We start from the raw sequence: 60,203 nt of genomic DNA, 5'->3' as shown, positions 1-60,203 counted from the left end.
AACACCTGACTCTTTTCCTGCGCGCGCCAGCTGGATGTTATTATTTTCTACTGAATCTTTTGAAGATCTGTTTGAAGAATTATGTCAAGGTTTCTTACAGAGGAAGGCGCACGTGTTTAATGTGTTTCTTGAGGCAGCTAAACCCTAGTTTTATTTTCCAAAAGAATTATATTTTTGGAAAATATATTTTTGCGGTTTCAAAAATATAACTATTGTTTTCAAAAATATATCACTGCTGCCGCAATTCTAGAAGCCCTAATTTTGTCTTGAAGCCCAAGTCGTTCTACTACTATAAATACGAAGGCAAGCATAAGGTTTCAGGCATCTAAAATCGTGTTCTTACAAAGCGTGTGTTTTAGGATTTTAGAGTGTTAATTGTGAGCCTTTCTTGTGTCTCATTGATGCAAGCTTAGGACCTGAGTGTTATTGAGTTGTAAGTGTGAACTTCTCCTAAGCTTTGAAGTACGGAGATTGTTCTATTGTGTTGTGTGGTTTACTCGCAAGCTTTTAAGCAAGAGTGAATCCTAGTTTTTAGGAGTGTGTCTCCAATCGTTGTAATCGTCTGAGTTGAATAGCAGCGCTGTCTGTGTTGCTAAAGTGGGAATTGGGACGGGGTCTCATATCTAGGAGTTCCTAGGTAGAAGGATCATTGGGTAGTGATTAAGTGAGAAGTTGTAAACGGGTGAGTTTAGCTTCGAAGTAATACTGCTGATAGTGGACTTCATTCCTGGATTGGTATCCCCCAGAGTAGGCTTTAGGCTGAACTGAGTTAACAACTCTCTTGTGTTATTTATTTTACTGTTTGTATTGTTTTATGTTATTTGCTCTGTTAATAGACAAGTGTTGGCACATCCGTAACAACATCTGTCTACAACAGACAAGTGTTGCTACACCTTGAGCAACACCTGTCCACTGTGTGCCAGGAATTTCAATTGGCATCAGAGCAGGCACCCTGTTCTGAATTTTAGGGTGAGCTCCAGGGAAACTTTTTGTTCTGGCAAGGATGGACAAAGAAGGAGGTTTTGTTACCAGACCACCTCTTCTGGTTGGTGCTTCAAACTATGACTATTGGAAGTCCCGCATGATGGCCTTTCTAAAACAAATTGATAGCAAGACTTGGAAGGCAATTCTGAGAGGGTGGACTCCACCTGTGAAGATGGACAAAGATGGTAAACCTACTCTTGAGTTGAAATCTGCTGAAGAATGGTCCAAAGAAGAGGATGAGCTTGCTCTTGCAAACTCAAAAGCATTATATGCACTATATAATGGTGTTGACAAACACATATTCAGACTCATCAAAAAGTGTGTTTGTGCTAAGGAAGCTTGGACAATTCTTGAGACTGTTCATGAAGGTACCTCTAAAGTGAAGTTATCTAAGCTACAACTCCTAACAACTAAGTTTGAGAATCTTAGAATGAATGATGATGAAACCATTCAGGATTTTCACATGACTATACTTGATTTTGACAATCAATTTGATGCCTTGGGTGAAAAGATACCTGAAGAAAAGCTGGTAAGAAAAATGCTCAGGTCTCTACCTAAGAAGTTTGACATGAAAGTCACAGCTATAGAAGAAGCAAAGGATATCACAGATATGAAGCTAGATGAACTGGTTGGTTCACTACAAACCTATGAGGTAGCTGCAAATGAAAAGATGGATAAGAAAAACAAAAGTATTGCCTTTGTTTCAAATGCTGAGGAAGAAGATCAACTGAGTGACACAGAGTCTGAACAAAGCATCTCTGATGCAATGGTTCTTTTGGGAAAACAATTTAATAAAGTACTGAAGAGAATGGACAAACGCTCTAAGACAGGTGCAGCTGACATTGGGCGCAACACTTACAGGAACTTCAGAAAATCTGTAACAGATGAAAAATCAGCTCCAAATAAAGGTGTTCAATGTCATGAATGTGAGGGGTTTGGTCACATTAGAAGTGAATGTGGTACCTTTCTGAAGAAACAAAAGAAAGGGTTAACTGTAACTTGGTCAGATGAAGATTCTGAAGGAGAAACTGATACTGCAAAGGCTATACATGTATTGACAAGTGTTTGCACATCTGACACTGAATCATGTGAAGAAGAACTGACCTTTGATGAGCTTGCTGAATCATATAAAAAGCTGTGTCTGAAGAGTGCAGAGGTCTGCAGAGTCTCTGAAGAGCAAAAAGAGACAATCACTAAATTGCAAACTGAGAAAGCTGCTGATATGTCAAGAATCTCTGAATTTAGTACTAAATGGGAAGATAGTTTAAAGATCATTGAGGAACAGAAGGCAACTATCATCAACTTAGAAGCTGACAAGATCAAACAACTGACTGAAATAGCCCATCTGAATGAAGAGGTAACTGAATTAAACTCTCATCTTGAGAATTTAAAGAAGCATGTTCTTAGGCTATTCAAAGGAAGTGATCTAGATGAAATCCTGGAAACTCTGCCTGCTCCTAGCAGATCCAAAACTGGCATTGGGTATGAATACAAAAATGTTAATAGGATTATGGATTACAACAAAGAGGGGAAATACATGCCTGAGATAAGTAAACAACCATCTCCAAAAATGCATGACAGGATGTCGCCACACCTGTCTCCTAGACAGCAGAGACAAGTGTTGCCACATGTGGCACCACATCAGCAAAGATGGCAGAGACCTAGGTTTATACCTAGACCAAGAAGCAGGTACCATTCATGGAGATGTCATCACTGTGGAAGAAAGGGGCACATAAGGCCTTATTGCTACAAACTGTATGGCTATCCAAGTGAAATTCCACAAGAACCTGATCAATCCATCACTAAAACAAAGATGGAATGGAAGCAAAAAGATGATGCAACCAATACCAAGGAGTATACAGCTGAAAGCAGTGGGAAAGGTTTGATTGCCCATACGTCTCTCAGAGCCTCATCAAAAGAAGATTGGTACTTTGATAGTGGTTGTTCTAGACACATGACTGGTGTTGAAAAATATTTAAAGGAAGTAAAATCCTATGCCACAAGTTTTGTGACATTTGGAGATGGAGCAAAGGGGGAAATCAGAGGTATTGGAAGACTGATTGACCATGGTCTACCAAAACTTGAAAATGTTCTCCTTGTAAAAGGACTAACTGCCAATCTAATCAGTATAAGTCAACTATGTGATCAAGGCATGAAAGTCAACTTTACAAAAAATGAATGTCTGGTCAGCAATAATGAAGGAGACATCCTTATGAGGGGTGTTAGATCAAAAGACAACTGCTACTTGTGGATCCCTCTTGAAGAAGGTAATGTATCTACATGTCTCTTAACTAAAAATGAAGAGGTTAAGCTGTGGCATCAAAAATTAGGGCACCTTAACCTGAAGAGCATGAAGAGAGTCATATCAGAGGAAGCTGTCAGAGGACTACCAATCTTACAGATACAGGAAGGCAATATCTGTGGTGAATGTCAGATTGGGAAGCAAACCAAAGTGTCGCACCAAAAGTTGCAACACTTGTCCACCTCTAGAGTTCTTGAGTTACTACATATGGATCTGATGGGGCCCATACAAGTTGAGAGTCTTGGAGGTAAGAAATATGTTCTTGTTATTGTTGATGACTTCTCTAGGTATACTTGGGTGAATTTCATTAGGGAAAAATCTGAGACTTTTGAAGAATTCAAAAACCTTTGTGTACAACTTCAAAAAGAGAAAGACTGTGGTATTGTAAGAATCAGAAGTGACCATGGTAAGGAATTTGAAAACTCTAAATTTGCTGATTTTTGTGCTGCTGAAGGAATAATTCATGAATTCTCTTCACCAATTACACCTCAACAAAATGGTGTGGTTGAAAGAAAGAATAGAACCTTACAGGAATCTGCTAGAGTAATGTTGCATGCCAAAAATGTTCCTTGCAAATTCTGGGCTGAAGCCATGAATACTGCATGTTACATTCACAATAGAGTAACATTAAGGAAAGGTACTGCTACAACATTGTATGAACTATGGAAGAATAGGAAGCCTACTGTGAAGTACTTCCATGTGTTTGGGTCAAAATGTTATATTTTGGCAGATAGAGAACCTAGGAGAAAATTGGATCCCAAAAGTGATGAGGGGATATTTTTAGGTTACTCAACCAACAGCAGAGCGTACAGGGTTTTTAACTCCAGAACAAGAACTATGATGGAATCAATTAATGTTGTTGTTGATGACAGTGATACAACAAGTGCAGATCCAGCTGAAGAGACAGATGTCATAACACCTGTCCCAACACCTGATGATGATCAAACTGAACCTGAACCTGATCAACATTCTGAGTCTACTACAGAGGTTCCTAGACCAAACAAGGGACCATCTACTAGAACACAGAAGAATCATCCTCTGGAACTTGTCATTGGAAATCCAAATCAAGGAATTGCAACAAGAAGATCAAAAGAAGCAATTTCCAATTCATGTTTCATATCAAAGATTGAACCAAAGAATGTTAAAGAAGCTTTGACTGATGAATACTGGATCAATGCTATGCAGGAGGAACTAACTCAGTTCAAAAGAAGTGAGGTATGGGATCTAGTACCTAGACCAGATGGTATAAATGTTATTGGTACAAAGTGGGTGTACAAGAACAAAACTGATGAAAATGGTGATATTACTAGAAATAAAGCCAGACTTGTAGCACAAGGATACACCCAAATAGAAGGAGTAGATTTTGATGAGACTTTCGCTCCAGTTGCTCGCTTGGAGTCCATAAGATTACTCTTGGCTGTGGCATGCTTTTTGAAATTCAAGCTATATCAAATGGATGTAAAAAGTGCATTCCTAAATGGCTATCTAAATGAAGAGGTATATGTTGAGCAACCAAAAGGGTTTGTAGATCCAAGCTTTCCTAACCATGTTTACAAACTAAAGAAAGCACTTTATGGATTGAAACAAGCCCCTAGAGCATGGTATGAAAGATTGACTGAATTTCTTGTCAGCCATGGATACAAGAAGGGTGGTAATGATAAAACCCTGTTTGTTAGAGAAGAGAAAGGGAAGCTAATGATAGCTCAGATATATGTGGATGACATTGTATTTGGTGGAATGTCGCGACAAATGGTGGAACATTTTGTGCATCAAATGCAATCTGAATTTGAAATGAGTCTTGTAGGTGAGCTAACTTATTTTTTAGGTCTTCAGGTCAAACAAATGGAAGACACCATATTTATCTCTCAAGAAAAATATGCAAGAAACATTGTAAAGAAATTTGGTATGGAAGGTGGTAGTCACAAAAGAACACCTGCACCTACACACTTGAAGCTTACCAAAGATGAGAAAGGGGTTGATGTGGATCAAAGTCTCTATAGAAGTATGATTGGGAGCTTACTATATCTCACAGCTAGCAGACCTGATATCATGTTTGCAGTTGGTGTTTGTGCTAGATACCAATCTGAGCCTAAGATGAGTCATCTGACTCAAGTAAAGAGGATCTTCAAATATGTCAATGGAACATGTGGCTATGGAATTCTATACACTCATGGTAATGATTCTACCTTAATTGGATATTGTGATGCAGATTGGGCTGGAAGTGCTGATGATAGAAAGAGCACCTCTGGTGCATGCTTTTTCTTGGGAAACAATCTAGTATCTTGGTTTAGTAAGAAGCAAAATAGTGTGTCTCTATCAACAGCTGAGGCAGAATATATAGCAGCTGGGAGTAGTTGCTCTCAATTGTTATGGATGAGACAAATGTTGAAGGAGTATAGTGTGGAGCAAGATGTCATGACACTTTACTGTGACAATCTTAGTGCTATAAACATTTCTAAAAATCCTATTCAACATAGTAGGACTAAGCACATTGATATACGTCATCATTTTATAAGAGAGCTTGTGGAAGAAAAAATTGTTACACTTGAGCACATTGCATCTGAAGAACAGTTAGCAGACATTTTTACTAAGGCGTTAGATGCAAGTCAATTTGAAAATTTAAGAGGCAAACTTGGAATTTGCCTTTTTGAAGACAAATAGCAGTTACAGCAGGCAATGCGTGTAACTACCTCTCATCACTTTAAGTCACACGCAAATCAAGGAAGTTCTCATTCAACTTCCCTCAACCTCCATCAACCACAATCATTATTTTTCATCTATTCTCTCTCACACGCTCAAAAACTCTCTATCTTCCTCATCAACATCTCTCTGACTTCTCCTTTTCTCAGAAAACTTCAAATCCAAATCATGTCTAACTCCGCCAAATCTTCACCAACAAAGTCAGATGCTACTCCATCGCTACAAAAGGTGGTAATCGATGCTGTTCCTCTCACCACCATACCTGCCACAAGTCCAAAGATGCGAAGAAAGTCAATTGCGAAGAAGGAACGGTCATCACGAGCGAATTCTTCATCTCCCTCCTCTTCAATTAAGAAAACGAAGAAGAAGAGCAAGAAATCGCGAATTGAATCAAGAAAAAGTTTTACAATGTCTGAACTGCATGTTGATCCACTTCCATCGAGTGGTGTTGCTACTCCTGTCGTAAAAGCTGCAGAGGTTAATGTTGACACATCTGGTAAGAACTCACTTAATCAAAACTCTGATGCTCCAAATTCTGTTGAAAACCTAGGTTTAGAGAAACCTACTGTGTCTGAAAATTTGGGGAATAGTGTTCCTAACTCCCCTGTTGCTGATGATGATAATGTTGGTGCTTCTACTGAGACCAATAATCCTGTTGCTGATGAGTCCATTAAGAAAACTGCTCCTGAGACTCATGTTGCGCCAAGTGTTGCAACACATGGCGCTGCGCCAAATGTGGTGCCAGATGTTACCACATCTTTGGCACAAGAGAACCTTGTGGACTATTCTGAGTCTGATGAGAGTCCCCCACCTAAGGATACTGATAAAGAAGCTGGTTCTGATAAAGTTGTGAATGAAACTCCTGAGGTGATAATTGTTAATGAAACTACTGTTAGTGATAAGGCTGTCCCTACAAACTCTGAGGCTAGTGTGGCTAGGAGGACTAGAAGTAGGGTTAATAAAGGTGTAGAGACTGCTGGTACACCTGTCCAAACACCCAAACCCTCTAAAGCTGGAAAGGGTACTGATAAAAAGCCTGTGTATGGACCTCCAAAACCTGTCAGTAAAGTGGTTCCTAGGTCAGAGACCAAGAAAAGAAAAGCTCCTCCAACAAGTGATTCTGATTTTGAACCTGAGACAGATGTTGCTGCATCTGGCAGCACATCTAGAAAGAGTATAGGAAGGAAGAAGATTCCTCAAACTGTTCCCTATGCTCCTTTAGATAATGTCTCATTCCATCTGGAAAATGGTTCTGCAAGATGGAAATTTGTGTATCATAGAAGGTTAGCTCTGGAAAGGAATTTGAAGAATGATATTCTTGAATGTCCAAGTGTTGTAGAAGCTCTTGAGTATGCAGGTCTGATGAAAACTGTGGTTGGTTTGGACAAGTGCTATGACAGGCTTGTCAAAGAATTTTTAATTAATGTAGCTGCAGATTGTAATGATCCAGCAAGTCCTGAATACAGGCAAGTGTTTGTTCGTGGAAAGTGTGTTCAATTCTCCCCTATTGTGATAAACCAATATCTCCAAAGAAGTTCTGATGAAGTGGCTCCTCTAAAAGCCACAGATAATGAAATCTGCAAGGTCCTCACTGGTGGAAAAATTAAAGTGTGGCCAAGCAAGGCAAAACTGTCTGCAACTTCCCTCTCACCATTTTATGCTATTCTGAATAGAATTGCTGCACATAATTGGGTACCAACCACTCACTCAGGTGATATTGCAAGAGGATTGGGCAAGTTCATTTATGCTGTGGGTACCAAGGCCAATTTTGACTATGGAGCTTATTTCTTTCAAGAAACTTTAAGTCATGCTCTGACATATGCTGTTGAAAAGCCAGTTGCTCTCCCTACTCTGCTATGCAATATTATACTTGAACAACACCCAGATATACTAAGAAGTTTTGATGTTCCTTGCAAAAGGAAAGGGGTGTTGGTGATTGAGCAGAGGCTGCTGGATGGGACAAATGCTGCAGCAGGTGCTGGCACATCTGTCCAGGGTGGTGTACTTTCAAGGAAACAGATGATTGCTGATCTTACTGAAACTAGCAGAGCTCTTGAGGCCAGGAAGCTGAAAATAGACCGTGTGATTGAGGCACTCAAGGCTGAGGAAGCTGCTGAGATGGCTGAGGGTGAGCCAAATGGACAAGAAGGAGAAGAGGCTAGTGAGTCTGAGGATGGTTCTGAGGATGTGATGGAGGACTCTGATGAAAGTTCTTCAATCTGATTTCTGATATTTCTTATGTTTTTTTTCTGATGTACTTTTGGTGTTTCCTTTGTTGTTCCTTTATGGGCAAGGCCCTGAATTTCTAGCACCTGTGTGTGCCTTATGGTCTGTAATAACTGATATTCTCTATGCTCTGGTACACTACTATTTCCTATGCATGATGTTTGTCTAAATTGTGGCTAAAAAGGGGGAGTAGTGTGTGTGTGTGACAAGTGTGAAGACAGATGTTCCCACATCTGGTGACTGTTGTTGTGCTAGTGTTTGTATGCTCGTATTGAGGGGGAGTGTGAGTAATATGCATGTACTGAGGGGGAGTAGTGAATATTCTTTCTCTATCTGGTGTGTATATGCATGAATTCAGGGGGAGTGTGAGTGATATTATCTCTTGATCGCCTGAATGTATTTGATGACGAATGTTGTGCCAAGTGTTATGGCACCTGACTACTGAGTCCACTATCTCTTGTGACTGAGAATTTATTTTTCTCAGATGTTTTATGGGAATTTATTTTTCCTGTTGGTCTTATGATGAATGGATGCGCGTTAAACTATTAGGAGTTTATTTCTCCTACTTCTTAGCATCTACTATGAGAATTTATTTCTCTCGTGTGTTGTTCCTTGAGGCTAGGTGTGTTTTTATTCCGCTGTTGCATTGCCTCTGATGCTACTTAAATCTCTTTGAAGTAGTTTTACTATGTGTTACTTTCTTTCCTAGTTGTGTGATCATGTTGACTTGAAGGAAAGGTAATACTGCATCTCTCTATATACTGGTCTAATATTGTTTTAGCCAAAATTTGCCAAAGGGGGAGATTGTTGGGTTTTTGTATGATTGGCTACATTTTGCAAAAACATATTTGAGCCAAGTGTTGAGACAAGTGTGCTGGCCCCAAGTGTTGTGACAAGTGTTGTGACACTTTGGAACAACACCTGACTCTTTTCCTGCGCGCGCCAGCTGGATGTTATTATTTTCTACTGAATCTTTTGAAGATCTGTTTGAAGAATTATGTCAAGGTTTCTTACAGAGGAAGGCGCACGTGTTTAATGTGTTTCTTGAGGCAGCTAAACCCTAGTTTTATTTTCCAAAAGAATTATATTTTTGGAAAATATATTTTTGCGGTTTCAAAAATATAACTATTGTTTTCAAAAATATATCACTGCTGCCGCAATTCTAGAAGCCCTAATTTTGTCTTGAAGCCCAAGTCGTTCTACTACTATAAATACGAAGGCAAGCATAAGGTTTCAGGCATCTAAAATCGTGTTCTTACAAAGCGTGTGTTTTAGGATTTTAGAGTGTTAATTGTGAGCCTTTCTTGTGTCTCATTGATGCAAGCTTAGGACCTGAGTGTTATTGAGTTGTAAGTGTGAACTTCTCCTAAGCTTTGAAGTACGGAGATTGTTCTATTGTGTTGTGTGGTTTACTCGCAAGCTTTTAAGCAAGAGTGAATCCTAGTTTTTAGGAGTGTGTCTCCAATCGTTGTAATCGTCTGAGTTGAATAGCAGCGCTGTCTGTGTTGCTAAAGTGGGAATTGGGACGGGGTCTCATATCTAGGAGTTCCTAGGTAGAAGGATCATTGGGTAGTGATTAAGTGAGAAGTTGTAAACGGGTGAGTTTAGCTTCGAAGTAATACTGCTGATAGTGGACTTCATTCCTGGATTGGTATCCCCCAGAGTAGGCTTTAGGCTGAACTGAGTTAACAACTCTCTTGTGTTATTTATTTTACTGTTTGTATTGTTTTATGTTATTTGCTCTGTTAATAGACAAGTGTTGGCACATCCGTAACAACATCTGTCTACAACAGACAAGTGTTGCTACACCTTGAGCAACACCTGTCCACTGTGTGCCAGGAATTTCAAGAACGACGGTGGAGTGGATTGAGTATCACGGGGCGAAGTGGAAGAAGGGAGAAAACGGCGGATGAAATGAATGAAACCTAATTTTGGAAGAAGGGAGCATACGGTGGAAGTGAAGTTTTATATGAGAGAACATTGGATTGAGATTTGGGCTTTCATTCCAAGCCCAATTATCAATTAAAGCAAAAAATTATAAAATAATTAAAAAGCCCGCGGGCTAACCCGCCCCGCCCCACCCCGCCCCGTTTTTTAGGCGGGTTAGGCGGGGGCGGGCCACCTTAAGGTAGCGAGCCGAAAACCTCAGCCCGGCCCGCCAAAAATGGCGGGTCAAACGGGTCGGCCCGGCGGGCCTGACCCGTTTTGCCACCCCTAGCTGCCGGTAAGTCAATGGCTGATTTTGCGGCGGTTTAGGCTGCCGGTAAGTGGTCACTTCGTTCCAGAAATAATTTTTTTTTTTTTTTTATTTTTGTGACCGTTTTCTTCATTTTGCGGCGGCTTAGATGACCACAAACTTACCGGCGTCTAAAACGGCCGGTAAGTGAATATAGAATCCGTCGAAAAATCAATGTATTCTTGTAGTATATACATATACCTGATACATACAATATGAATCCGATATCGGTACTCTTCCTCAAATGAAATATTCATTCTTGATAGACTATAACCTATACAGGTCACATGAAGCAATCACTAATGGACCATATTGATAGTTAACCGTTTGATCCAACCATAAACTCAATTAATGCATAAAATTTGTTGTCCAATCATTTTTTTTTTATCTTTTATAATTTTACCTTTCCTTTCACTATAAAATAATAGAAATTTAATAAAAAAATAATGAATTCTCATTTTTGACATTTTTTTATGTTACTTCTTTACTAAGTATGTTTCAAAGGACAAACATATAACACAATAATATACTTAAGAGACATTTAATAACGATTCTTATATTTGAAAGATTTTTTTAAAAAAAATCCATAGGCTCTAAATATTTAATTAATGTAAGGAGAGTATAAACTCTATAAATTATAAAGTTATATATAAACCATTTGTTACATTTAAAAGAAAAAACATGACTAAAATGGTCAAGTTTATTTATGTAAAAATTATATTTCTTTTTCTATTCCTTGTTACAGGGAATACCGGTAAGATGTTTTTTTATCATCCTTTTATAATTTCCTTCTTGATTTCATATAAATTTGATTCTTTAATTTTTTTTTTCTTTCATCACAGTGAATATTAAATGTGAAATGAATTCCGATTGTCCACCATATATGTGTGCATATCCCTTAAAAGCGAAGTGTGTGGCTCACAAGTGTAAATGTAAGGACATGGATGATCCATAGATTTTGTTCCCACATAACTATGTATTTAGTGTAGGACTCAAGAAAGTACAGAAGCTCCTTGCTACAATATTCCATGAGGTGTCATTTAGTTCTTGTGTTTTTTTTGACACCTATGTATTTAGTTCTTGTGTTGGTACCCAGTAATATGAATATTTTATATTTCTAATATGAAGAACCTTTGTAGTTATTACTATATATACCCTAAGATTAATTGTAATGAAATAAAATAAGACAGCAAACTTGTCTTATCTCTAATTTTAGAGATATCACACAATGGACCAAGTTTTTTCAATCTTACCGTTTTTCTGTCAGAATATTTTTTATAGTTATGTTGCAAATAGTTTTTATGTCACTTCTAATCTTATAAATTTATATTTATGCTATAATACTGTTAAAGTTGTGATTTTTTTTTTCACGTTTTAGTTTTTATTTCTTTTAAATTTATTTTTGACCAATTTTCAAATATTTTAAATCTTTAATTTTATTTTTGCCCTTATTTATTAAGAGAGAGAATTTAAAAATAAGTAAGTTAGTTGAATTAAGAGTAATTAAATAAGAATATACATGAAATAAATTTAAATTTACAAAAGTATTAAATAAAATAATCATTTACGATGTGTTTCCGTGGTTTGTGTGATTTTTTTAAAGTGTTCCTTATAAAAAGAATCAGAGGGAGTAATAATTGCAAGAACTCTGCAATTGGTGTGCCTCTTCAATTTAATTGATTTGTGTATGACTCAATGAACCACAGTTTTCCTTCTGGTATATTCTAATGTATGATCAAAATATTTATTATAATGCTCAAAATTTATCTAAAAAAAAAAATTATATATTTTTTCATTTCAAAGTAAAACTTGTTTATCTAAAGTCAATATAATTATTATTTTTTTGTTTTCGCCACCAGTTTGATTTGATTCGGGGGTCGGCTCTGGTATGAAGTGGTTTCAGCCTCCTTCCGATTGCAGTTGTGGGGATCGAACTGTGGTTCTCCCTACCAAGTTGAGCGTCAATCACCACTAAACCAACTAATCATTGATAAAATCAATATAATTATGTAAAGTAATCATTTATCATAAAAATGACATGATATTTAAAACAAACATATATTTATAATTTTTAAAGAACAATAGTAAAAACTTCGTTTTAAGCAAAGGAAAATATATTAAAAAAAAAATTACAAAATAATCAAAGGTGCCAAAAACTTGCCCCAGCAACCGCAACATAGTGTCAGAGTCAATCTTAAAAGGTATTAGTACCATAATAATAATAATCAACCTGCATAAAAGTTGTAGGGAGTAATATACTCCTAACAAAAGTGGTATAGAAAACATAATTAGGGTCTGTGAAGAAAAAAAACTAACTTATAGATTATGTATTATGACTTATAAGTTAAGAGACCTGTTTAATATCAGTTTTTTTAGAAAAAACATATAGTTTATTTTACTGACTTATATCTTATTTTCCAGAAGCTATTTCAAGTAATTTTTGATTGACTTATCAGCCATAAGTTATCAGCCATCAACTATAAGCTATCAGCCATTAGCTATAAGCTAACTTATCAGCCAACCGCTATTTTTATCAAACTGAGCCTTAGTTAAAAAAAGAAAAGAAAGGAAAGATAAACCCAAATGCAAAACAGATGAGTACCACCACAAGTACAACCTAAAAAGTTCGACGCGGGACCCAAAACCCGGTTGCCAAAAAGGTATTGTATAGAAAGCTGCAAGAATCAAAACAAACCATCTCTTAAGGAATGACAAATGAATCCGACCATCAATACGGTAACAGATGCACTAACCGATAACTCGCTGTAGAAAAAAAAAAAAAAAGCAAATAAATTAATGGCTATTTCCAAATCCGAATATTGAACCAAGAAATGGTAACGGAACATCGAATAGAGTGCCACTAGAGAAGACTCCAAATATCCGCCAACCACTAGAGAACAAGGCAGCACACAAGCATCGTCAATTGGCAACCAAAATCATCCGTGCTAATGCTGCTGGAACATCTGGCGAAGAGGGTGATGCGGAGGGCCATTTCCATGTTATATATCCTCTAAGTTATAATAAATAAAAGGCAAAATTATAGTGCATGTCTTTTATTTTAATTTTTTTGTAATATTTTGGTCCTTTATCTTTTTTTTTTGTATTTTGATCCTTTATCTTTTATTTGTAACACTTTAGTCTTTTTTTTTGTAATATTTTGGTCCTTATCTTATTTAGTTATAAAAAATAAAGGACCTAAATGTTACAAATAAATAACAATAAAGACCTTATTGTTACAAAAAATAATAATACATATTATGCTTCATTTCAGTTATTTATACGTGAATGTTTACGTTAAACCATGTTTCGATCTGTCAAGTGAAAAGTATTTTGTTTTTTGACGCAAAAAGTATTTTGTTTTGAAAATATTAACTTTGATTTTTTTTTTAACAGATTTACTTTGATTCTATTTTCTAAATATGACGAGATTAAATATTTTCACTAGCTCGTATTGTGACGTTTATCCAATTTTATTTATTTTTTAATTTATCCCTTAAAAATTTAGGGGTATTTACCTATCAATTAATAAAAACAAGTTATATCATATAAAAAATTGGTATGTGAAAAAAAAATTGGTTACAAGTAAGTTGTGCGTATCAGATACAAATTTATTTATATGTTTTTCTTATTAGTTTTTTTTTTACGAAATATCTCTAAATCATTAGAGTATGAGTCACATATATAATAAAATCACTCGTGCTTTTAAAAATTGAGGTGTTATAAATATGGTTTTATTGTCACGTTCTTAATATGAGCTACAAATTAAATATTCACTTACGATAGTAAGCACTAGATGTTGGTCCTCTTGAGCGTGATTTACTCATTCTTTTATGCTACACTCATTCTCGTACTATTCTCTTCCAAGCTTCAGAAGTGTTTTCCAAATTCATGGAAACAACAACAACAACCCAAAACACCCTTTCACAAACCACTCATTTCTTCTGATTCACTATCATAGCTAACAACTCCTTTCCACAATTCAAGAGCAAATCAAGAGTAATCAAAGATTAATTTTTCGATTTGATAGAAAATAAGAAAACCTATTGTCTCGTAAGTGTAGCTTAAATGGTAGTAACAAAGACATTATTGGAGTGGTCTGGGTTCGAACCCCGGATTCCACATTTCTCCATATTTATATGTGTGAGAGTCTAGCCACTAGACTACTTAACCAAAAAAACAAACTATTTTCTCAATCTGCAATTATTGAGCGTGTGTGTGTCTTCGGTATAATCAATTAAAGCTAATGTGATGCAAGCAACAAGTAGTAACGGTGCTGCAAATATCAATAATACTAATGAGCAGTGGGAAGTGCTTCTGAATCTAGTGAACAACATGAAGGTTTGAGCTATTGAAAAACTCTCTGGTATGCATTTGTCAATACAGTGGATCATAGATACAGGAGCCACTCATCACATGACTGAACAGCTGAATTGTCTATCTAAAATACAAGATATGTCAAACCTTGTCCTGCGAGTCTTCCAAACGGGAAACACATGGTTACTACAAAAGAAGGAACAATGGTGCTTTGTGACTCATTGAGTCTGACCAATGTGCTCTATGTGCCTGATTTGCATTACAACTTAATATCAGTATCTCAGTTGCTTTATAATACTAATCTTGTTGTTCAATTTACTGAGAAATTTTGCGTTGTACAGGACCCCATGTCGAGGATGCTGAATGGAGTGGGTGAACAAAGAAAAAGGCTCTACTACTTCCAAATTGTGGGTGCTGTAGCAGTGTTGCCAGCTGGAGGATCAAAGTCTTTTGACTTATGGCATAGGAGGTTGGGACATCCGTCGTCTAAGGTTGTAGAGCTTGTTCCAAAACATGAATTGTGGTAGAATTATAGTAGCCTATGTAATCGAACTTGTGATGTTTGTCTTAGAGCAAAACAAACACAAGAAAGTTTTCCTTTAAGTAATAATAAAAGTTCTGAAGTTTTTCAATTAATTCATTGTGACTTGTGGGGGCTGTAACACCCTCAGCTAACTACCCTTAAAAACGTGATCTTAAAAACTCTTTAAAGATAAGTAGCCGGAGCGCTACGGAAAACATTTTCAAAACGATCGTGCACACGACACGAAACGTCGCAGCGGAAAACATAACATAATGGATTTTCAAAGCAACGAACATAATAGTTCAAAAGATAATTCATTAAAATAAAACATAAGTTAAGATGTTCGCATCGATATACGACGGAATACAAACGATCCCCGACTCGATGTTACAAACTACCAGAGCACTAATATACATCTTGAAATTCTGGTACACAGTAGACAAGTGTTGTCCACGATGTGCCGACACTTGTCGCAACACTTGTCTTAGCAGTAAGAACAATAAAACAGAGCATTAAAAACATATACTGAAAAGCATAAACGACACACATAATTGTTAACCCAGTTCAGCCTAACAGCCTAATCTGGGGGATACCAATCCAGGAGGAAATTCACTATCAGCAGTATTAATTCGGAGCTAAACTCCCCCGTTTACAACTCCTCACTTAATCCCTACCCAATGACACTTCTACCTAGGAACTCCTAGATATGAGACCCCGTCTCACTCCCCTCAACCTTACAACCAGTAAGGATTTCAATAACAATAGAATGGAGACACTCTCCTTGAAAAAGATGAAGACACACTTCAATAACATCACCACCTAGCCAACGACTAAGTTCACAATTTGGAGTTGCTTAAAAGCTTCCTCCAATTACAATACTCAACTCATTACCTATAGGTTTCTGAGTGAGGACATAGTGACCATCTCACAACCCGAGTGGTTCACTTTACACCAACTCTCCTAGAGAGTGGCTTAAAGACACGAAACCCTTAAAAGACTACATCTTTGATATTCTATTTTAGCATCAAGTTTCGGTAAATAATAAGGGTTAGCAGCACCCTTTAAATAGTAGAGCCTCGTGGGCTTTTCATAATGCTTCAGCTCCAATAAATCTTCTAGATGCAAAATATATATTTTTACCAAATCTTTATTTGCATCAAATATTCCTCCCATAAATATATTTGTTGTAAATATATTTTAAAATTAAATCTTCTAATCTTCTGGAAGCACAAAGATTTATTTGAAATAAATCTTTTATATTTTCTGCAGCAATCTTCACAAGATATATTTTTGAAAATAATAGTTCTATTTTTGAAACACAAGAATATATTTTCCAAAAATATAATTCCTTTAGAAAATATAACTAGGGTTTCGGCTGCCTCCTGAAACACATTAAACACGTGCGCCTTCCTCTGTAAGAAACCTTGAAACAATTCTTCAATCAAATCTTCAAAAGATTGAGTAGAAATTAAAACCGCTAGCTGGCGCGAACAATCAGACATACAAGTGTTGTTACATCTGTCGCAACACTTGGCGTAAGCACATATGTCTCAACACTTGGCTAAAAGATGTTTTTGCAAAATGTAGCCAACATACAAAAACCCAACACATCTCAACCAATACTAAACTTAACAAAACTATACAAAGGTAGCCTACACTAGCTCCTCACCAAAAGTGCTCCACACCAAAACGATCTACAGCTAAAGCTCGATCGAAACCTCGACCTGAATACCTGAACCCCCAAAGGTCCAGCACATAACAAATAGGTAGAGAGTTAGTAAACATAATCACATACATACGAATATAGAAACGCACCTATATTCAACCTATCACGTATTACTAACTCACACACATGCCTCAATAAGCAATACACCAGATAACACATACTCACAAATACACAACCAGATAGTTTCACGTCGTCTCGGACAACACAAAGAACTCACATAACACATAACACATAATTGCACATTTACTCAAATGCGACTAATGCCAAACATTCAATGTCATGCCAACCTAGACACGACTAATGCATGTGGTACCATCTTCTTTATCAAGGAACTTACCATTGATATTCTTCTTTATTGGACAAGTCCAATATCCTTCTTTATCAGACAAGTCTGATATCCCTAAATAATGCATGAGTTTATGAATGCCATGCATTTACCAAACATATGATAATCACTTAGCACGAAGCTACTGCTCACTACATGGATAACATAATCCATTAAACTTCTTTATCAGACAAACTGATATTCTTCTTTATCGGACAACCCGATATACAAAATACATATACTTCTTTGACATTTTATATAAATGCCATCACACCACCCAATTATTAAACATATAATAATTCAAAACCAAAACAAAACCATGTTACATGGATACACACACTTTACAAACATTAACAACAATTGCTGTCGCAGAGGCCTTCGCTAAGCGAGGGCTTAGCGAGACATGGCGAACCATACCCGGAAGTCACCTGCTCATGGCGAGCTTTGGCGAGCTTCAGCGAACCTGTTCGCTACAGCGAACTCCTGGTCGCTTAGCGAACTACACCAGAAAAATATCTGTTCTTGAGTTTTCCAAAGGCGGTTTAACACTCAAATCCATCCAAAATACATTATAACATGTTATAAATGCATAACAAGTGATCAATCATGTATATACCATACATATATACATGTATCAACAATCAAAAACACCAAAACACATCACACACACAAAATCATGTCAATTTCTTGCAAAATAAGCAAAGTTGCATAAACATGCAAAACTATCATCAAACATATACATATTCCCTCCTAGATGTTCATTAAGCATACTAAGATGAAAAGACATGTTTATGATAAAGAAATTTCACCCAAACCCCAAAGAAATTGGATGAGAGAGTTCAGGAATGGAGGCTAGACACCTCCCCTCTCTTGGATCACCCAAGCTTATGCTTAACCACTCTCACCTTAGATTGAATGATGATTCTTGCCTCTAAATCTCTTCTCCTTGCTCGAGTTCTTCTCCTTGCTCTCCTAGGGTTCTTGCTTTGCTTCTAAGCTTACAAACCTCAAACTTCTCATGAAAACAAATTGTGATACTATTCCTTAGTTTGACTTGCTACTTATACCACTCTCTATTGGTCATGAACCAAGCCCAATGGCTTAAGCCCATTAAGCTTCTATCACACGCCCAAGCCCACTAACACGACAAAGGTTTCGCTCACAAACTTATGTTCGCGATAGATAATTATAGGTCGCGTAAATAAATATTTAACACTAACCCAAAATATATGCAAATATATAAAATATCGATTTACTAAAAATCGGGTCGTTACAGGGGCCTTATCAAATCTCATCTCATTGCGGTGCACGATATTTTTTACTATTGTTGATGACTGCTCAAGAGCAGTATCGCTTTATCTCTTAACCAATAAAAAGGAAGTAACTGTAAATTTACGAAATTTCATAACTATGGTGGAACGAATTTACTAAGAAAGTGAAAATTATGCGTAGTGATAACGGCACCGAATTTACATGTTTGGGCTAGTATTTCCAAGAACTTGGTATTGTTCATGAAACATCTTGTCCAGGAACCCCTCAAAAAAACGGACCGGTCGAAAGGAAACATTGACATATAATTAATTTAGCTTGCGCACTGCATTTTCAAGATAACCTACCCATTGAATTTTAGGGAGAATTTATTTTAACGGCAGGATGTTTAATCAACCGCACACCGTCGCTTGTGCTACATGGAAAAACGCCTTATGAAATTTTGCATGGTAAACAACCTTCACTTGAACACTTAAGGGTGTTTGGATGCCTTTGTTACGTGCATAATCAGAATGACAAAGCGGACAAATTTGCTGCTCGCAGTAGGAAATGCATTTTTGTGGGATATCCTTATGGTAAGAAGGGGTGGAGAGTGTATGACATGGAGTAAGAAGTGTTTGTAGTATCCCGGAATGTTGTGTTCAATAAGGATGAATTTCCATATCAAGCCACTAGCTTGGAAGAACCAGTTTTAGCTTCGCTTACAATCAAGGCAATTCCTATGATAGAGGAAGACACCAATGGTCAAAGTGGCACCACTATTGATCAGCTGCTTGAACCTCCTAACAATAATATTCCCATGGCAGCTAGAGATGAAAATGTCAGGTCTGAAAAGTCTGATCAAGTTAATGTAGAGGTTGTTGATGCATCTGCAGTTGAGCCAGATGCAGTAAATGTACAGGTAAGAGGGGGTTCCAATGATAACTCATCTAGTGAATGTTTGGGAAAGGCCAACGCATAAAATTTCCATCTACTCGTTTGCAAAGTTATGTGGCAAACACAGTTTGTAAGTCGTGTCCCTCTCAAAGTCCATCAATCCTTTCTCATGCCTCAGGTACGCAATATCCAATAGCCGATTATGTAAATTGTGCAAATTTTTCTGTGAAACATAGATATTTTTTAGGAGCTGTAACAACAAACATGGAACCTCGAACGTTTCCTCAAGCGGTGAAAGATGAAAGGTGGCGTCGAGCTATGCAAGAAGACAATAATGGCACAAGGACTTTTGAGACACTTTCACAGGGCAAGAAAGCTATATGATGCAAGTGGGTTTATAAAATCAAGTATCATTTTGATGGATCCGTCGAGCGATACAAAGCTAGACTCGTGATTTTGGGTAACAATCAGACAGAAGGTCTTGACTATAATGAAACATTTGCACCTGTCGCGAAGATGGTAACTGTTCGAGTATTCTTGGTCGTTGCTTGCAAAACAATGGGAGTTGCATCAAATGGACGTACATAATGCCTTCTTGCATGAAGATCTTGAGGAGGAAGTGTATATTAAGCCATCTCCCGGCTTTCATCCTCCTACTTCTGGTCATGTTTGTAGTATTCATAAGTCTCTATATGGCTTACGACAAGTACCTAGATGTTGGTTCTCTCAACTCGCTGGCGCACTAAAGGGATATGGTTTTGAGCAAACTTACGCTGATTACTCCTTATTCACACTGCATAAAGGATCTATACATGTCAATGTTCTAATTTATGTGGATGACTTTATTATTTCAGGAAACAACAACACTGCCATACAAACTTTCAAGCAATATTTGAATACTTGCTTCATATGAAAGATTTAGGCACACTTAAATATTTTTTGGGTATAGAAGTGGCACGTAGTCCAACAGGTTTATTTTTATGCCAACGAAAGTATGCACTTGATATTATCTCCGAAGCGGGACTATTAGGGGCCAAACCTACTGGATTCCCTCTAGAGCAAAATCACCGGCTTCCCTTAGCCAATGGACCACCTATCTCTGATCCGGAGTGTATTTTCGTTTGGTTGGTCGTCTTATTTATTTATTTGTCACACGTCTCGAACTCTCGTATTGTGTACACATTCTTGCTCAATTTATGCACAGTCCACGACAAGAACATTGGGATGAAGCTCTGCGTGTTGTACGTGCGGTATTTGAAAGGTAATCCGAGGCAAGTTATCCTTCTTCGCGCTGACTGTGATCTGCAATTTTCTGCATGGTGTGATTCTGATTGGGCTGACTGCCCATGGACTAGGAGATCTCTCACTGGTTGGTTTTTTTGCTACTTGGCCACTCTCCCATTTTTTGGAAAACCAAGAAACAACATATTGTGTCTCGCTCATCCGTTGACGCCGAATACCGTTCCATGGCTGCTGCTATATGTGAATTAAAATGGTTGAAAGCTTTGTTACTAAGTCTTGGTGTTGCTCATGCACTTCCTATGAAATTATATTGTGACACCCAAACAGCTCTTCATATCGCTGCTAACCCAGTTTTTCATGAGCGTACTAAGCACATTGAAATTGACTATCACTTTGTACGTGACGAAGTTATGAGTGGTAACATCACCACCCAGTATGTGTCTTCTCACACACATCTTGCAGACATTTTCACTAAATTCTTGGGAAAGAAGCAGTTTGATTATTTTCTTCGCAAGTTGGGCATTCACCATCTGCACGCTCCAACTTGAGGGGAGGTATTGAGCATGCGTGTGTGTATCTTCAGTATAATCACTACAAGAATTCCTTGCAATTCCGACTAACATTTCCTACCAAAATTGTATTTGTAGGTGAACAGTGTTGTTTCTGAACATTTTCTGAGTGGCGCGCCTTTCGAGGAAATTTTCCTACGACCAATTTTGTAGGAAATGTCTTTGACCGTTGAATAAACGTTTTCATCGGAAATGTTTTATTTTATAAAGAAATTTAAATCGAGAAACATTTCCTACCAAAAAAATGTTCTTAATGGCTGTGTTCCAGCTTGTTCTTAATGAATTATGTTTAACCTCAAAAAAATGTTGTGTGTCATATTGCTACTTTGGTATATTGCTACTTGGTTGACTATTTTGTTTTGGGAAGCAATGGTTTTGTTGTAATTGGCTGCCCTACTGAGTTAATGCTTCTTTTTCTTTGGAATTGGAGTCAGTTTTCAGCAGAGAAAATATGACTTGTTGTAATTGCCTGCCCTGCTGAGTTAATTTTTAGGTATTGTGCAAAGGCTTAATATTTTTAGTTTATCTGTAATCTAACTTGTTGTGTAGTGGATTTTGTACACCTTGTGCTCAATTCACTTCTTATGCACACCTTTGTAATTTGACACCTTGTGTATGAAATTTTGGGCGCTAAAATATTTCTTAATGAAGCAGAGCGAAAGTTCGAATTTTCAGTTTTTGAAAATTTGTATTTTTGGAGCAAAATTTGAATTTATTTGGCGCAAAATTCAAATTTAGTTTTGGTGCAGTTTTTAAAAACTAATTTTAATTCAATTTAAAATTTGCTGAAGCTATTTTTTATTTTTTTTTTTAAATATTAAATACAGTAACTACCAGATTTTCGTAGGTATTATGCTGACACATTGTTGCAACTACACCAAATACATTTCCTACCAAATTTCGTAGGTAATATTCTGACGGATGGTGGTCCCCTGACACAAATACATTTCCTACCAAATTTCGTAGGTAATATTACGGATGGTGGTACAAATCTGTTGGTAGGAATTGTCGTCGGAAATCACTACTAGAAATCTTGATTTTAGAGACCGATTTAGTGACCGATTTTTTTTGGTCACTTTAGAGACCAAATTAGTGACCAATATGTTGAGCTTTAAAATAGTGAAATTTAGAGACTGAATTAGAGACCGAAAATTGGAGACCTAAAAATTTGTCACTTTTAGAGACCGAATTAGAGACTGAATGAAATAAAATTAGTCTTTTATATTATATAAAATAAAAATCAAATTAAAAAAATGTGTTAATTCTTTTTAAAAAAGAGTCCACTATTCTTTTTGAACACTCAAATTTTAGGTGAGAGTTCACCTAAGAACTCATCTCTTCCCCGCCTCCGTGTGTCTCTGTCTGCTTCTCCACATCCTTCAATCTGCTTCACAACACGTTCGCTCTCTGTTTCCAAATCGATGTGGTCATCGTTTCTCCTACGCTCGCTGCTTCTTCTATTTCAAACAAATTGAACGGTTTAGCACACCATGTCGGCCCTTCCTAAGATGCTGCTTACATCGAGAAGCTCTACACACAGCGAGCAACATAACAGTGCCAAGAACAAATCTCAGGTCATTCTCACCATCATATTTTTAATCCCTAATTTAATGACTCTTCCTTTTTTATTTAGGGTTTTAGATGGCGTTGTTGTTGTTGTTGTTCGATTTTCTTACAATTAGGGTTGGGAACTGTCGTTTTACTCTCTCTATTTCGCTTTTTTTTCACAAACATTCGGATCTTTGGGAAAATTTTGGTGTTTGATTTTGTGCTTAAACCTTCTTCCAATGTTGAAGGTGGGTAGGTTCTTTTATCTTTCCTCTATAAGGCTTTTAATTATTCGATATTTGGCTGATCAAAGTTATGCATATCTTTAGGGTAACAAAAATACCTAATTCAAGGGTCCATATATTTTTTAACACAAATTGTGTGAATGAATGAAAGTAAAGGGTAAAGGGTTTGTCCTCTTACGGTAGACATGTCATATGATCTTTAAAACAAGATTCAGAAGTGTGAAAGAGTGATTCCTAAGTTTAAAGATGCAAGATTTGGTAATTAGGTTGAAATCGTTTTAGCCAAAGCCAAGCATAGTGGTTCCTAGTTTGTGTAATAATTTAATATCAAACTGAATGAAGCTACTGATTTGTTAAGGTTTTTACTCATGTTGCTTCTTTGATTCTTTCTAATACAATGCATACTCCTTAGTTTTCTGATACAAGGCATATTGTTTGCCGTTAACTCACTTCCTTGTTTCAGACATTGGTGCTTTCATATTTCAGACATTGTTTCACACACTCTTCAAGTTTCAGTTACGTGTGCGACATCATGAATGTTATTTAATCCATGCATTGATTTTGTTTCATGGTTTGATATATAGTTTTTTACTTTTGACGTGTGTATTCTAATTTATGATGCGTGAGGCTCTGGATCCATGTCAAGACCCAACTATTCTAAACGCTTAAGTACTTGTAAAACTCATTTAAGGTCCAAATTTGTTTTAAACATGATAATTTTTTTGGAATACTTGCTCTTTCAGTTTTCTTCCTACAGTTGTTTTTTTTTATATTTTATTTTATTGCTACTGGTGCATATGAAGATGATTTGGCTCTGTTTTTTGTGTCAATAATTGCTAGTGATATTGTTGGAAATTAAATCAAACAATCTAGAAGAATTTGCATTTTCAGGGACTATATACTTTCAATGACTGAAACTTGTTTGGTGGCTCTATGATTATGGTAAGTCTTTTATCCACAAAGGAAACTTTTTATCCTTCAAATTTGTTGTTATAGATTATGCAATTTGTCATTTTATAATCCTTTGTATCGATATGGAATAAAAGAAACTTGCACAATGCACATCGCATAATTATAAATATCCCAACTATAATAACCTGCATAATCTTTGAGTACGGGGGATAGTTCTAGAATTAACTGAACAATACATCCTACAATTCTTTCAAGTTGAATTCCATTTTCTCTGCAATAAGATAGCATATTTGTGAAGCTCTACCCTGTCCACAAAGTTAGGATTATTGCATGTGTAAATAATATATTACATGTGACTTTGGATGTTATCACCTTATGTGTGTGTGCTAATCTGGTTAGCAGATTATTGGTGTTATAGGAGACAAAAAATCATACCAGCTGTCCAGCCTCCAGAGCCTTCAGATTACATTTGAATTTCTGCATAAAAACTTTGATATGTAGCTGCATAGATTTAGAGAAATATATAATGATGCTGAATTTTTGCAAATGTTTGTATGTTTCGTTGTTTATGTACAATTAGCCTTTGTGTATCCTAAGCTATGGGCTGGCCTTGGATTTGAGTGCTGAGAGTTCATTGTCTCAAATGTTATGACTTATGAAGAAATCTGCAGAGAGTTTATTATCTATATGACTATATCACCCATGGTTGAATTTAGATTTCATGTTCACGGACTGTGTATAATAATAGATTAGAATAGCTTTTAATGATGGACAATTTTACTACACTTTTGCAAATTTTGCATTTTTCAACTTGAAACAAAGTATAATAACTTTGTTCTAACTAGGAAGATTGATGATTTTATGTTTGTGCAGTTAAAGTTCCACTAGATGCATACTTGATGGACTTTGTGTTCTCTGAGAGTGAACATGGTGGAGTTTTTTATAACAAATTTGGAATGGACTACCACATACCTGTTTTTGGTGATATTGTGAAGGAACCTCTCCTTTGCATATCATTCATATTGCTGTTGAGATGGCCCCAATTGCAAAGGTAAGCTTAACCTATTTGCATGGAGCTTTAAATTGGTTATTCTAGGAAATCATAAATAAGAGGTTGCCTTGTGTATAGCTGATCTTTAATTTTAAGATTTCCGCATCCCATTTTTTCCCTTACATTATGATTTATGATCTGTTATTTCACTTGTTATGTATGCCAACATTTTAATTTTTAGAAGGTTGATTCATTGTTGTTATGATCTCCAATTATTTTCAATGATCGTAAGATATTTCACCTTATAGTACTCATACTTAAGCTATGGAACGCAGACTGAGTTAAGATGGCCACTTTAAATTTTATTAAACACAACATAATAATATATAGTATGTAAACTAAATTCTTTCTTTGTAATTATGTTTGTGTCCATGTAGAGTATTTCCTCAAAAGTTATGGAAGCGTTCGATAATCGGCCTCTCAGTAAGATTAAAGGGACCGGTAAGAATCGATTTTGTACTCCAAGTTATCAATTTAAATTCCTACTTGCTAATTGTTTGTTGAAAATGTATAATAGGACTTTTTAAGGCTGGTGCATTCACTAAATATATGGAATGAAGTGACCTAATACAAGTTGATTTCTGCAAAATATCTTTTTGTTTCACCCTAATATTAGCTTGGGATTTCATTGAGCGATAGTAGTGTATGTTGGATACAAACTTTCTTTATTATATCACCAAATTTGACCTTATGCAATTTGTTTGATATTTTTTATAAGGCAAACATATGTTTCATCTTGTAGGAATGCATGAAAGGTTTTTGGGGCTCTTTATTTTTTTTTATTTTTATATAGACTATTGATTAAAAATTAACTTGTTGAATTCCTCAACTTTTGTGCAGGTATGTAGTCATGGTACCAAGAATGTATATCATGGAGCATGTAGATTAGAGGCTTCTAGTTTAATACATACATGATTTAATTTATTTTCTATAGGAGGTTTATTTATTTTGTAATACTGACTTTAAAGAAAAAAGCATTAGTTAAAGCCTTGTTTAATATTATGGAGCATGTGTGCATGTTTAATTCTTTGTTGTGTATACTGTTTTAGAGATAATTTAAATTAGATTTGAAAAATTGTTTCAAGGGATTGTAAATTTAATAATAATAATATATTTTTTTTTTAAAAAAAAAAAAAACTCCTTAGAGACTGAAATAGAGACCAAATTTAATATGCAACGTCGCAAAATCGGTCGCAACATCAGTCGCAACGAACATAATAATTATTTTCAAATCGGTCACTATATCAGTCGCTAGTATCAGTCACTAAATCAGTTGCTATGGCGTCGGATATTGCATCGCAACTAAGCGTCGCAAACTCAGTCTCTAAGTTCAGTCACTATTCCGGTCTCTAAAAGCAGTCGCTAAATCCGTCGCTACGAAGTCGGTCGCTAGCTTGGTCACCATGGAGTAGCGACCAGGGTCATTGATGCTGATTTTAGTTGGTCGCAAAATCGGTCGCTAATGGATTTAGAGACCGATTTTGATGAAAATCGGTCGCTAATTCGGTCGCAAAAAGCGAATTTTCTAGTAGTGAATTGTACAATTCCTACGAAAATTGGCACTATTCCTACAAAAATTTTGTAGGAAAGGCAGAGGATTCTTGTAGTGAATCAATTCTGTGATGTCATTTTGATTTAGAATATTTGGTCATATCATATATAGTTATAATTGTACTCCCTCCGTCCTATTTTATAAGCAAAAAAAATCACTTTTTCTTGTCTCAAATTATAAGCAAAAGTAACTTACTTTTATCATTTTCAAGATTTATTTTTACTTATTCTCATAAAATTTAATACAAACTGCATTTAATTTACTCTTTTCTTTTCTCCATAATGAATAACCAATAAAATTTCTTTTTACATCTTCCTTTGAAACTTATTTCAAGGAAAACACAAAAAATCATACTTTAAATTATCACATTTTACTTTTCTTAATAAGTGTAAAATATTTTTTTTTGCTTATAATATGAGACAGAGAGTAATTAGCTGAAAATGTACTACAGTAATTGTTACTATGAATCAATACAAGGTAACGAGATTTCTCCAATTGAGTCTCTTTAGCAATTTTACTAAGACTGAGTTAATGATTTTCGAAATTAACAATGGGATTCTTCTTATTTTTTAATTGCGAATGAAACCCAAAATAAACCGTCGTGTGTTTTGCATTATGTGGCGAGAAAAATGAGTTGGGTTACATTTGGGTTGATCCTTTTTGTGGTCACAATTGTAGAAGATGAAGTTCTGGAAAAAAGAAAGTGGAAAATAATTTAGTGTTGGATAGTCTATCATAATCATACCTAGTCCTTTTTTATCAACGGTCGATGATGGAGATGACAAGGGACAAATTTTAGTTAACTTAAAATTTAACGGAAAAGACTAACTAATGCAAACGGTGAAAACGTAAGAGACCAAATTGATAAGTTTTAAATGTAATAGACCAAATTAAAACCTAAAATAAACGTAAGAGATTAAATATGTAGTTAAACCTAATATTATTTTACCTTTCCTATCATGAAATGCATAGAATAATAGAAATTCAATTTTAAACCTAATAAACTCTTATTATTGTAATTGTTTATGTTACCTCTTTACTAATTGTGTTAAAGGGACAAATGCACCACATTGATGTATTTAAAAGACATGTAATAATGATTTTTATATTCAAAAGTTTTTTTAGAAAAATTCCATAAGTACTAAAAACTATTTAATTAAAGTAAGGAGAGGATAAGTTTTATAAATTATAAAGTGATAAACCATATGTTACATATAAACTGAAAAATATGGCTGAAATTGTCAAATGTGTTTATGTTATGGCTATTTTTGTTTTTCTATTTCTTGTTGCAGCAAATGTTGATGGTATGATTTTTTTTTATCCTTTTATGATTTCCTTCTTAACTTCGTACAATTTTTTTTTTATTACATTTGAAATACGCTTTTTTTTTTTTTTAATTACAGTGAATATTCCTTGTGAGAATCATGCTGACTGTCCTCATTATATGTGTGCACATCCTTTGAAACCGAGGTGTGTGCGCTTCCGTTGTGAATGTATTGATCATTGGAACCCATTAAAATTAGTTCCCACATGATCATGTATTGCTGTCAGACACAAGAGACCACACAAACCTCTTGCTACAATATTTCCCGAGCTATCATTTACTCCATCCGTCTCAAAATATAAGGAAAAATTAATCAAGAAAGTTGATGTATTTGATTAAGAATTTGTACTAAATACATCACCTTTGGTTGACCAATTTTCTCTTATATTTTGGGACGGAGGGAGTATTTATTGTGTTAGTATCCAATAATTTGAATATTTTATATTTGTTATATCAAGAACTTGTAGTTATGAATTTTTACACTAAGATGATGTTAGTGAAATAAAAATATGAAAGCAATAATGTTATTTAGATTGTCTTCTTCTCTCAATTTTATAGATATCACAATGGCAATCAATGTAGGTATATTAAAAAAAATTCCAAACTTTTACTGTCTATTATCTTAAATAGTTATGTTGAAAATAGTTTTTATGTCACTTATAATGCTACAAGTTTATATTATGGCCTTATATTGTTAAACTTGTGCTTTTTTTGAAGCATTTTAATTTATATTTCTCTTAAATTTATTAACTTTTTAACAACCTCAAAAGCTTTGTTTGCTTTTAAAACATATAGAAAACTATAATGTCAAGACAAAATTATCATAATTTACTGCAATAAGATTTGTTTATGACTCTATAACCAAGCTCAGTTTTTCTTCTGCTATATATTAGCGTGTGATTAATATATGTTTCCATTTCACAATAAAAATTGTTTAACTAAAGTCGATATATGATTATGTAAAATAATCATTTGGGAGTTATAAGCATGGCTTGGTGACTAGGGTGAATGAGATAGGAACTAGAGTCGGTGGCGGAGCCAGAAAATTTACAAAAGTCTATGCAAAATCTCGGTTTTAAACAAAAATCTCAGTTTTACACAGTTTTATCATAAACCAACCCTTAAAATTAATTAAAATCTCAGTTTTACCATAAGTCCATCTTGATCGATCTATGATCCAGGGAAGCAACAATTCCATAAAAAAATAAAAAAGGAGACAAAGAATTGGAACGAAGTGGAAGATGTTTTGTGGATATGAGTGTTGGAGAATTGATAAGAGTGTTGAAGAGTGCCATGGATCGTCGGATGTATGTATGTTGTGTTGGAAACAGATCCAGTGCAGTCAAAATGCACGCAGTCAATACATACAAACCGTCCGATCTTGATCAGACGGTTAAGATTTTAAGTTTAGATATTAGTTAGTTTTTTAAATATAAAATTGATTTTTAAATCTGACTGTCCGATCTATTATTAAACGGCTCCGATGTGCCTGAATGCAGTGCAGTCAGAACTGTGTTGAGTGTCATTGCTACTTGGACTGTTATTGATTTTGAAGTGGAGGGGCATTGTGGGGAATTATAGAATTCAGGTGCTTCTTTGAATTGAGTGGAAGAGAATGATAAAGTTGGATATTAAGAATTGGAACGGTAGTTTTGGATTTGGTTGAGATTGCATAATTCAGGTGCTTCTTTGGTTTCATTTTGCTTCTTGAAATTACAAACTTCATTTTGGTTCCTGAAAGTCTATATATATAATATATCTGTTTCTTGAAACTGAGCAATTGGTTTGTTGTTCCAGTTGGTTGTTGTGAAAGGGTAATTTCGTTTGGAAGCTAGGTTCCGAAATAACCTATTGGCTTTCGGAAGCTATGCTTTGAAATATCGTAAAGGGTAATTTGATCAATTTGAGGGGCCTGAAATCAATATAGAGGCTTAAAAAGCAATTTTCACGTTCGATATATGATTAAATTGATAACACATATAATTTAAATCCCCGCATTACATTTAATTCCCCAAATCAGATTACCCATGTAATTTCTAAGGCATTCTATATAATTGATGACACAGCTCACGACATCTTTACAATCACTCTCAAACACGACACATGTCTAAATGGACGATCGCTAAATGACATGCTATTTAAAATGAACATATATTAGTATTTATAAAAGAAAATAGTAAAGATATCCTGTTGATCCATTTATTTTTATATTTTGATACAAAGACGAAATGACAAACTATTAAAAATCCACACATACAAAATGGAGGGATCAGACCTAACAATTTTAACATTTCTGCCAGTTGAGCTAGGATTTGTGAACTGCACTTGATCCATTCAATCCAAATACACTGCAGCGATATATCACGATTGAGTTTAATTTCAATAAAGAACCTTTAAAGCTTCAATTTCGTCCCTAAATTTGGGCATGGAAGCAACTGGTAGTGATGTGAAAATCTTAACACCTCCTTTCATTAATGGATCATCATCATCAATTTTATTAGGATGCATGAAAATGCAGGTATCCACAGTTGCAAGCATCTTACAAGGTGCTGGTACAAAATTCACTACTTCATTCTTTCCAAAATCTACATTTTCCATGAAACCCAAATGCTTCCACTCTGTTAGAACTGTTACTGCACCAGTAGCTTCCAATTCCGTACTGATATCCTCTTCTTGATTAATCGTCTCCCAAGTATCGATCGAATTTGTAACATAATCAGTGGTGGAAGCAACATTTATAGTTTCTTTAATCAACCTAACAATTTCATAGAGTGGCCTTTCATTGAGCTCACTAACTTTTAACACAAGTTTTCCATCCACTATAGAATTCCCATAATACCCTTCAGGCAAGGGATCATAACCCTTCATGTGTCGCCTAATACCAACTAAAATATCTAGCATTGTTTTTCCATTGTTGTTAAGTTTTAAGGCTCTTGCTCTTGACCTCCATACATAACCTGCAAGTGATTCAAAAGTTGTGAACTTCATATTTTCACTTTCCTTCATTAAACTTAACTTAAGCCTTGTTATTATTTCACCTTCCACTTTAAAACAATATCGCTTAATATCTGTGCTATTGATATGATTCAAGAAAGGTGTGAATGCAGCAGATTCTTTGTCCATGGCGCATATTTCAAATGGTTGTTTAGTTATTGAACCAACTAGTCTCTCTCTTTCCCACACAGGTTTCACCGATGGCTCGATTCTTCCATTTGCAAGCTCAACAATTGCTTTGAAGAATTGAGATACACCAAATCCATCACAAAGTGCATGCGACACTCCCATTCCAATTGTGAAACCTCCACAAAGAAATTTTGTCACCATGAACACCAAAGGGTAGATTTTATCTTGAGGAGAAGGAAAATCAAGAACCAAGTGTTTAGCTATTTCAGTGTCATGATCGTCCAAGTAATGAAGAGAAGAAAGGGTGCAATTTGCAATAGCTTCCATGACTGGAACACCAAATTCTGCATTGTTGGCATTGATCTCGACTCTAAGTTTTCCATCAACATGTCTCCCTAGTCTACCTGCAAAATAGAGTGATAAGTTGGTTTTGTAGTTTGAGGACAAAATTGGTTTTGTACCTAGTTATATAATATTGAAAAAACTAAGTCTCATATTGAATACAGCAATACCTCTTGTTAAAGTTCAGAGAAATACAAAGTGACAGCTGGAGTTTCAATAATATCAGAATGACATAATAATATCAGAAAGACAATATATAATCCAGTATATATTTAAACATAAATATAATTACTTATTTATATATGTTCATAGGAATTAGGTTTTTATTCTATTTATGATTAGACCAAATGCTAGACTCAGACCTTCAAATTTTTTGACCGGTTAGGTTTACGCTTGACAAAGCCTAACACTCACCAATACCTGACAGGCCTGGCTTTGTTTCTTCCTACGGGTTTTGTTCTCTTAATTCTTGATATGAAATTATAAATAGTGGTGCCAACTTACAAACCACTATTTTTTATTTTTTTTTATAATTACACCAACATTCATCAGAATTCATAAAACTTGTAATTTTTAAGGAAAAACAGTCTACCTGCAAGAGGATAGTAATAAAATAAAGCCTTTGAGAGTGCTTCTTTGAAATCTTGACAAGGATTGAAACTTGAATCTGAATTATCATGAATTGGTGACGATCGATAGACATGAACAAATTGACAAATGTTATTATTGGAAACTTTATTGTCAAGTGTAGAAAGAGAAAGAATACAAGAAGGAGTGGACTTCGATGGTTTTACAAGCTCAACATCTTTCATTTTAAGGTCTAGTGTAGCTTTTTGATAATAGGCCATGAAAAGATGAGAGATTTTGTAGGGGTGAGATTTGGTAAATAATGGTGAGTTAGGGTGGGAGAAGAAATCCTTATATATAAACTTCCATATGTACATTACACGTAGTTTTTCTTTGAATGACTAATTCAACATAAGAAAAGGACAAGGTACGTATTAGTACAAAAAGTACAACGGTTGAAGTGTAATGCTTCCATATTTTATATTTAGATTGTACATTTGGTTTAATGATGTTATCAAATTCATTTTAAAATTGAACTTTTTAATCTCTTAATTATCGTAATTATAACAATTTTTATGTAAAACTACAATTTTGACCAAAATTGGTAATGTCTCAACAAAAAAAAATTAAGTATTATAGTGGTTAAAATATTACCTTTTAAAATGAATAAGTGTAACTATTAAGGTTCGAATTTCAGTCCTACATATTACATTCAACGATACTGACAAGATCCAACTCACATTGAAACTCACAAAGTGCCTCATTGTTAGTGCCGACTACATGTACAGGTATGAAGTTTCGGCGCGATTTTGTTCTTATTGTATTTTTATTTGCGTATAAGATGGTAGTGTAGTGGTACTCAAAGGTTTTACGGTTGTAAACTCCACAAAATTCACACTCAATGAAAATTACTTATTGTAGTTTGTATAGCTCTAGTAATATGTTTATTTTAATTAGGAAAGATGTGGCAGGTAAGAAATTTCTGTCGTTAAAGTACATATGAATATGCATATGTGAAATGATATATTCATACTGTTGCTTGAATTGAGATTTGGATGTCTACTGTAAGTTTCGGAATTCTTATTTACGCTTGTTGTATAATTTCTTCGTAAAGGTCACGTTTGTGGTCCTTGGAACACACCTAAGTGTGGAACTGGAATTGGAATGTTATGTGCCGTGTGCGTAATGAAAAGATATGTGCCATATGTTCAACTTAATTTCTTCATCTCATATCATTGTCTTTCTTTCATATCTCATACTTTTTTGTTTGGAAAATACGTGTACAAGCACAAATACAAATAAATTGTGTTAGATACACTTGCAACAAGTAAAAAAAATAAAAAGAAATAATTAAAGTGATATTAATTGATGTGATGAATTTATTTTTCTTTTAATTTTTTGGTTTGTGTGAGTGTAATTTTGTGGCTAAATAGTTGTGCCTATGTAAGATTGCATCTTCTTAATTATTAAAAAAAAATATTACTGTTGACAAAAAAAAAAAAAAATAGTACTCCAAGTAAACTTTAAAAGTGGAAGTTTCGCTAGTGAACTGCACATAAACATTCCACATAAGGTTCCAACTTCCAAGTAAGTTCCAACACCGAGGAAAATTGAACAAAGAACGTTAAGTTTACGAAGAAATTATACATGAACCGGTGGTGGAATTAATTAACTTGCATTAAGTGTACATGCGATGTGACATTGGTCTACTCTATCCGTATAAATCGTTTTAACCGTATTATATAATTAAAAAAATGTAATTAATATTGTACGAAAAAAATAGCACAAAATGTTTCATTGATAATGTAAAACGATTTATATTTTAGTATTTTTTTTCTTTTCACAAAACGACCTATAATTTGGTACGGAAATATATTACACTCTAAAACTTTTTTTGAACGGCAAATATATTATTGATAAAAATTAGGTTTCTACACAAGACGAGCAAAAACAAGTAAAAGAGGAGTTACAAAACAAAGACACCGTATATAAGCGTACACCAATGAAAATACCAATACAAACTAATTGTTTTGGACCACTTGTATGAGTTGTCCGACACCTGTCGTATGAGAGAGTGACACCGATCCAAAGAGTGTCGAAGCAAAGGAGAAACCAATTTTTTTAAGACACTCGTCTGACACGTATTGTATGAGTATCAGACACCAACGCGGACATCACCTAGTCAGTGGCGGAGCTAGGATTATATTGGAGCCTGGGCACAATTTTAACCGCAATATTTTTTTGGCTAGCATAAGTCAAATAAGAAAAAACCAGCAAAACATAATCAAATAAGAGAGATGAAATATTTTTTTTAAAAAAATGGCTAAATATATTGAATTGAAGAATGAACCAGCACAAGAAATGCTAGTCCATCAAAGAGTACAAAGGATTACAACACAAAGGAAATGATAACTATACAAAAGGCTCAAGACAAGCACACACTTAAGCCCACCCATATTTTCTATACAAATCAAAGAAACCTCACTGCCACCTCAATAAGCAAACCAGCATAACAGGGAAAACAAGGCATATACAGCAGCAAAAAATAGAAAAGGAGAGCACTTGATAATTAAAATTCATAAAGAGAGATGAAATATAACATACCAATAGTTACTACATAAAATTAGGAGGCAAATGTCCTTTCTGAGATCTTTTTGCGGTGAAGGTTCGGATGATATCAACGTCATCAAATGACTTGAATATCTCCCGCTCGGTGTAACATATCATCAAGTCATTGAACCATTTGTCGTTGATCTTGTTGCGCAATTTAGTCTTAATAATCTTCATCGCTGAAAAACAGAGAGATTTGAGAGCGGATTTGATAGCGGTGGTCGATGGCTAGAGAAAGAGAAACGAATGAACGAGACAGAGAGAATGGGAAACGGAAACTCGTTGCTTCTTTTTCTTTTGTTTTGTTTCTTTTATTAATTTTTAAAAAAAATATATATATATTGGGGGTGGGGCAGCCCGGGCACGTGCCAGGGCATGACAGGTGGCATCTCCGCCACTGCACCTAGTAGAGTTTCACTTCTAATCTCATTCTTAGAAAGACCCATAAAGACGTCACTAGACACTAATTTCCGATCTCGAATCAAAAGTGATCAATCCATCAAAATTCAAAAAACTCTTGTCGGAGATATTTTGAATTTCAAGTTTGTCATCCAGTTAACTTCAAACTTAAGTTACCAAGCTTTAATTTTTACACAACCATTGATTATGTCTTTTTTTTATGTCTTTCTAATCTATATTTTAGGTCAAATATGTAATATATAAATGTTATGTTATTGTTGAAAAATCTATGCTATGATACTTTAATTTTTTTTATGAAATATATTTTATTTTTTCTGTTATTTTATTATAATTCACACAAACGCGCGGAACACACCACCCGTGCCAAAGCACATATTTATTTAGTAATTTGAATTATGAAGATAAACACAAAAACTAATTGTAGCAATAAGAGATGACTTTTCTTTGTGGATAACTGGATATCATCAAGAATCGTGTTCATGAATTTGGAGCCTCTCAACAACTTGACTCATGTTGGGTCTCATGTCTTTCTCTTCCTCAACACAGTCCAAAGCAACCGCTGCTAAAGTCTCCAATTTAACCATGTCATAATTTGATCCCAATGTAGGGTCTAATATATGTTCCACAAAAGATCTCATGTCTGATACTTTCCTTCTTTTCTCTCTCACCCATGTTACTAAACTCTCGTTGTGAGACTCTTCTCCATCTGTGATTTGGATACTAATCATTGCACTCTTTCCGGTAATCATCTCTAGCACCACAACTCCATAACTATAAACATCCACCTTGGAAGTAATTGGCAAGTTGAAAATCCATTCAGGTGCCATGTAACCTCTTGTTCCTCTCATCCTCGAAAAACCTGAATTATCACGATTGTTCCTTTGTAGTAGCTTAGACAACCCAAAATCGGCTACCTTGGGTTGGTAATCAGAGTCAATTAGTATGTTTTGGGGCTTTATATCACAATGCAAAATCCACTCCAAACATTCTTCGTGTATATATGCAAGACATTTTGCAGTTCCAACAGCAATTTGATACCTCTTAGCCCAATCAAGTGCATTTGATGACAAAGTATCAGCTAAAGAACCCTTTTCCATGTACTCAAAAACCAGCAATCTGTGTTTTCCCTCTGCACAATAACCCCACATACCAATCAAATTCATGTGATTTAGCCTTCCAATGATGCTAATTTCAGCAAGGAATTCTCTCTCTCCTTTGTTTGCTTCGTGTAGCCGCTTTATAGCCACAACACGATTATTAGATAATAAACCTTTATACACAGTTCCTCCAGCACCCTTTCCAATCTCTTGACTAAAACATTTTGTTGCTTGTTTTAGTTCAGAGTAAGTGAATTTTCGAAATCCTATGGTTCCTGCAAAAACATAGCCTTGATTGTCTCTAACAGAGGGTTTCCTGTTCTTAAATAAGAAGCACCATATCATAAAGAAGCACAATGCCTCAATTAACCCCAAACCAATCGTAAACCAAAACATGAACTTCATTGGTCCATTTTCTTTGCCTTCGATGTATGGTCTTCTTAGTTGTTTTACTCCATTATTTCTAGAACAAACCAAGCTACCATTTTTTATATCATTCTCATTGAAAAAAACTTGTTTTCCTTTTGGCAATCGCAAGAAGATTGATCCTTCAAAATTTGGTGAACTGAACCCATTTTGTAATTGTGACTTAGGATAGCAGTAAGGCATCTCTTGGTCTTTCACGAAACGATATTCGAAGGCTATGCATTGGCACATCCGCATGCAATAATGCTTACATTGTTTATAAGTATAATTTGCTCGGTAGTCATAATCGTATCCATAAAAATGAACATGGTGTAATCGTTGGAATCGAGTCTCTAACTTGGTTTTGTTGTTGCATGAAAGTTGGAAGTTGGGTTTGCACCCTTGTGACCAATCTTGAATATCAATCCTTCTATAACCAGGAATACACAAACACTTTCTACCGGTTCTTGGATTGGTAATGCAAATGCTATTTGGTCCACAAATTCCATGTATTTTGATAAGTTGTTGGTGGAATTGCCCTGAAATCAACCACTTCTCATGTCCATGTTTTCGGCTATAAGCACGAACATTACCATCGGAATCAAGGGTCAATCTTCGTTGGAGAATTGTTCCATAATCACTTGTCGTTAAAGTGAAATCATCGGAAGAGCTAAAGTTCCCCCAAATGTCTAATTTTGCTTCCCTACTACTATTGTATGTGGATCTACCTGCATCCCAACTCACAAGCCAAGGATATGGCCAGTAAATACTGGAAACTTGAGGGCCATCATATAGAAGGCGAAGAACATTGTCGTTGTCAAAAATGAGTTTGTAGTAGCCAGAGGAATATTTATTGTCACTTTTGGAGGAAACAAGGTTCATGTACCTTGTGAAACTTTGTTCAGGAAGGAGGGTATCTGTTGGGTAATCAAAACTTTGCCACAAAATGAAACCATTTGTGGTGTGCTCTCTGAGAACCAGATTTCCTGTGTCATACAAAAACAAGTCAAGTGGTTTTGATGAGTTAGTGTTTGTTGACCAAACGATGAAATAGTCTGCGTCGGTTAAGATGACGTTGCCTGTTTTAAGAAGGGAAAGTTTCGAGCGTTTTCCATTTACCGGTTGGTCACGATTTGCCATCCAAACAATGGTGGCAGCGTTGGTGAGATTTTTGTATTTTTGAGTGAACCATATTGCAAAAGAATAAGCATTTTCGCCAACCGGGTAGAAACCTGCGGTGAATGTACCTTTGGGTGAGACTATAATATCTTGTTCAAAATTTTCTACGGAGAAGGAAAATGATGATGAGTGTTGAAAATGGTGAAGAAGATTGATAAAGAGGCCATTCGCATCATGTTATGTTGTATGTACTGTTTTCGAATTGTCTTGATATATAAAGACTGGCTAGCATGGTAATTCGGTTGCAATAAAATAAATTAAACTTACATTTAAGTCTTACAAGATTCCAAAAATTAATTTTTTGCGTGGATACCGGTTTACGTCACAAATATTTTATTTAAGCTTAGATTGGACCATGTACACTTGTTGTATAATTTCTTCGTAAAGGTCACGTTTGTGGTCCTTGGAACACACCTATGTGTGGAATTGGAATTGGAATGTTATGTGCCGTGTGCGTAATGAAAAGATATGTGCCATATGTTCAACTTAATTTCTTCATCTCATATCATTGTCTTTCTTTCATATCTCATACTTTTTTGTTTGGAAAATACGTGTACAAGCACAAATACAAATAAATTGTGTTAGATACACTTACAATAAGTAAAAAAAATAAAAAGAAATAATTAAAGTGATATTAATTGATGTGATGAATTTATGTGTGAGTGTAGTTTTGTGGCTAAATAGTTGTGACTGCATCTTCTTAATTATTAAAAAAATATATATTACTGTTGACAAAAAAAAATAGTACTTTTTTTCCCCAAAATATTTTATATTCATTTCTAAACAAAACTTTAAAAATGGAAGTTTCGCTAGTACACGGCACATAAACATTCCACATAAGGTTCCAAGTAAGTTCCAACACCGAGGAAAATTGAACAAAGAACGTTAAGTTTACGAAGAAATTATACATGAACCGGTGGTGGAATTAACTAACTTGCATTAAGGTACATGCGATGTGACATTGGTCTACTCTATCCGTATAAATCGTTTTAACCGTATTATATAAATTAAAAAAATGTAATTAATGTTGTATGAAAAATAAAAATTGAAGAATTGCAAGAATATAGAGTAATAAATATTTACTGGTATAATTGAAAAAATAGCACTAAATGCTTCATTGATAATGTAAAACGGATTATATTTTAGTACATTTTTTTCTTTTCTCAAAACGACTTATAATTTGGTACGGAAGGAGTATATGCAAAGTGTTAATATCACTTTCTAACACTTTTTTTGAACAGCAAATATATTATTAATAAAAATTAGGTTTCTACACAAGACGAGCAAAAACCAGTAAAAGAGAGGCTACAAAAAAAAGACATCGTATATAAGCGTACACCAATGAATGAAAATACAAAAACAAACTAATTGTTTTGGACCACTTGTATGAGTTGTCTGACACCTGTCGTATGAGAGAGTGACACCGATCCAAAGAGTGTCGAAGCAAAAGAGAAACCAATTTTTTTAAGACACTCGTCTGACACGTATTGTACGAGTATCAGACACCGACGTGGACACTACCTAGTAGAGTTTCACTCATAAAGACGCTATTAGACACTAATTCCCGATCTCGAATCAAAAGTGATCAACCCATCAAAATCCAAAAAATAGCTCAGTCAACCAAAAGTTGTTACGACAACGGTAAAATGACTCTTACAATCAATACACTTTTCATAGTGTTGCTTGCACATTGCATTTTTAAATGTGTGTTATGCAGAGGCGGAACTAGGGGTGGACCTCGACCACTCCAAAAAAAAATATGAAATTATTGAAATATCATTCGTATTTTATAAAATTATATTTGCCAAGTTGATGAGCCTATGTCCCCAAACACTTGGACTAATGTTGTTGGAGGCAAGTTAGAGGGAAGTTGTTGTATGGAGCTGAACACTTGCGCGCCACTTATATGAAAGGTGAAAGACTCTTAATATGAAAATAGTTGATGGAGAAGGGGTATTTGAACCTCCAACATTGACGCTGAAATGCAAGAAATGATTCGGAAAATGGTGTAAAATGAGGCTCTTGTGAAACAAATGCTTATGAGACAACAAACTTTTGAAGAACAATTAATGAAACAACAACAGGGCATAGTCCTAAAAGTTGCAAGTGCTATATTATCACAGCGTCAACCAAACAGCCGTTGACACCTATTGTGGACCCCAAGGATGATTCCCCTATCAAGTCCAAGGTGAGAAAGTTGAGGATGAAGAGGAAGAGGAAGAGGAAGAGGAAGAGGAATGATGAGGAAGACAAAGAAAAAAGATGGTTTGTAATATTTGGATAATTTTATTTGTGGTTTGTAATATTTTGGTTTTTTTTTTTTTTGGATAACATATTTTGGATAATTTTATTTGATGATTTATATTATGTTGGATTTGAACAATATGGTTGGATAATTTAAATTTAGTTTGGTAGTGTGGATAAATTTATTTTGTATATATCATTCAGGAAAAACATTATTTTGGATTTTATTTGAAATATTATTTCATATTTTAATTTTAGTGGATTTTTAAAACTCATTTATATTTTATAAATAATTTTTTTAAATAAATATTTATTTATAAACTTATGATTTTAATTTTTTTTCTAAAAGTATTTATTTTTTACAAGGGCAAGCCCCCTCGAATAATACACAATTACATGTCCCATCCATGCAGTCTGTCAGCATCATACAACAGACGTGACAAGCATGCTAGTAAGTTTGACAGGGATAAGCCTCTCGCAAATTTAACAGGGTACACCCATCGCAAATTTGATAGAGGTATAACCCCTAATAAACCGTATGCGACGATGTGTATTACGAGCCTGTGTCCCCCTCCCAAATTCCACGTCAAAAGCCTGTTTTCCACGGTTTTTTGTTTTCCCGAGCATTTTGCCCCTTTCAAATAACCTTCATTCGTGTAGTGCACAATTTAACGCAATAATTGATCTCGATCGTTGATTTAAGATCAGACGTTCTTATTTCCACTCAATTTTACAAAATAAATCACTCACAAATATCGGACACCTGATAGTTGTAACTACGTGATGCAGTTACAACAAGAAATTTGATTCCCTTCCTAACCGACAAACAAAGCCTTACAAAACATAATTTATAAACCACTAGAATTGGTTTAGTGAGGTTTGAGTAGTATGCTAGAAGTCCTAATTTCGATATCCTGCTCCATTGTAAACAAAAAAACATAATTTATTCATGCATAAAAAACTAAGAAATTACATTGTACAGACATATCTCCATTCTCGATACATGACACATGCATATCACAATACAAACAAAATCTTCATAATAAAATACTAAAATTAACCATGGTGCAAATTATTCAATAATACTCAAGAGAGGTTCAAAGAAATCTGAGAGCATCAATTTCTTCCTTAAACTTAGGCATGGCAGCAACAGGAAGGGATATAAAAATCCTAACTCCTTCACCTAATATTGGATCATCAATTTTATTTTGAGACATGAAAATGCATGTATCAAGACACTTAAACAAGTTGCATGGTGCTGGCACTAAATTCACTACATGAAAATGCATGTATCAAGACACTTAAACAAGTTGCATGGTGCTGGCACTAAATTCACTAATTCATAGCCTTCAAAATCTACACTTTCCATGAAACCTAAATGCTTCCAATCTGTCACATACATTATTGCATCATCAATGTTCAAATCTTCCTCCTCTTCTTCTTCCTCCTGTCTTATCGTCTCCATAGTATCGATCGATTTTCTCACATAATCAATTGTGGAAGCAACATTTTTAGTCTCTTTAATGAGCTTAACAATCTCAGAGAGTGGTTTTTCATTAAGCTCATTAACATTTAACACAAGATCTGCATCAACAATAGCATTCCCATAATACCCTTCAGGAAGTGTATATTCATAATCCTTTAGGTTTTTGCCTCTCATACCAACTTCCATAATCAACACTGTTTTTCCATTGGGACTAAGTTTTAACGCTCTTGCTTTTGATCTCCACACATAAGCAGCAAGTGATTCAAAAGTTGTGATATTAGAATGACTTTCACTTTCTTTCATCAAACTCATCTTGAGTCTTTTTATCACATCACTTTCAATCTTAAAACAATATTGTTTAATAATTGTTTTCGGTTCAAGAAAAGGCGAAAATGCAGCTAAATCTTTATCGATGAGAGATTGAAACGGCTGTTTAGTTATCGAACCAACTAGTCTCTCTCTTTCCCACACAGGTTTCACTGATGGCTCGATTCTTCCGCTTGCAAGTTCAACAATTGATTTGAAGAATTGAGATCCACCAAATCCATCACAAAGTGCATGTGACACTCCCATTCCAATGGTGAAACCTCCGCAAAGAAATTTTGTGACCATTAACACCAAAGGGTAAGTTTTATCGTGAGGAGAAGGAAGATCAAGCATCAAATGTTTCGCAATATCGGTGTCAGTGTTGTCCAAGTAATGAAGAGAAGAGAGGGTGCATTTAGCATTTGCTTCCAAGACCGGAACACCGTAATTTTCTTCATTAGGATTGCACTTGACTCTAAGCTTTCCATCATCGGCATGTTTCATTAGTCTACCTGCAAGACAGACCCATAAGTATTACCTCCGTCCCAAAATATAACAGCTCATTGACCACTGCACGTATGTCAATACATGATTTTGATTACGAATATCTTTAATTGTCTATTAGTAAAAATTATAAAAATTTGATATTTTGAAAATATTCATCGAAACAAATCAAACAAAATCATATATGATAATATTTATATTTATATACTCTTAGAAAAATACGGTCAAAACAAAACATATAAATAGTACATTTAGTCAAAGTGAGTCTCATAAAATGGGACGATGGTAGTAGTTGATTTCGCAGTTTAAGAAAAAAAATATCGAGCGTAATAATTTCTTTAGTTAACATTTTTAACAACTAACTACTAACATTAATTTGCCGTTAAAAAAAATTTACCTGCAAGAGGATAATAATAAAACAAAGATTTTGAGAGTGCTTGTTTAATCAAATGAGAAGGGTTGAAACTATTATTAGGAGAATTATGAATTGATGATCGGTATACATGAATGGTTTGGCATATTTCATCATTGTAGGCTTTATTGTCAATTGTTGAGAGAGAAAGTAAACAAGAAGGGGTGGATTTTGTTGGTTTTACAAGAACAATATCTTTGATTTCAAGTTTTAAGAGGGCTTTTTGATAAGCCATGGAATGGAAAATGATGAAAAAATGTGGGAAGATAGATCTAGATTGGTTTTGCCTTTGGAAAATGGTGAGTGATTATGAAAGTGAAGATGTTGGAGAAGAAATTATTATATATAAATTGCATGCATGGAGTTCATATATTAATATCAGATTTGACAAGTGTAAGATTCTTTTCATATATTTTTCTTAAGTAATGCATCTCTATTTATCTTTTTTAATCGCAAATATAATAAATATAACGGATAAATGATAAGTCATAATACAAACCAATAGTAATAGAAATATCGATCAAAAATACAATAACCAGCTAAAAATGCATAAAAAGACTCCCAAAAATTAGTATCTACCGCAACCATCCAGAGCAGCCACAAAAAGAACAGGAGAGGACAAGCAGCAAACTAAGAGATCATCTCATCAAGAGATACCAGTCAACCAGAACCTAAAGCATTCAGACACCACATCCTCATATCACCTTACTGAACCAGCACAAGAGAGTTTGCACCTTTCATTCATAGAAAGAGTAGGGGCTATGAGAGTTTTTACCTAAAAACAATTTTCAAGAAAAAAGTTTCACTATATCCACAAGATTTTCTATCTTTGGAGACCCGCTTATAGTATTATATTTCAGGTTGTCCAAATAATAGACTATACAATAGCATGCCACACAAAAAAAAAAAATGAAAAATTTAAAAAAATTTAGTTAAATAAAAAGAGATCATTTCTTTTAATTAATTACTCTTGAATCTTGAATTATTAAGGGTTCAATTATATAGTTATTAAAATATATTTTTATTTTTCACCATTGTAAACCAAAAATATATATATATATATATTTGTCAATTTTTTTATTTATTTTAAAAGCAGTAACTAATCACATCTTTGTATCTTACTAGTATTCTATTAAAATTAAATAAAAGATGTTAGAGATCGGAATCAAATCCATTTGGTGTGCTGTGCAGTGTAAATTATGTAACACGTGTATAGCGTGCTTCATTGTATACGTGTGTTTGTAAATACTAACTATCAGTATTAACTACTCATTTCGGTCATTTTTATAAGAGATAATTGACTTATCTTCATTCAATAATTAATGTATATGATTTATAATATAGACAAATACATAAATTATTTCATAAATCTAAAAGTAAAATATCTCTTATAAAAATGAATTTAATTTATATGTAATGTCAGTGTAAAGCTATTTTATATATGAATCTAATAATATATCGACACATCATATATGATATTTAAAAACATATAGCATGTGTTTGGTTCTGCGGCGGAGAGAATTGATTTTGGCAGAATTGATTCTGTAAAATTGATTCTGGCCAAAATTGATTTTAAGCTGAAGTGGTTTATGTTTGGATATATTCATGAAAAAATGAGTTGAACAAAAAATTTGAGTGTAAAAATCAATTCTAGAATCAGAAGCTACGATTTCTAGCTTCAAGTAGAATCAATTCTGGAGGCAGAATCAATTCTACTTTTGAGAAACCAAACAAGTCAGAATCAATTCTACACGTCCAGAATCAATTCTGGATGCTCCAGAATTGAAACCAAACATACACATAATGTGTCATGTTTATTAAATGATGTGGCAGCACATCATTGAATATATGTGGTAAAAAAAATTTACAGATGACAATACACAACAATTAAACTCTATAAAAATGATGATAGGAGGGAGTATAATTTTTTTGTATTCTTGTCAGGTCAATGGTCATTGATAGATGGGTTGCTCTGATAAAAATGTTTAACGTGCTACTTGTTTTCTGATTCTCTATTAGTTTTGGTTTTTTCTTTTTTTTTGACAAAGTTTTGGTTTTTTCTTTAATCACTTAGAAAGCGATGAGAAATGTCGAAGATAGATCTAGATTTTATGTGTGGCTTTGGAAAATAGTGGGGGAGTAACCTTCTATGTGAAGTTAATCTAGTGTTTAGCTAAAATATAAATAAATTTAAGAAATGATTGTTTCAGTTTTTTTTTTTTTGATAAAAAATGATTGTTTCTGTTAAAAATAAATAATTGTGAAGTAAAATCTACATAATTTTTAGAACTAAGCATGTAGACACATCACTTCATAATAATTTAATTAAGATAAAAACAAAATAATTTACAATAAAAAATTAATGGTTGTCAAGGATGTTTTCTTTAATGGTAAATATAATTAAATATAAATGAGAAATCTATAGCAAAAGAGTCTACTAAATGGAGTACAATGCAAGAAGTACTAGTCTTCTAAGTAAAGAAAAAAAAAATAGAATGAATTCGTAGATAGAAAACTCTTAAATTTGTCCTGAATAAACTGGGAGCCACCAAATTAAATCCTAAAAGTACTACACAACCAACAAGAAAGAAAAAGAAGAAAATAATAGAAGAATGCAGAAAATACCCCCATACTCAATTATAGCGGAGAATAAGTTGAGGATGGTAGCAGAGATATCTTCTTTAGGGTGGGGAGTCGGAGGGGAGGCATGAGAGTGGTGGAGACAGTTGTGGGAGTGTCAGACTTCTTTACTTCATAATATCTTTTTGCAGGACCATTCCTCTGATAGGTGGCAGTGACATCTTGATCCTGTTAGAGGCTATTCACTTTGTGGTGTTTATCAGTTGTTGACTTCTCAAGAGCCAGCTAGCTAGTTTGAACGCAGTTGAAGATCGACTTTGACATAAGCAGGTTCCTCTTAAGGTTTTTATTTTTGGGTGGAGACTCTTTCGTTACATGTTGGAAATAAAAACAAATTTGGTAACCCGTGGAATTAGCACTTCAGTCGCTCATATTTGTGTTTTCGGATGTGGTGGTGTTGAATCAGCTCAGCACTTGTTCCTCTCTTGCAACTTCTTTGGTTCTCTTTGGGCGCTAGTTTGATCGTGGATTGGTGTTACGTCGGTGGACTCCCAGTACCTTTCCGATCACTTTATCTAGTTCATTTACTCAGTAGGTGGTCTAAAATCGCAACGTTCCTTCGTGCAACTCATCTGACTTTTATGTGTTTGAGTTATGTTGACTGAAAGAAACAATAGATTATTCAAAATAGCAGATAAGTCCTTAACTCAAATGCCAGACAAAGTCAAACTCTATTCTTAATGGTGGATGAAGGCAAACAACATTAATTTAGTTACAAACTCTCATAGTGGGTGGGTGTGTGGATGGGGGTGTATGTCGGGGTGGGGGACACATAGGAGAAGAAATTCTTATATAAAAAATTGGCTTAACGATACTTTTGCTCCCATATCTTTATTTTAGTTTTCAATTTGATCCCTTGTTTTTTAAAAGTTCAAGTTGATCCATTATCTTTTCTTCCGTTGTAATAGTTAGTCCCTCTCGTCAAATTTTAAGTTTTAAGTTGGTCCCTTATGTTTATTTTAGGTTTTAAGTTGGTCTTTTATGTTTATTTTAGGTTTCAAGTTGGTCCCTTCTATGTTTTAATTTTGTTTTTTTAATTTAAAGAAAATGACATGGAACTTAAAACTCATCTTTTTTTTTTAATGCAAATATAATTAAATATAAATAAGAAAGAACATATAATATAAATAAGAAAGAACATATATAGTAAAAGAGTCTGCTAAAGGGAGTACAAGAAGTACCCGGGTTCGAACTCGGGATCTTACATTAATGATTATCAACAATCATCTTTTTTTATTGTAAAAAAAATCATTTTTTCTTTAATGCAAATATAATTAAATATAAATAAGAAAGAACATATATAGTAAAAGAGTCTGCTAAAGGGAGTACAAGAAATATCCGGTTCGAACTCGGGATCTTACAATTATATGTGAGTTTAATTTTAGTGGATTACCACTTCATCTAAGACAAAAAAAAAGTACAAGAAATACTGAGTCCTCAAAGTAAAGAAAAAAAATAGAATGAATTTGTAGATAGAAAACTCTTAAGCTTGTCCCTGAATATAGACAAGGAGCCACCAAATCCTAATACTGCTACACGACTAACAAGAAAGAAAAAGACGAAAACAAGATAAGAAGGCAGAAAATACGCCCACACTCGTCCAAGACCCCAATCCCTAGGATCACCATCCCACAAAAACATATTTCAAATACGCCCACATATTTTCATAATAAGTGTGATTTTTGTCTTTTTCTTTATAATTTAGAATGGAGAGAGGGAGTATAATTTTATCATGTGTTTTACCTATGGAAGAAAGTAAAAGAGTGGATGAATGTGATTTTACCAAAATAATTTGGATACATACATTAAAAACACATCATAAAGAAATAAGTCATGTAAAAGAAACAATACTCCAAACGAATTGAATCGAACTGCTCATAAACTCTAAACGAGCAACTCGAGTTAAAAAAAGAAGAAGTTCTTATTGAACTCGAACCAAGTTTCGAGTCGAACTAACATAGATTCGACTCGACTCATTTTCAGCTCTCTATAGACTAGTACATGACAAAAAACTAAATATGCCAGCTCCGTGTGTTCTCCACCATCATAATTCATAACTCAGACCAACGGATATGGTGGCCACCACCAGCACTGCCACCCTACTGTTTTTGTTCAACCAAAACACTCTTGCTGCACCATTAGAGTAACATTAACAACTTTCTCCTATGTCTATGTTTCCCAACAAAATCAAACCCCTTTTATCTTCTCTCCCAAAAAAACCTTCACTACACCAAATCAAACAAACCCATGCACACGTCGTCGTTTCAGGCCAATCTCAATCCCGTCTCATCTTTCACATTCTCTCTCTACTTTCTCTCTCTAAATTCCCACTCAACTATTCCCTCTCCATTTTCAACTCAATTTCATTCCCAACCGTTTTTGCATTCAACTCCATCATTCGTTGTCACGCCAAATCAAATTCATCTCCTTTGAACTCACTCTCACTTTACTCCTCAATGCGACGTCGTTTCCTCAAACCCAATCAACACACATTCACTTTCCTACTTAATGCATGCACAAAAGAAAATTTCAAGCTTACACCTGGTGTTCAGGTTCATTGTCATGTGATCAAGCTCGGTTACGTGCGCCACGTGTTTGTTCGTAACGCGCTTATTCATTTTTACTTTGAGTGTTCTGATGCAACGGAGTGTTCTAAGAAGGTGTTTGAGGAAGATACAGATAGTATTTGCAGTGATGTTGTGACTTGGAATTCTATGTTAGCTGGTTTGGTTAGAAAAGGTGAGGTTTTTGTTGCGGAGAAGATGTTCGATGAAATGCCTGAGAGAGATGTTGTTTCTTGGAGTACTATGATAATGGGGTATGTTCAAAATGGGAACTTGGAAGATGGGTTGGAGTGTTTTAGGTTGATGAGGGAGAAAGGGATAAAACCTAATGAGGCTATTTTGGTTACTGTGCTTTCTGCTTCTGCTAATTTGGGTTTGTTAGGGTTTGGGAAGTTTATTCATTCCACTATTGAGTCTTTGAGGTTTCGAATAACTGTTCTGATTGGAACTGCTTTGGTTGACATGTATGCAAAGTGTGGTTGCATTGAAGAGTCTAGAGCCTTGTTTGATGGAATGTTGGAGAAGGATATATGGACTTGGAATGTTATGATTTGTGGGCTGGCTTCACATGATCGTCCAAAGGAAGCAATTGGATTATTTCATGAGTTTATACGTGAGGGTTTTAGTCCTGTGAATGTGACTTTCGTTGGTGTTTTAAATGCTTGTAGTAGGGCTGGTTTTGTTAGTGAGGGAAGGCATTACTTTAAGTTAATGGTAGATGGTTATGGCATTCCACCGGAGATGGAGCACTATGGGTGCATGGTGGATCTCTTGGCTCGTGCAGGGTTAATAGATGAAGCAGTTCGGTTGATTGAAACCATGACTGTTGCACCGGATCCTATAATGTGGGCAACACTGCTTGATGCTTGTAAGATTCATGGGTTAGTGGAAATGGGAGAAAATATTGGGAATAAGTTGTTAAAGTTGGATCCTACACATGATGGTCATTATGTGCAGTTATCTGGAATCTATGCAAAAGCAAGAAAATGGGAAGATGTCGTTAGAGTTCGGAGGTTGATGGTTGAGAGAGTTTCCAATAAAGTTGCGGGTTGGAGCTTGATTGAAGGGGATGGTAGAGTTCATCGTTTTGTTGCAGGGGACAGAGACCATGACCATTCTTCAGACATTTACAAAATGCTTGAAATAATAGGACTGAGGATAACTGAAGCTGGTTACTCACCAAAACATCTCACCTGTGTAGCATGATAAGGAAGAAGAAAGGGATCAATTTTGGAGCTGAGTTGTATGATTAGTGGGATGTGACTTTCAGAAGTTTTCAGCTGTACCAATGCAGTTTTTGGACATTTTGTGGGTTGGATTTAAATTCTATAGTTGCAGTTTTGTTCTGTTTGTGTGGAGAACCATAATCTTTCCTTGCATAAGCTATTTTGCGCAATGTTCTTAAATCACATCCTGTGCTTAGGTTCTTTTCAGTCTATTCAAAATTCTTTTTGCCTATAAAAAAACTCTTCCTGAACTTCTTTTGCCCGGGGTTGTTATTATGTGTGTGTAATTTTATGTGTTTAATCCACAGATCAATGAAGTATGTATGGGGTTGTTTAGATTGGCTTATTTTGGGCTTATCTACAAGCATAAGTATTAATGGAACTGTTTGCGAAAGAATATCATAAAAACTTATGAGCTCCCACAAGCAGTTTTTGACAATCTCCCCCAACAAGTTTATGAATTTGGGCTTATGAATTCCAATAAGCTTATGAACACCCAAAAACACGGACCCACATACTGTTTAGCGAACTGATCAACAAACACAAAACATGCAAATCTCTCTTCACTCTGCAACCTATTGCTCTGCAACTCACTTTCTCTCTGTTCGCTTTGCAACTCTGATGAGCCCTAGTTCCGTGCTTCTCGTCTTCCCCTTACTTCGCTCTTCAACTCAGGTATTTATACACATTCCTTTTATTTTGGGTCGATTTGCTTACTATTCCATTCGTTTATGCATGGAAGTGGTTTTTGTTTGTTCCTGTGTTTGATTTGCTTGATTTTGACTTTTTCTTGTTAATGACTTTTTATGTGATTTTTGCTTGTTCCTGATCTGCTTGCTTGTCCCTGTTCAATGTAAGACAGTTCTCACATTTGCAACAAAAGTAATATTTATTCTTAAATTAGGCAATTGCTTCCTTCTAAACATTAGAATTTAGAACTCGGTAAGATTCATCGATTAGGAAGAAAACCTACACAATAATATGCCTAAGAAAAAAAGTTACATTTAGCTTTTTATACATTAAACTTTGAATTTATTTTATGGTGATTATGTTTTCTTAAGCTTTGAATACAATTATTTTCTTAATTACTTATAATTATAATTTGGTTACAGTTTGTAAATATAAACTGATTTTAATTATTCCGGTTACATATTTAAATCAATTGATTGATTTTAATTTTAAAATCTTTTAATTGTTACTATATTTTAATTTCTAATTCTACTGAAATCCACATAAAAAAAAATTTGTTATACTTTATTTTTACTCTTTTAATTCTCATACAAATAAATTATTACTATTTTTTATTGTGTTCCACCGAAAAGATTTTTTGTAGAAACATATTTGTTTAGCTTGAAAATATTCATCGATACTACTATTCATGAAAAATTAAATTTTATATTCGGTAGTACGAAAATTATTGAAGACTCCAGAAGAGTCAATGCATTGTTATATCGAGAAACAAAGTTGCACTTTGCTAATGTATTTTATATTTTAAGTCTTAAAGAAATTTGTTACCGAAGGATATTCACATAAATGAATATCATATTGAAACAAGAAACGACGGAGATATTTTATCTCTATATTACGAGACATATTATCAACTTTTATCTCTAGTTTGTGGTGTACTTATGATATTAGTGCAACTTAAGCACATGTTTAAGTAAACCAGAAGTTTACAATTTAAATTATATTAAGTTTGTAATTGGCAAGATCGGATGGGTCATCCCGAATCTATTATGATGTGAAATATAAAATAATTTTATATGAATTGAAGGGCCTGAAGTTTGTTCAATCTAATAATTTTTATGTGTTACTAGTTCCCGAAGGAAGTTGATAAATTAAGTAAATGAGCATCTTTTATTTTTTAGAATATATATAAGGTGATATTTGTAAATCAATACACCGATCATGTGGACCGATTAGATTCCTAAAATTTTAATTGATGCATCAACTAAATGGTCACATGTATGTTTGTTATAAACTCACAACCAGAAGTTTGTGAGATTATTTTTAAGAGATCGTTTTATATATATTATTCTAGAAAATATTTGATAAATATCATATGTTAATTGAAATTTATACCAAACATCTTGTGAAATATGTTCATACAAACAAAAATAATGGACCTGAAGATTCATTCTAGGTTATAGTTGGGAACACTCAAACATGTATGTTGAGATATTGAATAGCATCATGCCAACAAATTATTATATACATAAGCTCTCCCCTAATTTATTTGAATTTTAGTTTATAAACCTATTTTCCCATATAAACATTTTTGGATGTGTTGGGTACGTCTCAATTGCTCCAATATAATGCATTTAAATGGGTAGTAAAAGAATATTGGGAAAATAATTTTTATATGAATCTCCAAAGTGAGCCAATAATTGGAGATTTTTTTACTTATGGGCTGATTATCAATTGGTGAATTAGTTTTCCCAATATTAGGGGGAGATAATAAGCAGCTAAAAATATGAACTAGAAGTTCAATTGAAATGTTTTGAAATAAATTAATAATTGTTATTTTGATCCTCTTAGAAATCAATATGAACCAGAAGTTCAAAAGATAACTCATTTGCAAAGTTTATGAAATCAATCAACAGCTGCTAATGCTCCAATAAAAATGAATGTCCCTGTTGGACAATCTAATATTGCAAATGATTCCTAACCACGCGTGAAGCATGGTAAGCAAATCGGTTCCAAAGATAAAAATCCTCAAATAAGAAAATGAGCTAAAAACAAAGATGACCCGAGTGAGGATATGAAAATAGTATTTGACATAATTAATTTTCCAGTTCCAGAAGAACTTATCAGGTACCTGTAATTTACGAAAATATAGAGATCTCGACAAACTATGTCATGAATGGAATACGATGGAACCGAGATGAAGTCAACGTTGACAATATTTTTGCACATAATAAAGCGCTATATATGTGATAAATGACAATGAGGATCATAAATCAAAGTCTATTAAGGATTATAGACAATGAAATGATTGACTAAATAAGATAGACGCAATTGATACAAAATTAAACTAGCTTTGCAAAGCGAAATGTTTTTGGACCAGTAGTTCATTTCATCTGCAGATGGAGATAAATCGATATGAATAAGTTTTCAAGAGAAAAATAATAAAAACAAAATGTTTAGAGTTTGAATTGTTATTCAAGTATATTGATAAATGTCAATCATTGATTTTCAAGAAGCATATTCACCTGAAGTGAATTCAAAAATTAATTAAGTTGAGTAGCATCTGAAATACTCAATTCATGTGAAATATGTGTTTTAACGTATTTTACTGGCTCACTTGATAATGATGATCCCTGAAGGATTTAGTTATATTTGACAATGAATTATTTATATCCGAGGCTTATATTAATGATAAAATATCATCTAGACTCCCGAAGAGCTTATGAGATATTCTCATTTAAATTTATAATTTAAATAAGATTATATAGCAAAAGTGTTAAAACAGTTTGACATTGACAAATCTAATTTGTTGTATACTAAAAATGGTTGCAATGTCATTTGATGTGTCATGCCTCAAGAAAATGATGAACAATTTGAATTGGTCCTGAAGTACCATATCTTAATTCAATTAAGCTCACTAATATATTTGCTATAATTTCGTAGTATTTTATTTTTGCCTATTCATCCAACCCAAATATTGAAGTAAAGCAAAACATAGAATTATTTATACTTTAAAGAAACAACAATATCATCCAATCATGTGAAGATTTTAGCACTACATCAAGCAAGCTGAGAAGATGTTTTTGTTGAGGATTGTAATTCAACACATACAAGAAATTCGTTGTTTTATTACAAAATGATGGTTCCTACAACAACTCAACATGAAGATAATATCAGACGCAGTGCTAATTTAGAGAAGAGTATAATAAAGAAGATATAACAGATTTTTCTACAGAGTCAACTTTTAGTAAAACTTTGGAGCAGCTAGTACATAAGATTATTTGATTTTTCATCTCATGTATAATAATTGTCTTTATGAGGGGGAGATATAAATATGTTCTGCACTCTTTTTCCCTTCACCGTGGTTTTGTCCCACTGAGTTTTCCTGGTAAGGTTTTTAATGAGGCAGTTCACACACAAATGATGATGTACTCTTTTTCCTTCACTAGGGTTTTTTTTAGAGAAAGAATATCCTTCATGGACATTCAAGGGGGAGTGTTATGAATAATATGTAATGAATGTCCATTATTGTGTAGGTTTTCTTGTCCCCTAATTGTGTCCTATAAATAGGACCTCTTTGTTACAATGTAATACACACCTTGAATAGAATAATACAATAGTCTATTCTCTCTTCTCTTTCTCTCCTTCATCTATTCTTCCATATTATTGTTCATGCTTAGAAATTGTTCATAACAGTTATCAAATTCATTTTAAAATTGAACTTTTTAATCTCTTAATTATCGTAATTATAACAATTTTTATGTAAAACTACAATTTTGACCAAAATTGGTAATGTCTCAACAAAAAAAAATTAAGTATTATAGTGGTTAAAATATTACCTTTTAAAATGAATAAGTGTAACTATTAAGGTTCGAATTTTGGTCCTACATATTACATTCAACGATACTGACAAGATCCAACTCACATTGAAACTCACAAAGTGCCTCATTGTTAGTGCCGACTACATGTACAGGTATGAAGTTTCGGCGCGATTTTGTTCTTATTGTATTTTTATTTGCGTATAAGATGGTAGTGTAGTGGTACTCAAAGGTTTTACGGTTGTAAACTCCACAAAATTCACACTCAATGAAAATTACTTATTGTAGTTTGTATAGCTCTAGTAATATGTTTATTTTAATTAGGAAAGATGTGGCAGGTAAGAAATTTCTGTCGTTAAAGTACATATGAATATGCATATGTGAAATGATATATTCATACTGTTGCTTGAATTGAGATTTGGATGTCTATTGTAAGTTTCGGAATTCTTATTTACGCTTGTTGTATAATTTCTTCGTAAAGGTCACGTTTGTGGTCCTTGGAACACACCTAAGTGTGGAACTGGAATTGGAATGTTATGTGCCGTGTGCGTAATGAAAAGATATGTGCCATATGTTCAACTTAATTTCTTCATCTCATATCATTGTCTTTCTTTCATATCTCATACTTTTTTGTTTGGAAAATACGTGTACAAGCACAAATACAAATAAATTGTGTTAGATACACTTGCAACAAGTAAAAAAAAATAAAAAGAAATAATTAAAGTGATATTAATTGATGTGATGAATTTATTTTTCTTTTAATTTTTTGGTTTGTGTGAGTGTAATTTTGTGGCTAAATAGTTGTGCCTATGGAAGATTGCATCTTCTTAATTATTAAAAAAAAATATTACTGTTGACAAAAAAAAAAATAGTACTCCAAGTAAACTTTAAAAGTGGAAGTTTCGCTAGTGAACTGCACATAAACATTCCACATAAGGTTCCAACTTCCAAGTAAGTTCCAACACCGAGGAAAATTGAACAAAGAACGTTAAGTTTACGAAGAAATTATACATGAACCGGTGGTGGAATTAATTAACTTGCATTAAGTGTACATGCGATGTGACATTGGTCTACTCTATCCGTATAAATCGTTTTAACCGTATTATATAATTAAAAAACTGTAATTAATATTGTACGAAAAAAATAGCACAAAATGTTTCATTGATAATGTAAAACGATTTATATTTTAGTATATTTTTTTCTTTTCACAAAACGACCTATAATTTGGTACGGAAGGAGTATATGCAAAGTGTTAATATTACACTCTAAAACTTTTTTTGAATGGCAAATATATTATTGATAAAAATTAGGTTTCTACACAAGACGAGCAAAAACAAGTAAAAGAGGAGTTACAAAACAAAGACACCGTATATAAGCGTACACCAATGAAAATACCAATACAAACTAATTGTTTTGGACCACTTGTATGAGTTGTCAGACACCTGTCGTATGAGAGAGTGACACCGATCCAAAGAGTGTCGAAGCAAAGGAGAAACCAATTTTTTTAAGACACTCATGTATTGTATGAGTATCAGACACCAACGCGGACACCACCTAGTCAGTGGCGGAGCTAGGATTATATTGGATCCTGGGCACAATTTTAACCGCAATATTTTTTTGGCTAGCATGAGTCAAATAAGAAAAAACCAGCAAAACATAATCAAATAAGAGAGATGAAATATTTTTTTTTAAAAAATGGCTAAATATATTGAATTGAAGAATGAACCAGCACAAGAAATGCTAGTCCATCACAGAGTACAAAGGATTACAACAAAAAGGAAATGATAACTATACAAAAGGCTCAAGACAAGAACACACTTAAGCCCACCCATATTTTCTATACAAATCAAAGAAACCTCACTGCCACCTCAATAAGCAAACCAGCATAACAGGGAAAACAAGGCATATACAGCAGCAAAAAATAGAAAAGGAGAGCACTTGATAATTAAAATTCATAAAGAGAGATAAAATATAACATACCAATAGTTACTACATAAAATTAGGAGGCAAATATCCTTTCTGAGATCTTTTTGCGGTGAAGGTTCGGATGATATCAACGTCATCAAATGACTTGAATATCTCCCGCTCGGTGTAACATATCATCAAGTCATTGAACCATTTGTCGTTGATCTTGTTGCGCAATTTAGTCTTAATAATCTTCATCGCTGAAAAACAGAGAGATTTGAGAGCGGATTTGATAGCGGTGGTCGATGGCTAGAGAGAGAGAAACGAATGAACGAGACAGAGAGAATGGGAAACGGAAACTCATTGCTTCATTTTCTTTTGTTTTGTTTCTTTTATTAATTTTTTTAAAAAAATATATATATTGGGGGTGGGGCAGCCCGGGCACGTGCCAGGGCATGACGGGTGGCATCTCCGCCACTGCACCTAGTAGAGTTTCACTTCTAATCTCATTCTTAGAAAGACCCATAAAGACGCCACTAGACACTAATTTCCGATCTCGAATCAAAAGTGATCAATCCATCAAAATTCAGAAAACTCTTGTCGGAGATATTTTGAATTTCAAGTTTGTCATCCGGTTAACTTCAAACTTAAGTTACCAAGCTTTAATTTTTACACAACCATTGATTATGTCTTTTTTTTTATGTCTTTCTAATCTATATTTTAGGTCAAATATGTAATATATAAATGTTATGTTATTGTTGAAAAATCTATGCTATGATACTTTAATTTTTTTTATGAAATATATTTTATTTTTTCTGTTATTTTATTATAATTCACACAAACGCGCGGAACACACCACCCGTGCCAAAGCACATATTTATTTAGTAATTTGAATTATGAAGATAAACACAAAAACTAATTGTAGCAATAAGAGATGACTTTTCTTTGTGGATAACTGGATATCATCAAGAATCGTGTTCATGAATTTGGAGCCTCTCAACAACTTGACTCATGTTGGGTCTCATGTCTTTCTCTTCCTCAACACAGTCCAAAGCAACCGCTGCTAAAGTCTCCAATTTAACCATGTCATAATTTGATCCCAATGTAGGGTCTAATATATGTTCCACAAAAGATCTCATGTCTGATACTTTCCTTCTTTTCTCTCTCACCCATGTTACTAAACTCTCGTTGTGAGACTCTTCTCCATCTGTGATTTGGATACTAATCATTGCACTCTTTCCGGTAATCATCTCTAGCACCACAACTCCATAACTATAAACATCCACCTTGGAAGTAATTGGCAAGTTGAAAATCCATTCAGGTGCCATGTAACCTCTTGTTCCTCTCATCCTCGAAAAACCTGAATTATCACGATTGTTCCTTTGTAGTAGCTTAGACAACCCAAAATCGGCTACCTTGGGTTGGTAATCAGAGTCAATTAGTATGTTTTGGGGCTTTATATCACAATGCAAAATCCACTCCAAACATTCTTCGTGTATATATGCAAGACATTTTGCAGTTCCAACAGCAATTTGATACCTCTTAGCCCAATCAAGTGCATTTGATGACAAAGTATCAGCTAAAGAACCCTTTTCCATGTACTCAAAAACCAGCAATCTGTGTTTTCGCTCCGCACAATACCCCCACATACCAATCAAATTCATGTGATTTAGCCTTCCAATGATGCTAATTTCAGCAAGGAATTCTCTCTCTCCTTTGTTTGCTTCGTGTAGCCGCTTTATAGCCACAACACGATTATTAGATAATAAACCTTTATACACAGTTCCTCCAGCACCCTTTCCAATCTCTTGACTAAAACATTTTGTTGCTTGTTTTAGTTCAGAGTAAGTGAATTTTCGAAATCCTATGGTTCCTGCAAAAACATAGCCTTGATTGTCTATAACAGAGGGTTTCCTGTTCTTAAATAAGAAGCACCATATCATAAAGAAGCACAATGCCTCAATTAACCCCAAACCAATCGTAAACCAAAACATGAACTTCATTGGTTCATTTTCTTTGCCTTCGATGTATGGTCTTCTTAGTTGTTTTAATCCATTATTTCTCGAACAAATCAAGCTACCATTTTTTATATCATTCTCGTGGAAAAAAACTTGTTTTCCTTTTGGCAATCGCAAGAAGATTGATCCTTCAAAATTTGGTGAACTGAACCCATTTTGTAATTGTGACTTAGGATAGCAGTAAGGCATCTCTTGGTCATTCACGAAACGATATTCGAAGGCTATGCATTGGCACATCCGCATGCAATAATGCTTACATTGTTTATAAGTATAATTTGCTCGGTAGTCATAATCGTATCCATAAAAATGAACATGGTGTAATCGTTGGAATCGAGTCTCTAACTTGGTTTTGTTGTTGCATGAAAGTTGGAAGTTGGGTTTGCACCCTTGTGACCAATCTTGAATATCAATCCTTCTATAACCAGGAATACACAAACACTTTCTACCGGTTCTTGGATTGGTAATGCAAATGCTATTTGGTCCACAAATTCCATGTATTTTGATAAGTTGTTGGTGGAATTGCCCTGAAATCAACCACTTCTCATGTCCATGTTTTCGGCTATAAGCACGAACATTACCATCAGAATCAAGGGTCAATCTTCGTTGAAGAATTGTTCCATAATCACTTGTCGTTAAAGTGAAATCATCGGAAGAGCTAAAGTTCCCCCAAACGTCTAATTTTGCTTCCCTACTACTATTGTATGTGGATCTACCTGCATCCCAACTCACAAGCCAAGGATATGGCCAGTAAATACTGGAAACTTGAGGGCCATCATATAGAAGGCGAAGAACATTGTCGTTGTCAAAAATGAGTTTGTAGTAGCCAGAGGAATATTTATTGTCACTTTTGGAGGAAACAAGGTTCATGTACCTTGTGAAACTTTGTTCAGGAAGGAGGGTATCTGTTGGGTAATCAAAACTTTGCCACAAAATGAAACCATTTGTGGTGTGCTCTCTGAGAACGAGATTTCCTGTGTCATACAAAAACAAGTCAAGTGGTTTTGATGAGTTAGTGTTTGTTGACCAAACGATGAAATAGTCTGCGTTGGTTAAGATGACGTTGCCTGTTTTAAGAAGGGAAAGTGTCGAGCGTTTTCCATTTACCGGTTGGTCACGATTTGCCATCCAAACAATGGTGGCAGCGTTGGTGAGATTTTTGTATTTTTGAGTGAACCATATTGCAAAAGAATAAGCATTTTCGCCAACCGGGTAGAAACCTGCGGTGAATGTACCTTTGGGTGAGACTATAATATCTTGTTCAAAATTTTCTACGGAGAAGGAAAATGATGATGAGTGTTTTCGAATTGTCTTGATATATAAAGACTGGCTAGCATGGTAATTCGGTTGCAATAAAATAAATTAAACTTACATTTAAGTCTTACAAGATTCCAAAAATTAATTTTTTGCGTGGATACCGGTTTACGTCACAAATTTTTTATTTAAGCTTAGATTGGACCATGTACACTTGTTGTAAAATTTCTTCGTAAAGGTCACGTTTGTGGTCCTCGGAACACACCTATGTGTGGAATTGGAATTGGAATTTTATGTGCCGTGTGCGTAATGAAAAGATATGTGCCATATGTTCAACTTAATTTCTTCATCTCATATCATTGTCTTTCTTTCATATCTCATACTTTTTTGTTTGGAAAATACGTGTACAAGCACAAATACAAATAAATTGTGTTCGATACACTTACAATAAGTAAAAAAAATAAAAAGAAATAATTAAAGTGATATTAATTGATGTGATGAATTTATGTGTGAGTGCAGTTTTGTGGCTAAATAGTGGTGACTGCATCTTCTTAATTATTAAAAAAATATATATTACTGTTGACAAAAAAAAATAGTACTTTTTTTCCCCAAAATATCTTATATTCATTTCTAAAAAAAACTTTAAAAATGGAAGTTTCGCCAGTACACGGCACATAAACATTCCACATAAGGTTCCAAGTAAGTTCCAACACAGAGGAAAATTGAACAAAGAACGTTAAGTTTACGAAGAAATTATACATGAACCGGTGGTGGAATTAACTAACTTGCATTAAGGTACATGCGATGTGACATTGGTCTACTCTATCCCGTATAAATCGTTTTAACCGTATTATATAAATTAAAAAAATATAATTAATGTTATATGAAAAATAAAAATTGAAGAATTGCAAGAATATAGAGTAATAAATATTTACGGGTATAATTGAAAAAAGAGTAATGCTATATGGTACGAACCTATGATAAACGAAAACAACGAACACGCTTATACTGCTCAGATGTTTGTAAATACTATTTTTTATTTTTAACATAGTGCTGAACCTCCTTTCAAGATAGAAACATACCACTTGTCAGCATAATGTATCTCTCAAAATAACATATGTCAACATAACCACCTCTCATCCTACTTTTTTGATATTATTATTATCACTATCAACAAGTTTTTTAATCCAACTAAAAAATTTGTTTGCTGCTACCATTTTAACCTTCAAGCATGGCTTCATCTTTTGTTTTCACCATCAAGATTTATGAATATGTATATGGTTTCTAATTACATTGTGACAAGTTTTGCTACCTCCAGCAAAAGCAGTTGGCTGAATGCAGCATCAAAGATGAAGGCCATGAACAATTTAAATGCACCGTGTATGTGTATCTGTATTTATTTGCAATTGATAAATAAAGTAAGAAAAAAGAAAAAACCAAAGAGAAAAAGGGTCTGAATAGTTTGTTTTCCGCTT

At 34.4% G+C, this 60,203-nt stretch overlaps 5 protein-coding genes and 3 long non-coding RNA genes across 11 annotated transcripts; 4 read left to right on the top strand and 4 right to left on the bottom strand.

The window, feature by feature from the left end:
* Positions 1 to 11,049: 11,049 nt before the first annotated feature.
* Positions 11,050 to 11,695, top strand: LOC123916859. Its single transcript, XR_006812267.1, has 2 exons — positions 11,050 to 11,202; positions 11,291 to 11,695. It is a non-coding gene; the product is annotated as an uncharacterized LOC123916859 (long non-coding RNA).
* Positions 11,696 to 22,575: 10,880 nt separating this feature from the next.
* Positions 22,576 to 26,072, top strand: LOC123919041. Of its 3 annotated transcripts, none has more exons than XR_006813014.1 (5): positions 22,576 to 22,866; positions 23,926 to 24,027; positions 24,871 to 25,048; positions 25,426 to 25,489; positions 25,889 to 26,072. It is a non-coding gene; the product is annotated as an uncharacterized LOC123919041 (long non-coding RNA). The 3 variants fall into 3 exon arrangements; XR_006813013.1 differs by having other exon boundaries at positions 22,577 to 22,866; positions 23,977 to 24,027; XR_006813012.1 differs by having other exon boundaries at positions 22,578 to 24,027.
* A 1,691-nt stretch (positions 26,073 to 27,763) lies between these two features.
* Positions 27,764 to 28,455, top strand: LOC123918723. The gene is made up of 2 exons (XR_006812900.1): positions 27,764 to 27,904; positions 28,004 to 28,455. It is a non-coding gene; the product is annotated as an uncharacterized LOC123918723 (long non-coding RNA).
* Positions 28,456 to 29,402: 947 nt separating this feature from the next.
* Positions 29,403 to 32,278, bottom strand: LOC123918722 (spermidine coumaroyl-CoA acyltransferase-like). Of its 2 annotated transcripts, XM_045970852.1 has the most exons (3): positions 31,982 to 32,277; positions 30,963 to 31,451; positions 29,403 to 30,881 (listed from the first exon to the last, which is right to left on the bottom strand). In XM_045970852.1, the coding sequence occupies exons 1-3, from the start codon at positions 32,235 to 32,237 to the stop codon at positions 30,304 to 30,306; spliced, it is 1,323 nt and encodes a 440-aa protein (XP_045826808.1). In that variant the 5' UTR covers positions 32,238 to 32,277; the 3' UTR covers positions 29,403 to 30,303. The 2 variants fall into 2 exon arrangements, with proteins under 2 accessions (XP_045826808.1, XP_045826807.1); XM_045970851.1 differs by having other exon boundaries at positions 29,403 to 31,451; positions 31,982 to 32,278.
* Positions 32,279 to 35,347: 3,069 nt separating this feature from the next.
* LOC123917881 (putative receptor protein kinase ZmPK1) lies at positions 35,348 to 38,148 on the bottom strand. The gene has a single exon (XM_045969760.1). It carries the CDS (start codon positions 37,626 to 37,628, stop codon positions 35,451 to 35,453), a length of 2,178 nt encoding a protein of 725 aa, XP_045825716.1. The 5' UTR covers positions 37,629 to 38,148; the 3' UTR covers positions 35,348 to 35,450.
* A 3,036-nt stretch (positions 38,149 to 41,184) lies between these two features.
* On the bottom strand, positions 41,185 to 42,854 carry LOC123915097 (spermidine coumaroyl-CoA acyltransferase-like). Its single transcript, XM_045966247.1, has 2 exons — positions 42,605 to 42,854; positions 41,185 to 42,215 (listed from the first exon to the last, which is right to left on the bottom strand). The coding sequence occupies exons 1-2, from the start codon at positions 42,852 to 42,854 to the stop codon at positions 41,185 to 41,187; spliced, it is 1,281 nt and encodes a 426-aa protein (XP_045822203.1).
* A 4,360-nt stretch (positions 42,855 to 47,214) lies between these two features.
* LOC123918718 (pentatricopeptide repeat-containing protein At5g48910-like) lies at positions 47,215 to 49,915 on the top strand. Its single transcript, XM_045970844.1, has 2 exons — positions 47,215 to 49,246; positions 49,358 to 49,915. The coding sequence occupies exon 1, from the start codon at positions 47,425 to 47,427 to the stop codon at positions 49,027 to 49,029; it is 1,605 nt and encodes a 534-aa protein (XP_045826800.1). The 5' UTR covers positions 47,215 to 47,424; the 3' UTR covers positions 49,030 to 49,246; positions 49,358 to 49,915.
* Positions 49,916 to 55,246: 5,331 nt separating this feature from the next.
* Positions 55,247 to 59,193, bottom strand: LOC123919014 (putative receptor protein kinase ZmPK1). Its single transcript, XM_045971237.1, has one exon. The coding sequence runs from the start codon at positions 58,600 to 58,602 to the stop codon at positions 56,425 to 56,427; it is 2,178 nt and encodes a 725-aa protein (XP_045827193.1). The 5' UTR covers positions 58,603 to 59,193; the 3' UTR covers positions 55,247 to 56,424.
* Positions 59,194 to 60,203: the final 1,010 nt, after the last annotated feature.

The sequence above is a fragment of the Trifolium pratense genome, linkage group LG3 (genome assembly GCF_020283565.1).
Source record: "Trifolium pratense cultivar HEN17-A07 linkage group LG3, ARS_RC_1.1, whole genome shotgun sequence".
Lineage (NCBI taxonomy): Eukaryota > Viridiplantae > Streptophyta > Magnoliopsida > Fabales > Fabaceae > Trifolium > Trifolium pratense.
This window is presented reverse-complemented; position numbering and strand designations above follow the sequence as displayed.

Excerpts from the sequence above, each read along its gene's own strand:
- LOC123918722 (XM_045970851.1), bottom strand. The coding sequence starts at position 32,237 with ATGGCCTATTATCAAAAAGCTACACTAGACCTTAAAATGAAAGATGTT. Across the intron at positions 31,452-31,981 it reads TTATTACTATCCTCTTGCAG|GTAGACTAGGGAGACATGTT; the intron begins GTAGACTGTTTT and ends TCTATTTTGCAG.
- LOC123917881 (XM_045969760.1), bottom strand. The coding sequence starts at position 37,628 with ATGGCAAATCGTGACCAACCGGTAAATGGAAAACGCTCGAAACTTTCC.
- LOC123915097 (XM_045966247.1), bottom strand. The coding sequence starts at position 42,854 with ATGGCTTATCAAAAAGCCCTCTTAAAACTTGAAATCAAAGATATTGTT. Across the intron at positions 42,216-42,604 it reads TTATTATTATCCTCTTGCAG|GTAGACTAATGAAACATGCC; the intron begins GTAAATTTTTTT and ends TCTGTCTTGCAG.
- LOC123918718 (XM_045970844.1), top strand. The coding sequence starts at position 47,425 with ATGTCTATGTTTCCCAACAAAATCAAACCCCTTTTATCTTCTCTCCCA.
- LOC123919014 (XM_045971237.1), bottom strand. The coding sequence starts at position 58,602 with ATGGCAAATCGTGACCAACCGGTAAATGGAAAACGCTCGACACTTTCC.